Source organism: Triticum urartu, chromosome 7A (assembly GCF_056163025.1).
Source record: "Triticum urartu cultivar PI428250 chromosome 7A, HENAU_Tu73, whole genome shotgun sequence".
Lineage (NCBI taxonomy): Eukaryota > Viridiplantae > Streptophyta > Magnoliopsida > Poales > Poaceae > Triticum > Triticum urartu.
In genome coordinates, this window is record NC_141879.1 from 575985198 (window position 1) to 576056438 (window position 71241).

General features: G+C 45.8%; 4 protein-coding genes across 4 annotated transcripts; all 4 read left to right on the forward strand.

The window, feature by feature from the left end:
• Positions 1-26354: 26354 nt before the first annotated feature.
• Positions 26355-30294, forward strand: NUDT2 (nudix hydrolase homolog 2). The gene is made up of 9 exons (XM_048683607.2): positions 26355-26732; positions 27378-27607; positions 28110-28175; positions 28512-28649; positions 28789-28866; positions 28963-29013; positions 29103-29137; positions 29549-29657; positions 29804-30294. The coding sequence occupies exons 1-9, from the start codon at positions 26570-26572 to the stop codon at positions 30026-30028; spliced, it is 1095 nt and encodes a 364-aa protein (XP_048539564.1). The 5' UTR covers positions 26355-26569; the 3' UTR covers positions 30029-30294.
• Positions 30295-35511: 5217 nt separating this feature from the next.
• On the forward strand, positions 35512-38483 carry LOC125518674 (Intron maturase, type II family protein). The gene is made up of 2 exons (XM_048683498.2): positions 35512-36027; positions 36118-38483. The coding sequence occupies exons 1-2, from the start codon at positions 35958-35960 to the stop codon at positions 38475-38477; spliced, it is 2430 nt and encodes an 809-aa protein (XP_048539455.1). The 5' UTR covers positions 35512-35957; the 3' UTR covers positions 38478-38483.
• A 678-nt stretch (positions 38484-39161) lies between these two features.
• On the forward strand, positions 39162-41792 carry LOC125518675 (myricetin 3-O-rhamnoside 1,2-glucosyltransferase UGT709G2). Its single transcript, XM_048683500.2, has 2 exons — positions 39162-39296; positions 40076-41792. The coding sequence occupies exons 1-2, from the start codon at positions 39180-39182 to the stop codon at positions 41501-41503; spliced, it is 1545 nt and encodes a 514-aa protein (XP_048539457.2). The 5' UTR covers positions 39162-39179; the 3' UTR covers positions 41504-41792.
• A 594-nt stretch (positions 41793-42386) lies between these two features.
• Positions 42387-43909, forward strand: LOC125518676 (GDSL esterase/lipase At5g03600). The gene is made up of 4 exons (XM_048683502.2): positions 42387-42696; positions 42791-43071; positions 43160-43436; positions 43565-43909. The coding sequence occupies exons 1-4, from the start codon at positions 42390-42392 to the stop codon at positions 43801-43803; spliced, it is 1104 nt and encodes a 367-aa protein (XP_048539459.1). The 5' UTR covers positions 42387-42389; the 3' UTR covers positions 43804-43909.
• The last annotated feature ends 27332 nt before the right edge of the window (positions 43910-71241 follow it).

Genomic DNA, 71241 nt, shown 5'->3' on the forward strand with positions numbered 1-71241 from the left:
TCGCCTGGAACTTCACTCCGGTCGGTGCCGCGAGCTGCCCCACGGTGGGCGCCAACTGTCATGGTGATCTCACGGTAGATGCCATGGGATGGCGAAAAGTGGGGATAGACACAAGGGCACCGGTGGGTTCCAAAGGCGAGATTGGCATGCGGCACGAGACGTACCCAGGTTCGGGGCTCTCTGAAGAGATAACACCCATAATCCTGCCAAATATGGTCGATCTGAAGTGGTTACAGGTTTGCTCCTGGAGCTGTTCGGGGGGGAGACATGCCAGTTCATGCTCTGCCTCTCCGATGTGGGTGGATGTGTCTCTAGGATCCTAGACCCGTCTCTCATTTTAAACCCCTTTGCATGGAGGGGCATGATACGTCCATTTTGCATCATGCTTTTATATCGATATTTATTGCATTATGGGCTGTTATTACACATTATGTCACAATACTTATGCCTATTCTCTCTTATTTTACAAGGTTTACATAAAGAGGGAGAATGCCGGCAGCTAGGATTCTGGGCTGGAAAAGGAGCAAATTAGAGACCTATTCTGCATAGCTCCAAAAGTCCTGGAACTTCACGGAAGATGTTTTCAGAATATATAAAAAATATAGAGCGTAAGAAGTTCACCAGGGGGCACACCCTGCCCACGAGGGTGGGGGGCTCGCCCTACCCCCCCTGGGCGCGCCCCCTACCTCGTGGGCCCCCTGGTGGCCCTCCGATGTCCATCTTATGCTATATGAAGTCTTTCAATGAGAAAAAAAATCATAAGCCATCTTCTCGGACGAAACTCCGCCGCCACGAGGCGGAACCTTGGCGGAACCAATCTAGGGCTCCGGTAGAGCTGTTCTGCCGGGGAAACTTCCCTCCGGGAGGGGGAAATCATCGCCATCGTCATCACCAATGCTCCTCTCATCGGGAGAGGGCAATCTCCATCAACATCTTCATCAACACCATCTCCTCTCAAAACCCTAGTTCATCTCTTGTATCCAATTCTTGTCTTCAAGTCCGAGATTGGTGCTAGTAGGTTGCTAGTAGTGTTAATTACTCCTTGTAGTTGATGCTAGTTGGTTTATTTGGTGGAAGATCATATGTTCAGATCCTATATGCATATTAATACCCCTCTGATTATGAACACGAATATGCTTTGTGAGTAGTTACGTTTTTTCCTGAGGACATGGGAGAAGTCTTGCTATTAGTAGTCATGTGAATTTGGTATTCGTTCGATATTTTGATGAGATGTATGTTGTCTCTCCTCTAGTGGTGTTATGTGAACGTCGACTACATGACACTTCACCATTATTTGGGCCTAGAGGAAGGCATTGGGAAGTAATAAGTATATGATGGGTTGCTAGAGTGACAGAAGCTTAAACCCTAGTTTATGCGTTGCTTCGTAAGGGGCTGATTTGGATCCATATGTTTCATGCTATGGTTAGGTTTACCTTAATACTTTTGTTGTAGTTGCGGATGCCTGCAATAGAGGTTAATCTTAGTGGGATGCTTGTCCAAGTAAGGACAGTACCCAAGCACCGGTCCACCCACATACCAAATTATCAAAGTACCGAACGTGAATCATACGAACGTGATGAAAACTAGCTTGACGATATTCCCATGTGTCCTCGGGAGCGCTTTTCTCTATATAAGAGTTTGTACAGGCTTGTCCTTTGCTACAAAAAGGATTGGGCCACCTTGCTGCACTTTATTTACTTTTGTTACTTATTGCTCGTTACAAATTATCCTATCACAAAACTAACTGTTACCACTTGTTTCAATACTTGTAGAGAATACCTTGCTGGAAACCGCTTATCATTTCCTTCTGCTCCTCGTTGGGTTCGACACTCTTACTTATTGAAAGGACTACGATAGATCCCCTACACCTGTGGGTCATCAAGAATCTTTTCTGGCGCCGTTGCCGGGGAGTGAAGCGCCTTTGGTAGGTGGAATTTGGTAAGGAAAATTTTATATAGTGTGGTGAAATTTACTGTCACTTGTTACTATGGAAAGTAATCCTCTGAGGGGCTTGTTCGGGGTAATTTCACCCCAACCAGTAGAGCAAAGAGTTGCTCCTCAACCTACTGAAAATGAAAATGTCTGCTTTGAAATTCCTTCGGGTATGATAGAAAAACTGCTAGCTAATCCTTTTGTAGGAGATGGAACAAAGCATCCTGATGAGCATCTAATATATGTGGATGAAGTTTGTGGATTATTTAAGCTTGCAAGTGTACCCGGAGATGTTGTTAAGAAGAAGGTCTTCCCTTTATCTTTGAAGGGAGATGCATCGACATGGTATAGGCTATGTGATGATACGGGGTCATGGAACTACAAACGATTGAAATTGGAATTTCATCAGAAGTTTTATCCTATGCATCTTGTTCATCATGATCGCAATTATATATATATATATAATTTTTGGCCTCGCGAAGGAGTAAGCATCGCTCAAGCTTGGGGGAGGCTTAAATCAATGTTATATTCATGCCCCAATCATGAGTTCTCAAGAGAAATGATTATTCAAAATTTTTATGCTCGGCTTTCTGATAGCAATCACAAAATGCTTGATACTTCTTGTGCTTGCTCTTTTATGATGAAGACTATTGAATTCAAATGGGATTTATTGGAAAGAATTAAACGCAACTCTGAAGATTGGGACCTCGACAAAGGTAAGAAGTCAGGTATGACACCTAGGTTTGATTGTGTTAAAACTTTTATGGATACTGATGTTTTCCATAAATTTAGCACTAAATATGGACTTGACTCTGAGATAGTAGCTTCTTTCTGTGAATCTTTTGCTACTTATGTTGATCTCCCCAAGGAGAAGTGATTTAAATATCATCCTCCCATAGAAGTAAAAGTAGCTGCACCTATTAAAGTTGAAGAAAAGACTATCACTTATAAGGATCCTATTGTTCCTACTTCTTATGTTGAGAAACCACCTTTCCCTGTTAGGATAAAGGATCATGCTAAAGCTTCAATTGTGCTTCGTAAAAGCAATATTAAAACTTATAACCTTCTGAGCAAATTAAAGTTTAACCTGATATTGCTATTGTTAAAGATCTCTTGGCTGATAATATTGATGGGCATGTTATTTATTTCTGTGATGAAACTGCTAGAATTGCTAAACCTTGTGCTAAAGATAAACCTAGACCTGTGGTAGGCATGCCTGTTATTTCTGTTAAAATAGGAGATCATTGTTATCATGGTTTATGTGATATGGGTGCCAGTGCTAGTGCAATACCTATTAGCCTATATAGAGAAATTATGCATGATATTGCACCTGTTGAGTTAGAAGATATTGATGTCACAATTAAACTTGCCAATAGAGATACTATTTCACCAATGGGAATTGTTAGAGATGTTGAAGTCTTGTGTGGGAAAAATAAATATCCTGCTGATTTTCTTGTTCTTGGTTCCCCACAAGATAGCTTTTGTCCCATTATATTTGGTAGACCCTTCTTGAACACTGTTAATGCTAAGATAGATTGCAAAAAGGATGTTGTTACTATCGGTTTAGATGATATGTCTCATGAATTTAATTTCTCTAAATTTAGTTGAAAGTGCGTTATATCGACTAGAGGGGGGGTGAATAGGCGATTTTTATGAAAGTCTTCAAAACATGGAAGTTATGAAGACAAATGATAGAAATAAACCTATTACCATGCAGCGGAAGGTAGACTACACTAGGCAAACCATACTCAAGTATTCAATGGAGTGAAAGCACAATGACTAATAGCAGCAATGTAGTAAGGATCAGGTAGGAAGATATTATGAAGCCAAACAGAACACGCAGTCACTCGGTGAAGATAAAAGATAGTGCAATCATACAATGACTTCACAAGGACCAACAGTAAGTAAAGGGAAGGAAAGGATGAAACCAGTGACACGTTGAAGACAATGATTTGTTGGACCAGTTCCAGTTGCTGTGACAACTGTATGTCTGGTTAGGGCATCTAGGTATTTAAACCTGAGGACACACAGTCCCGGACACCCAGTCCTGAACACGCAGCTCAGGACACCCAGTCCTCACCGTATTCCCCTTGAGCTAAGGTCACACAGACCTCGCCCAATCACTCTGGTAATTCTTCAAGGTAGACTCCCAAACCTTCACAGACTTCGTTCACCGGCGATCCACAATGTCTCTTGGATGCTCAGAACGCGACGCCTAACCGGCTGGAGGATTCACAGTCCTCAAGTGTAATAAGTCTTCAGATCACACAGACAAGAAGACTTAAGTGATGCCTAATTCTCTTTGGCTTTGGGTGGTTAGGGCTTTATCCTCGCAAGGAATTCTCTCTCAAAGGCTTCGAGGTGGGTTGCTCTCAAATGACAAAAGCCGTACACTAACTTTGAGCAGCCAACCGTTTATGGTTGTAGGGGGTGGGCTATTTATAGCCACTAGGCAACCCGACCTGATTTGTCTGAAATGACCCTGGGTCACTAAGGAACTGACACGTGTTCCAACGGTCAGATTTCAAACTCACACGACAACTTTACTTGGGCTACAAGAAAAGCTGACTTGTCTGACTCTGGACAAGATTCGCTCTCATAGTCTTCACTCAAAGACATAGGTTTTGGTTAAGCATCACTTCAGTCATTCTGACTGGTTCTCTTGGACCCCACTTAACAGTACGGTGGTTCCTATGACTCCATAAAGAAGAAAAAGAACCATGAAAGATCTAAGTCTTCGAGCTCCATAGGCTTCATGCGATGTCTTCTCTTGTCATAGTCTTCAATGTGAATATCTTCATATACCACCTTTGACATCAATGTCTTCATACATTTTGAGGGGTCATCTCTGGTAGGAAAACCGAATCAATGAGGGACTTCTACCTGTGTTATCCTGCAATTCTCACAAACACATTAGTCCCTCAACTAGGTTTGTCGTCAATACTCCAAAACCAACTAGGGGTGGCACTAGATGCACTTACAATCTCCCCCTTTTTGGTGATTGATGACAAACTAGTTGAAGTTTTCAACGGGGAATATAATATGTGAAATTGTAAAGGATAAGGAATTGTCTTCATAAGTTGCAAGGGCTCCCCCTGAAGATGTGCATACAAGTAATTTGCTTTTGGAATGCAAATGCACATGGCAGGTTGTGCTTGTGGAGATCCTCTTCAACTTATGATGACAATCCACTATGCATGTGAAGGTATGTGAATATAATGACATGCATAATGGAAAATGGACGTCTGCAAAATGATCTAAGTGCGGAATTTATCGTCGCACATGCGGAATTTATCATCGCATCACAAAATGGCAAATAAGTAGCAGACGACCATCGAGTTTAAGTGTTACAACTCAAAGAACCAAATGTATCAAAACGAGAGTTGTAAACACGAAGCAAAAATATGAAGCACCCGCCCATATGGACCCGCTTGAAGACTATCAAACTCATATGCTTCTCCCCCTTTTGTCAGTAAGGACCAAAAAGGTTTGAAGACATAGAGCATCTACTCGTTCCCATGAAGAGTAGGTGAAGCAGCAGGGTCGTCGGTGGTGTTCGGCAGTGCAGAAGAGCTTGGAGCAGTGTCGAAGCGTGCGGAAGGAGGTGGCGGTGAAGTAGCATCGTCTTCATCCTCGATCACTCTGGCATTCACAATTGCAGCAGAGGAAGAGAACTCAGAGTCTTCAAGAGATGGAGTTCGTCGCAGCACTGCCCTTCGAGGAGGTGTGGAGTCAAACTTGAAGCGCTCAGAGAAGCCATCCTCTTGAAGATCATCTTCAGAACACATCAGCGTCAGCCCTTTCCATGTGCGTCGAGAGGTTTCATGAGCAACAAAGGCATTCTTGGTGGCAAGATTGCGAATGTGATTAACATCCACCAAGAGGCTTTGCATTTGACGCTTCAGCCAGTCATGATGCCTATCCTGTTTCTGATGAAGAGCCACAAGAAGCTCTCGGTCATTGAGAACACGAGTGCGCTTCTTGGGTCGTGGGGCAGTTGTACTGTTAGTGGCTTCAGTGAGAGCAGGATGCGGTGCACGTGTAGTGCCAGCCAAAGGATACACACGAGTGACTGCTTCAACTCCTTCAATGTTCTGAGAAAAACTTTGATGCTCTGCATTTTGAAGACTTAGAGGTTCCTTGGCAAGCTCAGGATAGATGGCTTCAATAGACATATCCACATCAGGCAGAAAAATCCGATGATTGCGAGCAGATGGCTGATATGAGATAGCGGAGTGAAGTTTGATCAGTCGCATTACCCATGGGGCGTAGAACTTCAAGCCAAACAGATCAGAGCCTGATGCAGCAAGTTGGCGAATGAAGAAGTCCTGTGCATTGAAGCATTTTCCATGAAGAATATAGAAGACCAAAGTCTTCATTGCACCTTCCAGCTTGGCATGTGGAGAGTGCCCTTTGATGGACCAGAGAGTTCGCCGTATGATGTGATAAATAGTCCTTGGCAGATACTCTAGGTCTTCAACAAAGAACTCTTTGGGATATTCAGCATCTTGGGGCAATGGCTTCATCATACTGAGCATCTGACTCATGTTAGGTTTAGGCTTCTGAAAGATGCTCTCCACAGCTTCACTGTGAAGTTGACAGCCAGATTCGTAGAGATCGCCGGGAGTGGGTAGACCAGTGAGCTCAATGATGTCAAAGGCTTTGGCTTCGTGATGAACATTTCCTGTCATCCACTCCAGGACCCAAGTCTTCGGATCTCTGTTATACCCGCGGATGTGAAGTGTGGCATAGAATTGGAGCAGCAACTCTTCATTCCAATGCTCTTGGTCAGTGACGAACGGCAGCAACCCAACCTCTTTGAAGCAATCCAGAGCTTCTTCCAGACAGGGCAGACCAGCTATTGCTTCAATGTCAAGACGCTTGTGTGGGAAGATGCGACCTTGATTGTAAAGAATGCAGGAGTAATAGCTTCGCTGCGGATAGCTCCAGAACCGATCAGATGATATTCTTTCCCTTGAGTAGGGGTTCCTGGAGCTATTGAAGAACGTGTTGTCTGCTCTGAAGCCATTGATATTGAAGGATCCAGGTGCTGATGCAGGACCTGGGAACCTGGGCAATCTGGGGATTGGCTTCTGTACCTGAGGCCTGTGCTCAACATGATAGTCGAACTGAGGACCGGCAATAGGTGCAGGAACAGAAGCAGTGGGAGCAGTGGCTTCGCTGACTTCTGGTGCTTTGGTTGGTGAAGGCTCCACATTAGCTTCAGCCATGACAGCGTCAGTGGCTTCAGTGGTGTTGGTGGTGGCAGCCTCAAGATTTTCAACCTCCACTTGACGAGCTGGAGGGTCGGTCACAATCACGTTCTCCTCGAGAACCGCTTCTTGGTGGGACAGGGGAGTAGCAGCTTGTGGGACTTCTTCTTCATCGGCTGATGCAGCCGGAATGTCTTCAGCAGTTTCAGCTTCAGACGCAGAGACTGGAGGCCTTGGTCCTTTGCAAAGCCTGCGCAACGCAGGCGACGCCTGTGTAGTTAGAGTTGGCTGGGCCTCAAAGTCTTCTTCCTCTTGTGGGCGATCAGCCCATGAAGCATCCTGAGCGATTGGCGTCAGAGGACGACCAATGCTGATGAGTTCGCTGTGCTCGAGCTGAGGAAGGACTGCACCATCTTCTACATGGTCATGGTGACCAATGTCTTCAGCAGCGATGGGATCAGCTGCTGGAAAGTCTTTAGCTTCATGAGCCTCTGTGAAAGCAGGCTCATGGATTGTCAGTTGGCATTCAGCGTCAGGACGAACCATGGAAATGGGTTCAACAATCAAAGGCTCTGTGGGAGCAGCCCGTTCTTTCTTGGTCTTCCTCTTCTTCTTGGAGGGGGCAGTAGGAGAGGCTTCAGGATGTTTCCTCTTCCTGGCTTCAGCCTCAGCAGTCCTCGTCTTCTTCAGCTCTGAAGCAGTTGACCGGGCTTTTGGCTTCGAGCCAGTCATTCTAGTTGGGAAGACAATGGGATCTGCTTCCTGCCTTGGTGCGAGAGGTTCGGTCACAATGGGCTTCTTCTTCTACTTAGCAGCCATCCTGGGATCAATGCCCGGACGCCCAAGGGCCTTGCGCTTCTCAGCTTCGTTGTAGCCTTGCACACACTTGTCATCCAGGCTCTTCATGCGCTCCCAAGAACCCTGAGCTTCTGCGCGTTTCTTGAGAAAGGCTTCTTTGAGCTCGTGCAGCATAATCTTGAAGTTTTTCACCTCTTGCACGCTGAGCTTGGCCATATGCTTCTTGAACTGAGCCTTTTCATAGTCAATCTTTTGCTTCAGTTCGACGATGCGCTGAGCGAGAGCTAGCTCTGAAGCAATGGCGCCATGGAAGGCGACACTGAGGCCAATGGGTAGCTGCAGATCTTCGAAGCTGATGTTTGGCGTGTCAAACCACTCATCAATGAAGTTGTGGATGATTGTCACGTCAAAGAGAGGCAGCTCATTAAAGATTTCTACTTCTTCTTTGCTCTTGATGAGTTGCTCAAGAGCGTCATCTGCAAGATCTTCATCACTTGACAGATCAATGGCGTCTTTGCGTAGAATGGCAGCAGCTGTCAGCTCGTGGCCGGTGTGTGGCAGAGGCATCTTGACCTTCTGGGGCTTGGAGATGCGTGACAAATCTTCAGACTGCACACTGTCTTCAGGAGGTGCAGTTGCCAGTGGCTTCTCCCGTGAGATTTTTGGTGCAGAGGCCGGCTTTGAAGCTTTTGGCTGCTTCAGCTTCTTTGGCTTCGGCGCTGCAGGCGCTTCATCTGATTCAGCGTCATCTACAGGCTCATTCACGGCTGTCCCTTGAACCACGATGTGAGTGATGAGACCTTCAAGATTGTAGAAGGGCCCAAGAAGATTGGGTTCAGCTTTGCGAGTTCCATCGGCACGGGGAGCAGAGGGACTAGGGTTGAAATCTAAACCCAAAGTCTTCTTGTTCTGCTTTGCTGAGTTCTGGGCAAACTGGAAGTTGCGCTTAAATAGATTGTCGTCACGACACCATAGCAGGGACGATGGGTCAGCATCCGCAGGTTGTGGTCCATGGACCATGCAGGGATAGAAGCCTTGTTCAATGGCTTCATCTCTGGTCCTGGGTTGAAGATTTTTGTAGAGGATGTCTCCCCATGGTCGCTTGATGGCATTCTTTTCAGCATATTCCTTAGTCACAAATCTGTACTTGAACCACTGTTCTGCCCAATAGCGTCGAATCCATTGGATTCGTGCCTTGCGCTGATTGTAATCCTCTTCAGGATCTGTCTTGTACAGCTCTGAGAGGTCATCGGGCAGATCTCTTAATGTTTCTCCTCGACGCTTTCTGCCACCCTTCCTTGCTGATTTTTCTGAAGCCATGAACTTTAAACTGAAAGGCTTCAATACGTTCAAAGGCTTCAAAGGTTTTCGCTTGCTGGACAAACAGGAGCTGGCTTCGGGAGAATTTATGTGATACTGTAAGAATTCTGCAAATGAATGCAGACTATGAGAACCAAGGGATTCTCCCACGGACATGTACCTGTGACAGCATTAAGGTGCGAGGGAAGGGGAAGAGGTCATATGCATTCTCAGAAGATTTTGAAGATAAATCAGTTTAGAAGACATTGACCTCATCGTGCGAAGACATTCACTCATAGATAAGGAGTTGGTTCCAGATTTGTACGAATCCACGGATCAGCACAAGTGAGGAATCTAACTACTTTGTGAAGCATAAGTGAATATAGTAGGCATGTTATGAGATGCAGTATGAAAGAGATCCAACTTGTGTGAATAGAAACTGCTTGTGGTAGAAAGTGATAAAGCTATAGGATCAAAGGGGCCGTAAAAAGGAGGTTTTATTTACCACACGAAGAACTGCTAGACGGAGTGGAAGAGGAGGCCGAGCAGTTTGATCGTCCATGCCCTAACTTGGCGATGGAGGACACCTACGGCGACGGCGGAGAAGACGATGTACGCGGTCGGCGTGAAGACGGTGTTGCAGAGGTTGCGGCAGCAAAGCGCTTCATCGACGGCGTCATCGAGGGCTAGCGGTGGCGCTAGGTTTCGTGCGAGAGTGGAAGAAGAGATAATGACTGCTGTGAGGTGTGTATTTATAGGTACAGGGGCGGCACTGCATTATTACACAGGTGCCCCTGGCGATTCACATCTGAGGAACACATGGCCATCATGCAGCATGTCGGGGGTTGTTCCACGTCCCACGCACGCCTGGATTGTCGGGTGGTCGTTCCCACTTCTCCGGGTTTCAGGTGAAGGAATGAGCATTGAAAACGGACTTAATGGTTGTCTCTGTATCTTCTGCTGACAAGGATGCAGAGAAGACATTCGACGGTTTCAATAGAATGCATATGATTTGGAGAGATAGAGTTTGAGATAGAAAGCATAGAGAGGTTAGGGTCCGATCACATTCACTTAGTTCAAAAGATTCAACAAGAAGACATATCTATAAGTGAATGCTATAGAGGACAGAACACTAGTATATATATGTATAATCAACATAGTGAAGATAATCATGAAGACATGTTGAAATTGAAGCCAAACCAAATGTGAAGACATAGCAAATGTAACGCCATGAGTGAAACACTTCAAACAGAACATTTTGGTGGTGGCGTTACCCACCATATAGGAAGTATTAGACCCAGACACGGCGCACAATTATCGTGGCGTTCCGAAGTCAAATTCCACATTAATGTATTCACACTTAGAATGTATGTCTTCATTGATTGAAGATATACTTTACTTCATGTATTGCACATCTAAGTCATCAATATGCATAAGTGTTAGGATGTGTGCCTGATCACAAGACATTTGTGGATTCCAGGATATTTAGCTCACACCGTAACTTGCAAAATCTCTTCTCATCCAAGGGCTTGGTGAAGATATCTGCCAATTGCTCTTTAGTGTTGACGTGTATCATATCAATATCTTCCTTCACAATATGATCTCTGAGAAAGTGATGACGAATTTCAATGTGCTTTGTCTTCGAGTGCTGAACTGGGTTGTTGGCAATCTTGATGGCGCTTTCGTTGTCGCAGTAAAGTGGCACTTGCTTCAGATGAATGCCATAGTCCTTGAGTGTTTGCTTCATCCACAGAAGGTGAGCGCAGCAAGATCCAGCAGCAATGTATTCAGATTTAGCAGTGGAGAGAGATACACAGTTCTGCTTCTTTGAAGACCAACATACAAGTGATCGTCCCAGAAAGTGACATGTGCCTGATGTAGACTTGCGATCCACTTTGTCACCAGCATAATCAGCATCCGAGAATCCAACCAAATCAAACTCCGAGCCCTTTGGATACCATAATCCTAGAGTTGGGGTGTGAGCCAAATATCGAAGAATTCGCTTCACAGCTAAGTGATGCGACTCCTTTGGTGCCGCTTGGAATCGAGCACACATGCAAACACTAAGCATAATATCTGGCCTAGATGCACATAGATAAAGCAAAGAACCAATCATGGAGCAGTATACCTTTTGATCGAACTCTTTACCATTGTCGTCGGGACCCAGATGATGTTTGGCTGGCATTGGCGTCGTGAAGCCTTTGCAGTCTTGCATACCGAACTTCTTCAGGCAATCTTTGAGATACTTCTCTTGAGATATGAAGATGCCGTTGCGTTGCTATCGTATTTGAAGACCGAGGAAGAACTTCAGCTCTCCCATCATGGACATCTGATATTGCTCTTGCATCATATATCCAAACTCTTCACTGTACTTCTGATTGGTGCAGCCGAAGATAATGTCATCCACATATATTTGGCACACAAACAGTTCACCATCATATGTCTTCGTGAAGAGAGTGGGGTCTAGGGAACCAGGTATCAAGACTTTGCTCTTCAGGAAGTACTTGAGTGTGTCATACCAGGCCCGAGGGGCTTGTTTGAGGCCATACAGTGCCTTGTTGAGCTTGTATACCATGTCAGGATGTTTCGGATCTTCAAAGCCAGGCGGTTGTGCAACATACACTTCTTCTTCAATCTTGCCATTGAGAAAGACGCTCTTCACATCCATTTGATATAGAAGTATGTTATGATGATTTGCATAGGCCAGCAGTATGCGTATGGCTTCAAGTCGAGCCACAGGAGCAAATGTTTCATCGAAGTCAATGCCTTACACTTGAGTATATCCTTGAGCAACGAGACGAGCTTTGTTTCTGACAACTTGACCATGCTCGTCTTGCTTGTTTCGGTATATACATTAGGTGCCTATTATATTGTGCTTCCGAGGATCAGGACGCTTAACCAGTTCCCATACATTATTCAGCTCAAACTGTTGAAGCTCTTCTTGCATAGCTTGAATCCATTCAGGTTCCATGAAGGCTTCTTCAACTTTCTTGGGTTCTGTTATTGAGACGAATGCGAAGTGCCCACAGAAATTTGCCAGCTGAGTTGCCCTTGAACGAGTGAGTGGACCGGGTGCATTGATGCTATCAATTATTCTCTCAATCTGCACTTCATTGGCAACACGAGGATGTACAGGGTGAAGGTTTTGCTTTTGCTGATCATTGTCATTGTTAGTGGAATTGTCTTCAGGCTGATCAGGTGCAGAGATGATAAGTTCCTCTTCAGGTTGAGCTTCAGAGGGTATGATTTCTCCGGTTCCCATAAGCTTGATTGATTCGCTGGATGGAACTTCATCTAGCACATTTGGGAGGTGCTCTCTTTGTGAACCATTAGTCTCATCAAACCGCACATCCACTGTTTCAACCACTTTATAATGAAAGAGATTGAAGACTCTGTAGGAGTGCGAATCCTTTCCATATCCAAGCATAAAACCCTCATGTGCTTTTGGTGCAAATTTTGAAGTGTGATGTGGATCCTTGATCCAGCACCTGGCGCCAAATACTCTGAAGTAACTGACATTTGGCTTCTTACCAGTAAGGAGCTCATAAGATGTCTTGTTCAGAAGCTTGTTAAGATAAACACGATTGATTGTATGGCATGCAGTATCAATGGCTTCAGGCCAGAATTTTCTTGGAGTCTTGTATTCATCAAGCATCGTTCGGGCCATCTCAATGAGTGTTCTGTTCTTGCGTTCGACGACGCCATTCTGCTGTGGCATGTACGGGGCTGAGAATTCATGTGTGATGCCCAAGGTATCAAGATATGTATCAAGGCCAGTGTTCTTGAATTCAGTGCCATTGTCACTTCTGATGTGCTTTATCTTGGCGCCATAGTTGTTCATTGCTCGATTGGCGAAGCGTCTGAAGACATCCTGCACTTCAGTCTTGTAGAGGATTATGTGCACCCAAGTATATCTAGAATAATCATCAACAATGACAAAGCCATAGAGACAAGCAGTAGTAGTAAGAGTTGAGTAATGAGTGGGACCGAAAAGATCCATGTGGAGCAGTTCGAAGGGTCGAGTGGTTGTCATGATTGTCTTCGAGGGATGTTTGGCCCTCGTCATCTTCCCTGCTTCACAGGCACCGCATAAGTGATCTTTCTTGAACTTGACGCCCTCGATGCCTATGACATGCTTCTTCTTTGCAAGGGTGTGGAGGTTCCTCATGCCAGCATGCCCTAGCCTCCGATGCCAGAGCCAGCATTCTGAAGCCTTTGCTAGAAGACATACGGCAAGCTGTGGTCCTGCCGAGAAATCTACTACGTACAAATCATCTTTCCGATACCCTTCAAACACTAGAGACTTGTCAGATTCCATTAGTACAAGGCAGCGATATTTTCCAAATATTACGATCATGTTCAAATCGCAAAGCATTGAGACAGACATTAAGTTGAAGCCAAGGGATTCAACAAGCATGACTTTATCCATGTGTTGATCCTTTGAGATTGCAACTCTACCTAGACCCAGTACCTTACTTTTACTAGTGTCAGCAAATGTGATGTGACTCTTGTCGGATGGACGTAAGGTTGAGTCCATAAGAAGGCTTCTTTTGCCAGTCATGTGATTGGTACACCCACTATCAATAATCCATTCTGAAGACACTGGTGTCGTACCCTACAGTGCAGTTAGGGGGATAGGCTTCACGAAGAGAATTGTGAAGCAAAAACATTTGACGAACTAGTGGGTTATGAAAGCTTAGATCCAGATTAGGACTAATAGGGAGAGTAGCAAGCGATTCAGGAACGAAGTACATAGTAAGACCATTCGGGCATTTGATCTTGCGCCCTACAAGATGTTTAAGGTCCCCAGCAATAGCGTCAGATGATTTTGGTTTTCTGCTGGAGACCTTTCCCTGCAAAAGAGAGTTAAGATTTCTTAGCCACCCACATCTTCAAGGGTGGCTTAGAAGCAATAAGTCTAAGTGCAGCGTCTGAGAACTTTGGCTTTGGAGCCCTAGCAAAAAGTCTTGCAGGCGGACAATAGTACTCATAAGAATAGGCAGAATAGTTCTTGGTCATATGAACATGGCGGTTTGATGAACCGCGCTCATATTCATAGGCCTGAGTATGGTTTCCCTGCAAAACATTTGCGTTAGTGCGACTCAGGTGAGTCCTCTGTCTGTATGATGCCTTTGGACCGTATGAAGTCTGTGGTCTGAGGTTTGTCTTCTTCACGTGTGGTGTCATGATGACATTCATAGGAAAATTCTCCAAACACTTTTTCGGAACCCAGATCTTCTTCATAGGCGGTCCATTCCTGCAGTTAGTACCAATGTACCTGGCAAACACTTCACCATTCTGATTCTTAAACAGTTTATAGTTTGCATCAAAGGATTCATCAATGACAATGGGGTTTGCATAAGAGAAGCCAGATAGATTGGATAGATCTGCTGAAGATTCCTTTGCAGCAACCCATGTGGTTTTGGGGTACTGCTCAGGTTTCCAGTAAGAGCCATCAGCATTCATTTTCCTTACAAACCCAACACCCTCTTTCCTCGGGTTTCAGTTCAAGATCTGCTTTTTGAGGACATCACATAGTGTCTGATGCCCTTTAAGACTTTTGTACATCCCTGTTTCAAGCAATGTCTTCAACCTAGAATTCTCATCAGCAATAGCAGTGGAATCCTCAGTAGAGGGGTTAGTTCCCACATCAACAGTTGAAGATATTGCAACAGTAGCAGCAGTAGAACATTCAGCAACAGTAGTAGCATTATCATGCTCAATGCACTTAAGACATGGTGGTTCAAATCCTTCCTGAGCGAAGCTGATCTGTTCGGCGCGAAGTGACTCGTTTTCCTTTTGAAGATCTTCATGAGCCGCTCTCAATTTCTCAAGATCTTGCTTCCTTTGAAGATAATCATAGGAAAGCTTTTCATGAGTTGTTGAGAGCGTTTCATGACGACTTTCAAGTTCCTCATACTTAACGTGAAGATTTTTTATGTCTTCAATTAAGGACTCAGACCAAGTCATTTCAGCGCCTAACAGATCATCGCTTTTGTCTAACAGTTTTTGAATATGTTCCATGGCTTTCTGTTGTTCAGTTGCAATTTTAGCAAGTGTTTTGTAGCTGGGTTTTGAACCACAATCAGAGCCATCGTCACCGGATGTTTGATAGTGAGTAGTGCGTGTGTTTACCTTGGCACCGCGTGCCATGAAGCAGTAGGTAGGAGCGGAGTAGTCCTTGTCATTTGCATCGGTGTCGGTGATGAGGTCATTGTCTTCAGTGTTGAAGATGGACTTGGCAACGTATGCTGTAGCCAGACTTGCGACGCCAGAATCGGACTCCTCCTCAGAATCCACCTCCGCCTCCTCAGAAGTGGACTCCTCCTCTGAATCCATTTCCTTGCCAACAAACGCACGTGCCTTGCCAGATGAGCTCTTCTTGTGTAATGAAGACTTTGAAGAAGACTTGGAAGAAGACTTTGAGTATTTCTTCTTCTTCTTGTCATCAAAGTCATATTCCTTACTCTTCTTCTTCTTTTTGTTCTCATTGTCCCACTGAGGACACTCAGAGATGAAGTGGCCAGGTTTCTTGCACTTGTGACATGTTTTCTTCTTGTAGTCATGAGCAGAAGCTTCATCATTCCTTGAGCTTGATCGTAAAGACTTTCTGAAACCTTTCTTCTTGGTGAATTTTTGGAACTTCTTCACAAGCATAGCAAGTTCCCTTCTAATGTCTTCAGGATCATCAGAACTGCTATCAGATTATTCTTCAGATGAGGAGACAGCTTTTGCCTTCAAGGCACGAGTTCACCCATAGTTAGGACCGTAGATATCTCTTTTCTTAGAAAGCTGAAACTCATGTGTGTTGAGCCTCTCAAGTATGTCAGACGGATCGAGTGTCTTGAAATCAGGACGTTCTTGAATCATCAGGGCTAGGGTGTCAAACGAACTGTCAAGTGATCTCAGTAGTGTCTTGACGACTTCATGCTTGGTGATCTCAGTAGCACCAAGGGCTTGAAGCTCATTCGTGATGTTAGTGAGTCGATAAAATGTGAGCTGGACATTCTCATTGTCATTTCTCTTGAAGCAGTTGAAGAGGTTGCGAAGGACACTGATTCTCTGATGTCTCTGGGTTGAGACGCCTTCGTTGACCTTGGAGAGCCAGTCCCAGACTAGCTTAGATGTTTCCAAAGCACTCACGCGGCCATACTGTCCTTTGGTCAGATGACCACAGATGATATTCTTGGCAGTAGAGTCCAGTTGAACGAACTTCTTGACGTCAGCAGCAGTGACACCTTCTCCAGCCTTGGGAACGCCGTTCTTGACGACATACCATAGGTCGACGTCAATGGCTTCAAGATGCATGCGCATCTTATTCTTCCAGTAGGGATATTCAGTTCCATCGAAGACGGGGCACGCAGCGGAGACTTTAATTATCCCTTCAGTCGACATAGCTAAAACTCCAAGTGGTTAAACCGAATGACACAGAACAAGGGAGTACCTTGCTCTGATACCAATTGAAAGTGCGTTATATCGACTAGAGGGGGGTGAATAGGCGATTTTTATGAAAGTCTTCAAAACGTGGAAGTTATGAAGACAAACGATAGAAATAAACCTATTACCATGCAGCAGAAGGTAGACTACACTAGGCAAACCATAGTCAAGTATTCAATGGAGTGAAAGCACAATGACTAATAGCAGCAATGTAGTAAGGATCAGGTAGGAAGATATTATGAAGTCAAAGAGAACACGCAGTCACTCAGTGAAGATAAAAGATAGTGCAATCATACAATGACTTCACAAGGACCAACAGTAAGTAAAGGGAAGGAAAGGATGAAACCAGTGACACGTTGAAGACAATGATTTGTTGGACCAGTTCCAGTTGCTGTGACAACTGTACGTCTGGTTAGGGCAGCTAGGTATTTAAACCTGAGGACACACAGTCCCGGACACCCAATCCTGAACACGCAGCTCAGGACACCCAGTCCTCACCGTATTCCCCTTAAGCTAAGGTCACACAGACCTCGCCCGATCACTCTGGTAAGTCTTCAAGGTAGACTCCCAAACCTTCACAGACTTCGTTCACCGGCGATCCACAATGTCTCTTGGATGCTCAGAACGCGACGCCTAACCGGCTGGAGGATTCACAGTCCTCAAGTGTAATAAGTCTTTAGATCACACAGACAAGAAGACTTAAGTGATGCCTAATTCTCTTTGGCTTTGGGTTCTTAGGGCTTTATCCTCGCAAGGAATTCTCTCTCAAAGGCTTCGAGGTGGGTTGCTCTCAAACGACAAAAGCCGTACACTAACTTTGAGCAGCTAACCGTTTATGGTTGTAGGGGGTGGGCTATTTATAGCCACTAGGCAACCCGACCTGATTTGTCCGAAATGACCCTGGGTCACTAAGGAACTGACACGTGTTCCAACGGTCAGATTTCAAACTCACACGGCAACTTTACTTGGGCTACAAGCAAAGCTGACTTGTCCGACTTTGGACAAGATTCGCTCTCATAGTCTTCACTCGAAGACATAGGTTTTGGTTAAGCATCACTTCAGTCATTCTAACTGGTTCTCTTGGACCCCACTTAACAGTACGGTGGTTCCTATGACTCAATAAAGAAGAAAAAGAACCACAAAAGATCTAAGTCTTCGAGCTCCATAGGCTTCATGCGATGTCTTCTCGTGTCATAGTCTTCAATGTGAATATCTTCATATACCACCTTTGACATCAATGTCTTCATACATTTTTAGGGGTCATCTCTAGTAGGAAAACCGAATCAATGAGGGACTTCTACCTGTGTTATCCTGCAATTCTCACAAACACATTAGTCCCTCAACTAGGTTTGTCGTCAATACTCCAAAACCAACTAGGGGTGGCACTAGATGCACTTACATTAGTAGACAACACCGTGAAGAAGAATTACCTAGTAAGGATGAAATTATTGGTCTTGCTTCTATTGCCGTACCTCCTAGTGATCCTTTAGAACAATATTTGCTAGACCACGAAAATGATATGTTTATGAATGAAAGAAGGGGAATAGATGAAGTATTCTTTAAATAGGAACCTATTCTGAAACACAATTTGCCTGTTGAAATCCTAGGGGATCCTCCTCCACCCAAGGGTGATCCCGTGTTTGAGCTTAAACCATTGCCTGATACTCTTAAATATGCTTATCTTGATGAGAAAAAGATGTATCCTATTATTATTAGTGCTAACCTTGCAGAGCATGAGGAAGAGAGATTATTGAAAACTCTGAAGAAGCACCGTGCTGCTATTGGTTATACTCTTGATGATCTTAAGGGCATTAGTCCCACTCTATGTCAACATAAAATAAATTTGGAAGAAGATGCTAAACCAGTTCGTGATCATCAACGACGGCTGAATCCTAAAATGAAAGAAGTGGTAAGAAAGGAAATAATAAAGCTCCTTGAGGCAGGTATAATCTATCCCGTTGCTGATAGTCAGTGGGTAAGTCCTGTCCACTGTGTCCCTAAGAAGGGAGGTATTACTTTCGTTCCTAATGATAAAGATGAATTGATTCCTCAAAGAATTATTACAGGTTATAGGATGGTTATTGATTTCCGCAAATTAAATAAGGCCACTAAAAAGGATCATTACCCCTTACCTTTTATCGATCAGATGCTAGAAAGATTATCCAAACATACACATTTTTTGCTTTCTAGATGGTTATTCTGGTTTCTCTCAAATACCTGTGTCGGCCAAGGATCAATCAAAGACTACTTTTATGTGCCATTTTGGTACTTTTGCTTATAGACGTATGCCTTTTGGTTTATGTAATGCACCTGCTACCTTTCAAATATGCATGATGGCTATATTCTCTGACTTTTGTGAAAAGATTTGTGAGGTTTTCATGGACGATTTCTCCGTCTATGGATCTTCTTTTGATGATTGCTTGAGCAACCTTGATCGAGTTTTGCAGAGATGTGAAGAAACTAATCTTGTCTTGAATTGGGAAAAGTGCCACTTTATGGTTAATGAAGGTATTGTCTTGGGGCATAAAGTTTCTGAAAGAGGTATTGAGGTTGATAAAGCCAAGGTTGATGCTATTGAAAAGATGTCATGCCCCAAGGACATCAAAGGTATAAGAAGTTTCCTTGGTCACGCTGGATTTTATAGGAGGTTCATTAAGGACTTCCCAAAAATTTCTCGGCCTCTGACTAATTTATTACAAAAAGATATGCCATTGTCTTTGATGATGATTGTGTAGAAGCATTTGAAAAACTTAAGAAAGCATTGATCTCTGCACCTATTGTTCAGCCATCTGATTGGAATTTACCATTTGAAATTATGTGTGATGCTAGTGATTATGCTGTAGGTGTTGTTCTAGGGCAAAGAGTTGATAAGAAATTAAATGTTATTCAATATGCTAGTAAAACCCTAGACAATGCTCAAAGAAATTATGCTACTACTGAAAAAGAATTCTTAGCAGTTGTATTTGCTTGTGATAAGTTCAGACCTTATATTGTTGATTCTAAAGTAACTATTCACACTGATCATGCTGCTATTAAATCTCTTATGGAAAAGAAAGATGCTAAACCTAGACTTATTAGATGGGTTCTCTTGCTACAAGAATTTTACTTACATATTGTTGATAGAAAGGGAGCTAAGAACCCCGTTGCAGACAACTTGTCTAGGTTAGAAAATGTGCTTGATGACCCACTACCTATTGATGAGAGCTTTCCTGCTGAGCAATTAAATGTCATAAATGCTTCCCATACTGCTCCATGGTATGCTGATTATGCTAATTACATTGTTGCTAAGTTTATACCACCTAGTTTCACATACCAGCAAAAGAAAAAGTTCTTCTACGATTTGAGGCATTACTTTTGGGATGACCCACATCTTTATAAAGAAGGAGTAGATAGTGTTATTAGACGTTGTGTACCTGAGCATGAACATGAACAGATCCTACGTAAGTGTCACTCCGAAGCTTATGGAGGACACCATGCTGGAGATAGGACTGCACATAAGGTATTGCAATCTGGTTTTTATTGGCCTACTCTCTTCAAGGATGCCCGTAAGTTTGTCTTATCTTGTGATGAACATCAAAGAATTGGTAATATTAGTAGATGTCAAGAAATGCCTATGAATTATTCACTCGTTATTGAACCATTTGATGTTTGGGGCTTTGACTATATGGGACCTTTTCCTTCCTCTAATGGATATACACATATTTTAGTTGATGCTGATTACGTTACTAAGTGGGTAGAAGCTATTCCAACTAGTAGTGCTGATCATAACACTTCTATTAAAATGCTTAAAGAAGTTATTTTTCCAAGATTTGGAGTCCCTAGATATTTAATGACTGATGGTGGTTCACATTTTATTCATGGTGCTTTCCGTAAAATGCTTGCTAAGTATGATGTTAATCATAGAGTTGCATCCCCTTATCACCCTCAGTCTAGTGGTCAAGTAGAATTGAGTAATAGAGAACTCAAATTAATTTTGCAAAAGACTGTCAATAGGTCTAGAAAGAATTGGTCCAAGAAACTTGATGATGCATTATGGGCCTATAGAACTGCATATAAAAATCCTATGGGTATGTCTCCATATAAAATGGTTTATGGAAAAGCATGTCACTTACCTCTCGAACTAGAACACAAGGCATATTGGGCTATTAAAGAGCTCAATTATGATTTTAAACTTGCCGGTGAGAAGAGGTTATTTGATATTAGCTCACTCGATGAATGGAGAACCCAAGCCTACGAAAATGCCAAGTTGTTTAAAGAAAAAGTTAAAAGATGGCATGATAAAAGGATACAAAAGCGTGAGTTTAATGTAGGTGATTATGTATTGCTATACAACTCTCGTTTAAGATTTTTTGCAGGAAAACTTCTCTCTAAATGGGAAGGTCCTTACATTATCGAGGAGGTCTATCGTTCCGGTGCCATAAAAATCAACAACTTCGAAGGCACAAATCCGAAGGTGGTGAACGGTCAAAGAATCAAGCATTATATCTCAGGTAATCCTATAAATATTGAAACCAATGTTATTGAAACCGTGACCCCGGAGGAATACATAAGGGACACTTTCCGGAACGTTTCAGACTCCGAAAAGGAATAGGTATGTGGTACGGTGAGTAAACCGACTCCAAAACACTTTTTATGGCAATATTTCTCCGTTTTGGAATATTTAGAAAAATAGAAAGATAAGAAGCAGTCCAGGAAGGACATGAGGCCTCCACGAGGGTGGAGGGCGCGCCCCTACCTCGTGGTCACCTCGTGTGCTCTCTGGACTCCGTTTTCTTACACGACACATATTTTGGTCGGTAAAAATTCATTATATAATCTCCCAGAGGTTTTGACCACTGTATCACGCAAAAATCTCTTGTTCTTGTTTTGAGCTGTTTTCTGCCAGGGTTGTCAAAGCTAAGCATCATGTCGTCCCCCTCCTCCTCCAACAATGAGGGCAACGATGCTTGGCTAATGAAGATAGAGCTGAAGAGAGAGGAACCCATGGAGACCAACAAGGATGAAGGGATCAAGAAGGCCACGGAGGACCAAGCTCCAGCAACAGAAGACATCCTTCAACTTGATCACAATCTCCTTACCCCAACTGAGATCGAAGCTTTCAAGATGATCGAGTTAGCTCGTATACAAAATAAGTATCTCACACGTGAAAATATTTTGTTGAAGGAGCATATCATCGCACTCAAAGGCATTATCCGCAATTTAGAAGACCTCCTACGCTCGATGTGCGACTACCCATCATCAACAACTCCACCTTCTTCACCAACAAAGGAGACATAATCACATGGGTATGCACTCCCCTTGGCAACTGCCAAGCTTGGGGGAGTGCCCCGGTATCGTATCACCATCACTTTTATCTTTACCGTTTTTCTTAGTTCGATCCTTTTGGTAATATCTTGATCTAGTAGAATAAAAGTTCTTAGTATGATCTAGTTGTGAGTTTTGCTTTATAATTCCTCTATGTAATCGAGTACGTGAGCTATATAATAAAGATTAGTGTTGAGTCAAGGGTTTGATTATTTTGCGATGATCCTAAGGGAATAAAAGAAAAGGGAAAGAAATAAAAAGAAACAAAGAGATCATATGGATCTTATGGAGAGTAATGAGCTCACATAGAAAAAGTATGATGAATAAAAGTTGTTGAGAGTTGGCAAACATAGTTTTGGTCATCGTTGCAATTAATAGGAAGTAATAAAGAAAGAGAGGTCTTCACATATAAATATACTATCTTGGACATCTTTTACGATTGTGAGCACTCATTAAAATATGACATGCTAAAGAGTTGACGTTGGACAAGGAAGACAACGTAATGGGTTATGTTTTCTTGCATCTGAGATAAATTATATTGTCATGGATCATCCTACATGGTTGAGCTTGCCTTCCCCCCTCATGCTAGCCAAATTCATCGCACCAAGTAGAGATACTACTTGTGCTTCCAAATACCCTTAAACCAGTTATGCCATGAGAGTCCACCATACCTACCTATGGATTGAGTAAGATCCTCCAAGTAAGTTGTCATCAGTGCAAGTAATAAAAATTGCTCTCTAAATATGTATGACTTATTAGTGTGGGAGAAAAATAAGCTTTATACGATTGTGTGATATGGAAGAAATAAAAGCGACAGACTGCATAATAAAGGTCCATATCACAAGTGGCAATATAAAGTGACATTCTTTCACATTAAGATTTTGTGCATCCAACCATAAAAGCGCATGACATCCTCTGCTTCCCTCTGCAAAGGGCCTATCTTTTACTTTTATCTCCTACCTTGCATAAGAGTCATGGTGATCTTCACCCTTCCTTTTTACATTTTATCCTTTGGCAAGCACAGTATGTTGGAAAGATCCTGGTATATATGGCTAATTGGATGTGAGTTTTCATGAACTATTATTGTTGACATTACCCTTGAGGTAAAACGTTGGGAGGCAAAACTATAAGCCCCTATCTTTCTCTATGTCCGATTAAAACTCCATACCCATAAGTATTGCGTGAGTGTCAGCAATTGTGAAAGACTATATGATAGTTGAGTATGTGGACTTGCTAAAAAGCACTTATACATTGACTCTTTCCTATGTTATGATAAATTGCAATTGCTCCAATGACTGAGATTATAGTTTGTTAGTTTTCAATGAAGTTTACGATTCATACTTCAAATTGTGATTGAATTATTACTCTAGCATAAGAAATCATATGACAAGAATTATATAAGTTTCTATTCTAAGAATGATCATGATGCCCTCATGTCCATATTTTATTTTTATCGACACCTCTATCTCTAAACATGTGGACATATTTTTCGATTTCGGCTTTCGCTTGAGGACAAGCGAGGTCTAAGCTTGGGGGAGTTGATACGTCCATTTTGCATCATGCTTTTATATCATATTTATTGCATTATGGGTTGTTATTACACATTATGTCACAATACTTATGCCTATTCTCTCTTATTTTATAAGGTTTACATAAAGAGGGAGAATGCCGGCAGCTGGGATTCTGGGCTGGAAAAGGAGCAAATATTAGAGACCTATTCTGCACAGCTCCAAAAGTCCTGAAACGTCACGGAAAACGTTTTCAGAATATATAAAAAATACTGAGCGCAAGAAGTTCACCAGGGGGGCCACACCCTGTCCATGAGGGTGGGGGCGCGCCCCCTACCTCGTGGGCCCCCTAGTGGCCCTCCGATGTCCATCTTCTGCTATATGAAGTCTTTCGATGAGAAAAAAATCATAAGCCATCTTCTCGGACGAAACTCCGCCGCCATGAGGCGGAACCTTGGCGGATCCAATCTAGGGCTCCGGCAGAGCTGTTCTGCCGGGGAAACTTCCCTCTGGGAGGGGGAAATCATCGCCATCATCATCACCAACGCTCCTCTCATCGGGAGAGGGCAATCTCCATCAACATCTTCATCAGCACCATCTCCTCTCAAAACCCTAATTCATCTCTTGTATCCAATTCTTGTCTTCAAGTCCGGGATTGGTGCTAGTAGGTTGCTAGTAGTGTTAATTACTCCTTGTAGTTGATGCTAGTTGGTTTATTTGGTGGAAGATCATATGTTCAAATCCTATATGCATATTAATACCCCTCTGATTATGAACATGAATATGCTTTGTGAGTAGTTACGTTTGTTCCTGAGGACATGTGAGAAGTCTTGCTATTAGTAGTCATGTGAATTTGGTATTCGTTCGATATTTTGATGAGATGTATGTTGTCTCTCCTCTAGTGGTGTTATGTGAACGTCGACTACATGACACTTCACCATTATTTGGGCCTAGAGGAAGGCATTGGGAAGTAATAAGTAGATGATGGGTTGCTAGAGTGACAGAAGCTTAAACCCTAGTTTATGCGTTGCTTCGTAAGGGGCTGATTTGGATCCATATGTTTCATGCTATGGTTAGGTTTACCTTCATACTTTTGTTGTAGTTGCGGATGCTTGCAATAGAGGTTAATCATAAGTGGGATGCTTGTCCAAGTAAGGACAGTACCCAAGCACCGGTCCACCCACATACCAAATTATCAAAGTACCGAACGCGAATCATACAAATGTGATGAAAACTAGTTTGACGATATTCCCATGTGTCCTCGGGAGCGCTTTTCTCTATATAAGAGTTTGTCCAGGCTTGTCCTTTGCTACAAAAAGGATTGGGGCACCTTGCTGCACTTTATTTACTTTTGTTACTTGTTGCTCGTTACAAATTATCCTATCACAAAACTATCTGTTACCACTTGTCAGTACTTGCAGAGAATACCTTGCTAGAAACCGCTTATCATTTTCTTCTGCTCCTCGTTGGGTTCGACACTCTTACTTATCGAAAGGACTACGATAGATCCCCTACACTTGTGGGTCATCAGGGCACTAGGGAGGGGGTCTTATAGGCTGCCCCCTAGGGCTACAATGGTAATATTACACGAGAGCGGGGCCCTAGTGTCAGTGTCTGGGAGCTGGCAGTGGGGGCCGCCGGGCCTGCCGAGTCCATCGGGTGTGGGTCTCGTCGAGTCCATCGGGCGCGGGTATGGCCGGCTGCTGGGTACTGTGGCACGCCACGCCAGGCGTCATGGGACGGTCAGCGCTGCCCCGCTATAGGGTTGCGCCTTTAGGACACCGCCCGCCCCGGGCGGGGGCGTGGGGTGCGCCGTTGTCACGCCCGCCGTGGCTGACATAAAGGGGGACACACTATAGCCACACTTGCTTGCCGCTGGGGGTTGACTTCTTGAGGATGGCCGGCATGTGCGAGCAGGCCGGGCCGGGTCGCTTCACCCAGCCGGCTCGTGCTGGGAAGCCGGCGGGTTGGCAAGCCGGATTGAGGGGCCTAGCTTGCCTCGATGTTTTGAAAAGGATCTGGCTTCCATTGCCTGCCCGAGGGCCATCCCTCAACACCCTACCTGTTTATACTACTTGTGGACCTTACCCGTGGAGCTTCAATATATGCTAGTTTGTGCTAGTTGTTGTTTGTGCTAGCTGCCGTTTATGTTAGCTGATGGGTGCTCCGAATATTTTATCCGTTATGTGTAGATGTTATTTGATGAAATGTGTCATGAGCTTGTCAATCTATGTTAAAGTTGTCACCAATTGCCAATTTCAATTTAGATAATTGTCATGTACTCATCTATCTGTTATTGAGTTGAGATAGATGTTTTTGTGTCAAATGTGCTATGGATGAACGTAAAATTACGAATAACTTGTGTACTGTTTGATCTACCCGTTGGGTACCTGTCGGGTATAGACATGGGTAAATTTTCATACCCAAGAGTATGGGCATGGGTTGACTGCACGGACATGGGTATGACATTGCTCTACCGCCCCATACCCTACCAATTGTCATCCTAACACATCCAAATAACTGTGGTTTGCATCTGCTCATCCCAGAAGTACATATGCGGGAAATAAACACTGATACAATGCGGACAACCAAACAACATGCATATGTTAGTTTTTTTTGTCTGTTTTTGCAGAACTAGATGAAATATGCAATGCATTGATGAGTTGAATGGGTTTAGGCGCATTTTCACTCAAAATAGTGGAACCCACCTCACCTTGAAACGCCGCCGCGGCCACTCCAATCCACGCCCACCCCTGCCGGAGCGCGACAGCTCTCGCTCTGGGAGCGAATCCGGCCAAATCCCCATCGCCGCAATCCATTCCGGCCTAGCCGCCGCCTGCTCGGCCGTTCCCACCCAGCAAGCCGACGCAAGTGAAAAGCAGCGGGATCATTGCCCGTCCCGTCCCGTCCCGCACCACACGCGCCCACGCGACAAGGCCGCACCGTGTGCCGATGCCACGCCAGTGACGACGCCACCCCACCTCGGCCCTGCACAACTAGCTAGCCGAGCAGCGAGCATCATCGTTGGCGCCCGGGTCCCCGCAGTAATAAAAGGAGCGCAGGGGTGCGCCGCGTCAGATGGCCGCCCCCTCGCTCTCCACCCCCCTCACCACGCGGGCGCCTCTGCTCCGCCTCCTCCGCCGCCGCCGCGGCCTAGCCCTCTCCGCAGCGCCGCCCAGACTCCCCGTCTGCTCCGCGCCGCCTCGCCACCGTCGCAGCGCTCTCTTCCTCGGACTCGGAGGTGCGTTCTCCGCTACTCTGCCCCGCCCGCTCGATCCACCACCGCCCCCGGCCCGTGCTGGCTCGGCTCGGCTGGTGGTCGCGCGCTTAGCTCTCAGTAGACGACGTGCGGATCGATCTGGGATCATGGCGGTGTGCTCTCTTGGATTTTCTCATTCTAGCGGCGCTCGCCTCTCGCGTGGGATGTTTCTGGTGATCCGGTAAAAACTGCCGCCAGTGAAATAGGTGTGGTAGGGGTGGACAGACGTGGAGCGTCCCACTCCCAGATGCTGGGAGACCGGATCGTGAACGTAGGCCAAGGAAACGACCATGTATGCGACCAGTAAACGAGATGGCCCTGACAGGGAAAGAAAGGGGATGGTGATGGACACAGTTTTCAAAGGCTTTTAGACATAATTTCCACGGAGTTTTCACTATAATATGGTGGTTTCCACCGGATACTTTCTCACTTAATCATGAGTGGCACCACGACTCCTGCTATACCACTTTCCCTTTTGTCAATTTACCGGCCATTCTACAGTTATGGAGTACAGAGCTGAATCATTCTTCACATCGCATATCTAGTGCAGTTTTGCCTACATTTAATCCTATAAATGTGTAATCTACGTGATGACAGTCCATACATTTGCTTGCTCGAATCTACTAGGTGCGGGTGGAAGACACAGAAGTGGGCTGGTGAGCAGAACCATGTCGGCTTCCATATATTCGACAAAGGTGGACGCCGAATCGGCAATGACCACGAATGGAAGAGATATGGAGCTGCTACCATTCGTGAATGACAAACATGAAGGTGTCATTATTGAGATGACCACCCCAATGGATCCACAAGTTTTTTCAGCTTCCTTGAAATCTTTGTTGTCGAAATGGAGGGAGCAGGTAGTTTCATCGGCCATGGGGAATTTTGTAGAAATTTGACTTGTTAAAAATGACATCATACTATATGATGCATGTGTATATTGTGTTGCGCAGCATAAATATCCTAAATGCATAGATTAATATTTGATATGAATCATATCCTACAAGGTGTTTGATATACAAATGTGATCGCAAAGGTCTTTATAAGGTATAACTAGTGTTAAGTGTTTTCAGCTGCATAATGCACTCCCTAAGAAGGCCTAGATCAAATTATTTCAACAAGGGAAGACTCTTTTTTTTAGAACATTGTCCCATTCAATTTGTATTATGATTAATAAATCAGTAATTGTACCTAAGACATGTCATAGATAGGTAAAGATTAGTGTATGTGGATGCTAATATCAGATTTAATTAATCATGGCTACGTCAAGGAGATGATGTTACAACTTAGACTGCATAGCTGCTCAATTTTCTGTAGGATGTTTCCACTGATTCTATTTCAAATTTTGTGATCTCATTGTAGGGAAAAAGAGGTGTGTGGATAAAATTGCCAATCAGCCTTGCCAACCTTATCCAATCAGCTGTAGAGGTAGCTAAACTCACATATTTCCAGATTTCTTTGGTAGCACAACTAGTCAGATGACTCTGTATTCTTAGTTTAACTTGTCACTAAACTATTATTTCTGGATTGAAATACTTAGTAGAATCGTGTAGTACTTGTTAACTGGAAATAACAACTTTTCTAGGTTTTGATATCAGTTGGTATTAATTTATAACTCTGTCTGAACGCAGTCTTTCCTTTTTCCTTCTTTAAAGAAATGATAAAAGAGTATCCTTCTCTTACTATATAAAATCCCAGGCAAGGTTTATGTACAAGAAGCTGTTTGAAGTAGCTCTGAATCGCTTTTGCTTCATTTTGGTTTAGGAAGGATTCTGGTACCATCATGCAGAAGAAACTTACCTAATGCTTGCGTACTGGCTCCCGAACACGCCTCATACATTGCCTGTAAATGCTACTCATCGTGTGGGCGTTGGAGCTTTTGTAATGAATGACAAAAGAGAGGTACCAAATGACTATGAAAGCACTATTTAAAGGATTCAGATAATCATGCCTGTGTTGCTACCTATCTAGCCTTTTAAAATTGACTTTATAGGTAAATTATGTATCTTGTGTCATCGCTAAGACTCAATACTTTTTGCAGGTATTGGTTGTCCAGGAAAAAAGCGGTGTACTTAAGGGCTCTGGTATATGGAAATTTCCAACTGGAGTTGTTGAACCAGTAAAATATTCTGCTCTGGACATGTAGAGATGTTGTTCATAGATCTTTCTTTACCACCTTCTCTCGTTACAATCGTAAAGATCTTGATACATGTAGGGAGAAGATATTAACATTGGAGTTGTAAGAGAAGTGAAAGAAGAGACAGGGGTATGTACTAGCATATGGGTAAACTAATCCTGACAGAATACTATTATAGCTACTCATACTCTTCTTTTTCTTCCTGGATGATGTATTAGGTTGATGCAGAATTCGTCGAGGTACTTGCCTTCAGGTAATGACTGAACCTCATGTTCTTTTTTTTTGTTCCCCCATCTCTTGAAGATCCATAGTATTATCAGGAAACTTGTGAAAGTCAATCTGATACCAACTTAGCAGTTAATATACATTTATGTGACACCTAAGCTGGCTTCTGGTACAGCATGCAAAATATGTGCGTGAGATGATAAGGAGGTTACTGAGATCTGCTGACACGAAACTCCATAACCTTCTGCTAGCAAGAATAATATAGGCAAAAATAAAAATGGAACACGTAGTATCAGAGCAAACGGTAAATGGAAATTAAACAGTGAAACCTTTTCTTTTGATCTATTTCAATGGCTCTACAGTTTTTTGGCAAGAACTATATGTTTAGCTTTAAGTGTGAACTAACTGTTGTCTCCTCATGTGGGTAACCAATGTGCAGGCAGAGCCACAAAGCTTATTTTGAAAAATCAGATCTATTTTTTGTGTGCATCCTAAGGCCACATTCCTTCGACATTACTAAGCAAGAGTCTGAAATCGAGGATGCTCAGGTGATTCAGATCTGCATTTTCAGCATCATGTTGTTTAATGCCGCGCTCAGAAAAGGAGACATCTTCTATTGGTTTATTTCAGTATCTTCTCAACTAGTAGTACTTCTGTGTAAACACTCTGTTGATGCTTCGCTTCTCAAATGCAGTGGATGCCGGTGGAGGAATTTGCGGCACAACCATTCGTCCAGAAACATGAACTGGTGAAGTATATTCTCGAGGTTGGCCTGGCTAAGACCGACAAGGAATACGCAGGATTTTCACCAATCAGCATAAAATCGGCGTTCTCAGAGAAACAGTCCTTGTTTTACATGAACAGGAGGGACCTGGAGAAAGCCTCAGGACCCATCATCAATACACAAAAAGATAGCTGAAATTTCAGTCAGAGTTAGGAAAGGGTCGAAGCACTCGTACCCAATTACTCTGCTGTTCGATTGGTAGCTTGTACGCCTGATTTTGACAGTATGATGCCTGCCCCCTACCATTATATCGATTCAGAAAGAGATATAACCTAGCAGAAGTGCAACGGAAGTTGTTGTACTCGGACATCAAAAAGGAAGATACTATTGCGTTGCGCGTGTTGTCAAATTTGTATCGACGAGCGTACAAATAATGGAACATATAAAAGATTTTTTGTTTTTGTTTTGGTTTTTGTTTCCCTTTGTTGTGCTGCAGCGTCTGTGTAAGACACCGTTGCCGTGTTAGCCCTTTTTTGACATGTCAATGTGAGATACCGTTGTTGTGTTACGTACCTGCGTTTGGATATTTACTTAACCTATGTTTTTTTTAACACAGTACAGACAGAAACGCTCATATACACGTGCATACACTCACATCTAAAAACGCACACACGCACACCCTACCTCTGAGCATTTTCAAAAGACTGGGCCGGCATATCCCTGGTGGGTTGGGGATACCACAGTCCCTCTAACCATCCAATCATAGATTAGTTCGCTACTTAACATATGTTTGTAGTATATCTTTGTATTGGATTTTTTTTGAAACTATCACGTCTTTATAGCAAAATCGAAAACTATACCACGTAATGCCAAAAAATCAAAACTATGACTCCGTCGGCCTCGTCTAAGCTGAAGATGGGCTTTTCGGTCTAATCTCCAATCTCCTCCATTTTTCACTCATCTTCACGTCCAAACTGCAGAATAGGTAGATCGTAGCAATCCTCGGCAGCCTACGGTCATTCTTTTTTTGCTATGGAATAGGTAAAATCTTGACTGGTGTTGTGTTTTTTTCCCGACTTCGGTCCAGCTGATTTTGGTCCACATGTCAGCCAGCCTAAAGTCAGGTGAGAATCTCAAGGCCTGTTTAGTTTTTAGCCACATATTGCCACACTTTGACACACCTCACCGTAGACAAGTTTGATTAAGTTAGGTGGGTTTTTACCACATCTAACACTTTATGAGCAGTGAACCTCGCATGTCATAGACACAAAAAATGTGATAAGATTCTCTTACTCAAACCAAAGTGTAGCTACAATTTGAGTAATCAAGTTAGGCAAGTGTGGCAAAAATAATGTGGCAACATAAGGGCATGTTCAATGCAAGGCGCCTAAACAGGCACTTCAACAATAATAAAAAAAGATTTTTTATCCTAGCGCCTGTGTGGAGTCCCATCATTCAACACACTAGATTATTGATGGCGCGTGTTGCTGCGCCCATCTATTTGTATAATGAAGTGTGAGGATTTTCTGTAAATATAAGATCACATGAAACATATTAAATTGCATAAATATAATTGTACATTATTCAGTAATATCAAGAACGGTAAAAGAAAGGTTCATACATACAAATTGGCTTGTATAACAACATACAAAACTATTTAGATAGTAAATAGAACTAATCAATACCGCCAAAGAAATAATCATTAGATTGTATATATGGTGCATAAATGACATCTTCACATGCCTCTACGAAGGGCCGCCATGTTTGGAAACAAAGAAGATATAGGTGACCCTAATGCACTTGGTTATTTCTTGTGGAGCGCATCACATTTATGGGACAAAAGTGTTGTCAAAGATTATAATTTTGAAATATCAATTAACGGTATTCTACAGACTAACATACAGGCAACGTGGAGATATATAGTAATCATATATTTCATTTTTGTTTTCTTCTTTTGTTAGAGAATAACCATACTGAAAATTGTATGTAACAACGTGGCAGACCATCAATTCCATTTGATACATGAAAAGCATTACCAAAATGAACCAGCATTGAAAGGGGTGTCGTTAGACTCGCACGAATTAAATAAGGTCCAAACTGAAATGTTAACCAATCGGGAACCGCCTGCATCACAGACAGAAAAGTAGAACTGAATAAAAGTTATAACAGAAATAAATATGAACATGCGTAAAATGTCAGTGCACCTACATACTTTTAGTACCTTCTTCTTGAGCTGCTCAAGCTAGATATCATGGCTTGGTTATGCATTAGTACTAAAATAAATTTCAGCAAGGAGTCGATCAAATTTTGTTGAATGAGTACTACCTACAGAAAAGATGAAACTTGAATCCTCTTTGACAACATAACATTTGTTCAACTGGCAACAACCAAGCTTTCTGCAATTTTGTTAAAAAAGTTTGAGAATAGTCTAGCCTGATTGGCAAGCTCGCTTCTTGCGTAACTATATTTCATCTGACACAGAGCTATCCCAAGTTTGAGCTATGGCTCCCATTGCAGTGAAACCCTGTTCGACAATACAAAAAAGGTCCTAAATTTATACCTGGCTAGAGCTATTCAGAATTTATCTCTATGAATTATATACTAAGGGGAGACGTGCTAAAGAAATAGACATTTAAAGGAATCTGTAGCAAACATTGCCTTCTGCTTAAATTTTTGGCATACCTTCAATCTGTAATAAGCAACATGAGTATTTATGAGGAGTGGGAAAATGAAATGGAAGTATGGAACAGACCTTTGTGTTCTTGAGGCCAGTTTATTAAATATTATACATATTGAGTCTGTACTCTAGAGAGCAAAAAAAAACTTACCTAATTTATAATCTTCATGTAGTATTACTGCTACTCATAACTCAACAAGGTGAAAAATAAATTTTGGATGTTGACATATATTGCAACAGAATTCAAGATGCTCATAGACTCTAGTATACTGTACTTGATAATTTGCTTGCTCCGGCATATATAGCATTTGGTTTCGTTTCAGGCACTTAATCGGCTAATCTGTAGAAGAGGGGGAAACTGTAGGAAGAGCAAGTGGTAAGTACTAAATATTTCCAACTGAGAAACTTCAGAATCACGTACTAACGGTGGAACCAAGTTTGTGTTCCATTGCTATCTTAGCATCCATCTGAAACTCAATAGATGGTATACGCAAAAGTTGTTTGATTTATAAGATGGAAGGAATTGTTGAATTAGATATTAGAATTACACAAAGTAATCTGTTACCTTGATATTTAGAATAACAATATAAAACAACTGATTGCATTTAGATTAGAACATCAAAATATTTACATGTAACAAATTTATGATTTGTCAGGTAGATGATTCAAAAGTTTTGTCCATGCTCGCTTAGGCCTACTCTTAAAGTAGATAAGTTAAACTACAGTTAGAGGGCTCGCCTATTAGTTTATCCACATGCAAACAAAGTGAAGTCATTAAGAATCTAGCAAAACTACATTGTAATCTGTTTTGCCATGGTTCTCAAAGCAACTCACATGCATAGTGGGAGATGAGGTCTACCGACACACTGATACAACAAGGCATGACTTTGCTGAAGTAAACAATAATTGAACTTGAACTTATTTCATGCCTAACTCGATGGAACGAAAAGGAACAAACACACATAGAACCGATTCTACCAAAAATATGATAAATATAAACCTTCCTTGTCGTGTAATTAATCATCGTAAAATATGAACCAATGAAAGAAGCATGAAGGAATCACATAGTATAAAAAAATATGGGATCACCATAGAGTGAACATAGATAAGAAATTGATTTGGACCGAAGGGATTCCAAATGGCACACACGTCTAGAGGAAAATGCTCAGCTGACAAAAATTCCTAGCTAATAAATTATTACTGTAATCCTGCAACAGCAACCAATACTGTCTGACAGTAACACTCTCTTCCACTTGGAGCAAAGATTCAAGTCTGCTTCATAAAATAAAACTCAGAGCGGGTAACTTCTTGTGTGCAGTACTGAAACATGATCACTAAGACACACTTCCTGCCTTTTCTAGCTGGTTGTTTCCACACAAGAAAGCTACAAAGAACATGACGTGCAGAACACACCTATGAGGATGATGGCATGATATCACTAAAGTTGAAAAGAGCAAACCGTAATTATATTTTGCAACAACCAATTACCTATATTAATCAAATGACACCATAGAAAAATTATTAGAAAGAACTACCAATACCTGAACATTGAGTTCCTCCATAAATATTTCCTTTACCTCCTCATAGCACAACGTTTTGACCTGCAACTGGCTCCACCAGAACAGAGAGAAATCGTAGATTGGATGAAATATCGTACGGGGGTGAGTGGAAGACAGAGATAAAAAAGTTTGCAAAGTTGTATGAAGGTGATTGACTGGTTACCTTGGGAGGAGGGGATTTGACGACAACGTCTAGAGGAGGAGGGTGTCATGATGCATAGATAAACGCCCAAATCTAATCCTCTTGATCCAACCCAAATCCCCTTGATTCAGGGCCACAAGGCCAGTGGCGGCAACATACGGCCCTGGATGATAGCGGCGGTGGCGTTCCACATTCCGGATCTGAGCACTCAGGTAGACGGGGGGACGTGTTGTCGTGGTAAGCAAAACGACCGAGGGGGGGGGGGGTGCTGCTACTTGGAAAGCTAGCGCTTAGCGGTGGACATTGCTGCTAGTCTGCTAGAGATCAAGAAAGAGGGAGGTGCACCATTGCTTGAGGCTGTGATAGGCGACGATGCAGGGAAGGCTGTGTCGCAGTAGGCTGTAGGATTCCTGCCCAGCCACCAGGATCGCCATGGCCGTCGCTCCCGCATCGTTCGCGACCTAGCTCGGTCGTCCATGGGAAGAGCCGCCACGCGAGCGAAAGAGACCAGGCTCGCGAGCAGGCCCAGTAGGCCCAATTGAATCTCAGGTACCCAAAAAAATCACCGGAGCAGCGGCCCGAGAAGGTTAGCGATCGTCAGGAAGCCTGTACGTGTGATTTGGGCGCGATTAAGAGCGAATCGAACGGCCAGAAAAGTCTAAAAGAGATAATCCAACTGATAAAAATGCTGATGGCCTGAGAGGGCTGGAAGGGTGCTCAGTTTTAATGTATCTAAATGTACGTAGGTGCTTGCCCTCTCGTCAACTGAGTTTGTGTGGAGAAAAGAACGGAGCGCTTGGTGCCTCGGCTGGCATCGATGCCACATATTTTCCTTCAATCGACCGGGATTCTGGAATAACTACAGGGAAATCAATCCTAGCACTAATCCTAGCAATCTTTTTTAGCGTCCGCGTTGGAGGTGCCTTAAGGAAAAGATACAGTCACGATTCAAACAACCCTTCAATCCATTTCTCCGTCTACGCCGGGGGAGCAGTGAGACCGACGTCGTAAGTGGGTGAGTCCATGACTAAATGTGTAGTGTGTGGTGAAAATTTTTCCTCTCCCTGAAAGTTCGACCACGACGCTATGTTCGGTCAGAGAAACCGACGAAGAAGAACATTTTCTGCTGTTTGTCGAGTTTGCATTTCTGATTGTGGACTGATCTGTTGCTTTTTTTTCATGAACACGCAAGATTGATAGGTGGGCTGATCTGTTGCAATACTTCTCTGAATATGTAAGGGTTTTTTCCTTATAAAAAATCGGGATTAAACCAGGCGGTGAAAGGAGCGGTTCGCCACTAGTAGTTCAAAACTTCAGATAGTCTTTTGGTAACTGACGGCGCTCGGCCGGCTTTTCCACCGTCTCCGCGACTCTTTTGGCGGTGCTTGCTCGGCTGCTCCGCCGCCGGCGCCGCACGGACCGCCGTCTTGCGCCGCTGGCCTTTGCCGCTACACAGCCTTCCCATTTCCCCTGCCCATCGGACGCTGGATGCTCTGCCGTCGGGATGCCTGGACCAGTCGCCACCTCGCCGCTCTCTGCCCGCCAGACACCTGACTGGGTGGCGCTGCGCAGCCACCACAGTATCTACCGCCGGTGCTAGAGAGGGAACCAGGCGTCCGTTGGCTGGACACGGTGATCCAGCCCCATCTAGCACCGACGGGGGACTTCGCCTCCGCCATTCGCTGGTCCTCCTGTGCACACCACCTGCTCGACCAAATGCCCCGCTAGACCAGGGAAGCTGATTCCATGTCCTTCCTGGCATCTGGCCGTGCCCGCCTCCTCCGGGGCATCTCCAGTCACCGGCCACCACAGCAAGGTGCGTGACCTATCCGACATCCTAACGTCCTCTCCTGTGACATAGTAAAAATTGTGCCGCTAATGTTGCGTTTTGCATTTTTTGAACTAGGACGCTACACCACATGCTTCCGGCGTTACAAGGCGCATTTCTTGCTTGATGGAATCGAGGATGCAGCGGAGAGCGCTGCCGGATCGCAGGAACCACCGGTGTCTCTGGCGAAGAGCCTGGCCTCTCTCGCTGAGGAGTCAACCATTGCTGCTCAGAGGCAGCGGAAGCCCCTGTCCCGGATGGAGCGGAAGAGGCTGGCCGAGCTCCGGATAAAAAAGAGGGTCAAGGCGCAGTATTTGAACGGCAAGTTTTACGATCTCATGGGTAAGGTGGTGGCTAGTGCCGATACGTTGGAGGATGCTTACGACATTGTCCGGCTGAATTCTAATGTCGATCTGGCGTCTCCAAGGGACGATGTTTGCTTCATCGCATTGGCTGAGCAGCTCAGAAGCGGAGAGTTTGATATCGCTGTGAATTCTTTCTCAGTAGCTGCAAAGAGGCAAGGAGGAGAGCGCATTGTTCTTCCACGGCTCAACTTGAAAGTTATCCAGGAAGCAGTTAGGGTGGTGCTTGAGGTTGTTTACAGGCCTCAGTTCTCCAAGATATCACATGGTTGTCGGAGTGGGCGAGGATATCACTCAGCTCTGAGGTTCATATCCACTGAAATTGGGTTTCCAGATTGGTGCTTTACTGTCCCTTTGTACAAGGAGGTGGATAGTGATGTGGTCTTGAAGCTTATTTCACAAATACAGGAAAAGATTGTTGATGACCAGTTAGTGGCATTCATGCAAGATATGTTTGATGCCGAGGTGATCAATTTGGTATTTGGAGGGTTTCCCAAGGGCCATGGAGTTCCTCAAGAAGGAGTACTTGCACCAATCCTGATGAATATTTATCTTGACAGTTTTGACCATGAAGTATTTAGGATTTGCATGAAACATGAAGGCCTTTATTCAGGGGCAAAAAATGTTACAGACAACCAGGGCTCCAAGTTGCGTCACTGGTTTAGAAGTCAAATGAAGGATGGGGATCTAAATAATGAAGATCAAACAGAGGGCCAGCCAAACGTGAGATTATATGCTTGCAGATACATGGATGAGATTTTTGTTGCAGTTGTGGGGTCCAGAGACATAGCAGAAACTGTAAAGTCTGAAGTTGTTGATTACTTAAGCAAATCGCTTTACCTGAAAGTTGATGATGGATTGTGTCTTGTGCCAGTAAAAAAGGACTCTCGGGGGTTGCAGTTTGCTGGCACCGTAGTTAAGGCCGCAACAAAAGAAAGTGCTGCGCTGAAAACTGTTCACAAGCTGAAGGAGAAGGTCCGTTTATTTGCTTGTCAGAAGCAAGAGATATGGGATGCTATGAATCTTAGGTTAGGAAAGAAGTGGTTGGCATATGGTTTGAGGAGGGTAAAGGAGTCTGAGATCAAGTCACTTGGTCTCAGTACTCCGTTGCTGGATCACATTGCACAATTTAGGAAAGAGGGCATGAAGACAGATCATTGGTTCAAAACTTTACTCAAGGTATGGATGCAGGACATCAATGCCAAAAATGAAGCTAATGAGGAGGTGCTCCTGTCAAAATACATTGCTGAACCAGCACTTCCGCAGGAACTCAGAGATGCTTTTAACAACTTTCAGAAGCAAGCTAATGATTATATCTCATCAGAAACTGCTGCTACAGAAGCACTGTTGTCCAGCTTGAAGAATAAGGAATCAATGTATACCTGCCCTGATGATGCTGCCATTAAGATTTATGCGCCTCTTAGTTATATCAAGAAGTGCCTCAATCGCTATGGTGTAACTAATCTTGAAGGTTTCCCTAAACATGTTTCAGCCCTTGTTTTGCAAGATGATGAGCTAATCATAAGTTGGTTTGCAGGAATAATTCATCGTTGGGTAAGATGGTTCTCTGAGGTTGACAATTTTAAAGAGCTTCAACTTATGTTAGTTGAATGTGTCAGGAAATCTTGCATTCGGACACTATCTGCAAAGTACCGAATGTACGAAAAATTGACAGAAAAGCGGTTTGAACTTGATGATTATGGCATTCCAATGGTCGAGGACTTTGAGGCAATGATAGCACAGCTAGAACCTAGTTCTTCCTCAGTTTCCGCTGATGAAGCTCTGACGTATGGCATTTCTAGTAGTGGCTTATGTGTGCTCACCCTCTCAAGAGTTAGAGTCCCTGCTCGGAAATTCAACTGCTTTGTCATGGGCTGCCAATCTTCATCACCAAGTTTGTACATTATTCATGTGAAGGAGAAACAGCGGTTTCCAGGATGGAGGACAGGTTTCTCATCATCAATTCATGGGAGTTTAAATGGCAGACGAATTGGGTTGTGTACCCAACATGTTAAAGATCTATATCTAGGGCAAATCTCCCTTCAGTCAGTTGATTTTGGTGTGCTGATTAGATGACTATAAGATGACCCTGAGGTTTTCAGTTTGAGAATATTGTTCCCTTTTATTGTTTGCAAATTTTAGCTGCTCCCATGATTCTCTGAAATAATTTCTTTTGCAAAGTAAATTTACTGTTTTAGATTAATTGACCGTTATTTCAAGAAGCACACATGTCACATGTGCAAAGAGTATTGGAAGATTTATAAACTCTGTCCAAAATTTCAAAAGTGCCTCTACAAATTCAGAAAGTATATTTGTATTTTGAGGGAAACATTGCTTTAACCTGATGCATCTCTATTCTGAATCTCCGTAAACTAAGTTCATTAGCTGCCCTCTTCTAATCACAATGACTCTCTACTGCTATTAAGTATTAACACTTACTTGCTCGAGGCTTCCCTTCAGGAATCGGTGAGCTAGAAAACTTTGGTGCCATCGTGCAAGTCTGGCCAAGCTTTGGGTGCTCTGTATGTGTCACTTTGATGACATGAAACTTCTCATATTCTTTCTCAATGGTTTCTTCAATCAGGCTGCTCTCTAAGTTTCCTTTGTGCCTGGGGTGTTCCTGGGCTTTCTGTATCATTTACATCTTGTAGGGTCCCATGATTAAACTGTACTGAATGTTCAGTGACGATTTTAAACTTGGACTTGCTGAATTTTCCTTCAGGGTCATGGTCACGGCACTCTGATTCCAAGAGGCTGGACGTTTGCTGTTCCAAGGTCATGAATTACATGACCATCCAAGTTCAATCAATAACTATGCTGCTGGCAAAGAAGGCATCAAGGGTTCACCGCCATGAGGGTCCGCCAATTGTTTTAGTCGCTCTCAAGGATTATCAGGTTAGTTGGGGTACTGATGTTCATATATATGTTTCATATTGATTATGATCTGGTTTCATCTCCAAAGAACTGAAGGAATGATTGCAAACAATATCAGCTAATGAACATGGAGTAGTCCAGGAAATCTCATATTGTCCATTTATTTGTTCCACCTGGAAATAAAGAAGCTAAACAATTAGCAGCTCTAAGAACAAGCATAACTTAACATCACATGCACGCTCTTGCTTCTTTACCATTTGTTTTGTTACTGTCTTATAATCTATTAAAGGTTAGTGCTCTCAACTTATGTCACTGGAATGCATTTGAATCTGGTTAGTTTTAGTTATTTCATACCGTGATGGATTGCAACAGATCACATTATTAAACACCAAATCATTTCTATGTAGCCATAGCAATGCCATCCCACCTGGATAAGGACCCAGGATGTCACCAAGGCCACATAGCTAAGTGCAAAACATGTTTGGAAGAGCAAAGAGTGGGCACGCATAAATTAGATGTCACCTGGATCTGTTTAGAAGAACGATGATAAAGGAGAAGATGACAAAATAATTTCGATCACACGTACAGAGTCACAGTACAGTACACCCACGGGTCGGTGGGTGGAAATAGTCCAAATAGTGTGTCTACCACACGGTACGTCAAATAGTGCAAGTAGGACCAACCGTGTGTGTCTGTGTGGTACCAAGGCAAATACAGCTAACTGGAAAGATGCTACCTACTGGAGGTCACTTCTAATTTGGAGCGTTCTTATCGCCAATGGTTTCTTCCTCCTTCATCAGGCCTATGGAACTCTGAGCAACGCCGGCCTGAGCTGCCATCAAATTTGCAAGTTGGGCGACCTCCCGTTTGCCGGAGTGATGGATGCCGCGGTGCACGTCCTCGTGTTCCCCTGGCCAAGGCAGGGACACATCAACCCCATGCTCCATTTCGCCACCGCCCTCGTCGATGCCGGCCTCCAAGTCACCTTCCTCCACACCGAGCACAACCTCCGCCGTCTTCCCCAGGCGCCTCTGCCACCGCGCCTACGCTTGCTTTCCATCCCTGACGGACTCCCCGACGACCACCCTCGCAGCTTCTTGGAGCTTCTGGAGTCCATGCGGAAGACCAGCAGCGCCGCATACCGTGCCCTGCTCTTGTCCGCCGACGCGCCGGTGACATGCGTTGTTGCCGATGGCACCATGCCGTTCGCCATCGATGTCGCCGAGGAGCTTGGCATCCCGGCGCTCGCCTTCGCCACGCACAGCGCCTGCAGCTACCTGGCGCTCCTGTCTATGCCCAAGCTCGTTGAGCTCGGCGAGACCCCCTTCCCTGCGGACGACCTGGTGTGCGGCGTTCCGGGGATGGAGGGCTTCCTCCGGCGCCGAGATCTTCCTCGTGGACTCTACTGCACTGAACAAGGCGAGGGAGACCCCTGGATGCTCAAGCTTGCCGAGGTCACCGCTCGCTCCAGCAAGGCATGTGCGCTCATACTCAACACCACCACGTCCATGGAGCAGCCAGCGCTCGCCCACATTGCGTCGCGCACAAGTGACGTCTTCGCTGTAGGCCCACTGCATGCCAGGTCAAGGCTCACCGCAAGCGCAAGCCTGTGGCAGGAGGACGACGGGTGCATGGCGTGGCTGGACAGCCACGAGGACCAGTCCGTCGTGTACGTGAGCCTGGGGAGCCGCGCGGTGATCACGCATGAGCAGTTCACTGAGTTCCTCTCCGGCCTGGTAGCTACTGGATATGCCTTCCTCTGGGCGCTCCGGCCGGACATGGTCCAGATGACCAGCTCCACGCTCCTCCGAGAAGCCATCGGGGCAGTGGAGGGCGGCAAGGCACACGTTGTCGAGTGGGCTCCTCAGCGGGACGTGCTGCGGCACCGGGCGGTGGGCTGCTTCCTGACACACGCCGGATGGAACTCGACGCTGGAGTGCGCCATGGAAGGCGTGCCGATGGTGTGCTGGCCCTTCTTCTCCGACCAGCAGATCAACAGCCGCTTCGTGGGCGCCGTGTGGAGGACGGGGCTGGACACGAAGGACGTCTGCGACAGAGGCGTCGTTGAGAGGACGGTGAGGGAGGCCATGGTGTCCGACGAGATCAGGGGGGTGGCCCAAGCTATGGCGCAGCAGTTGAGGCTGGATGTCGCGCAGGTGGGGTCGTCGTCGTCCGAGTTGGAGCGGCTCGTCCGCTTCATCAGGGAGCTCAGCATCAGGTCCTGTTGAAGCCCAGAACTAATGAAGACTAGCACAGCCTCTCACGCACTACATGTTCAGTTTCATACTTATTCAGTCTCAGAACTTATTCTAGCATTTCCCGAACATATATATGGAAGATGAGGAAATTGTAAGAGGAACTCAGTCTGTTGAGTTGACACCATTTCAAGGCAGTTCCCCGCAATTATGTTCTTGTGATCTAAATTCAAATGTACTAATTTTTACTTTGGTAGTCACTTGGTTCTACTTTGTAAGGGGAAAATTATGCTTATTAGTACCAGCAAATCCTCATGAGAAACACAGCTTCTTATGAGCATGCATGAGCATCTTTCTATTCAAGTACGACTGGTTAAGTGCTTATGTTCTATATATAGTTAGAGGCTTAGAGCATATAGTATAAACTGCGGTTTTGAAGATGACAACCGCCAACGTTGAGCTGCTACAAAGGCAGGCTCAGAGACAGAGCAGAAGGTAACGCGCCGACGGCTCCAACTGGGGCGGAGGTTAACAGCAAAACCGGAGAGAACCCCATGGCATCGATCCGGTGGAGGGGCGAGGACAACCGGCAGCGCGGCCGACGAGCTGACGGCGGTGCGCAGCGGGGCGGAGGAGGGGAGGAGGATGCGCAGGCCTCGCGCGAGAGGAGCAGCTGCTGCCTGCTGGGCTTGGCCAGCGAACTACGTCCCGTCCATGACTCGTATCGGTCCACCCGTGTCCGACTCCGGTCGTGGCCACAAGCCCGACTTCGACTTGCTTTGCCGGTCCTGGTGTACGAGCATATATCAATTGAAGAGAGGGCCAGGCCATGGTGTACCAGCATCGCAGACAAGCGCTTTACGTTAGTTCCTGGTTTTTCGTTGGCGAAAGAGTTGGCCAGCAGTAGTAGCCGGGATCGATGAAGCTTCTTCCGGCCGCCCTCGGCCTCGTCCTCCTCCTCCTGCTCGTTCTGAATCCCAATGGCGTGGAGGCCCGGCCAGCCCCGGCCGGTGGCCATCAGAAGAAGGCGTCGAGCGCTACCTTCTTCATCTTCGGGGATGACTTCGCCGACAACGGGAACCTTCCTCTGACCGACCCAGTCACCAGGATGTCGAGGCAATGGGCCTACCCCTACGGCTCCAACTACATTGATGCCGATGGGTTTCCGCGGCCGAATACTCCGTCCGGCCGCTTCTCAAACTATAAAATCCAGTCGGATTTCATCGGTAAGTACTACTCATATTATAATCTCATGTTATGCTGTAATCTATGGTGCATCACAATTATAACCATACTCGTTGTTTTATTGATAACTTGCAGCAACAATGCTGGGATTGGAGGAAGCCCCTCCGGCGCATGCCCGCACGGCAGAGAAAACCTGCGACCCATCCGGCATGACCTTTGCTACCGGTGGTGCAGGCGTGTTGGACAGTACATCACACGAGGTCCCCGCCCTCGCCAAGCAGGTCGACACTTTTAGGAAGATGGTCAAGGACGGGACCATCACGGAGAATCAATTGAGTCGCTCCGTAGCGCTCGTGGCCTTCTTTGGCAATGACTATGCAGGCACTGGCGTCATTGGCATAAGTAGCCCCAGCGATGTGAGTATCATATCAACGCACAATGTATATATGCATACACTAATTTGATGTATCTTACTAACTTACAATTTTCATATATGCGATGTAGATTAATGCTTATATTGGAAAGGTGACAAAAGAGATTGCAGCTAATGTGGATCAATTGTTGAAGCTTGGGGTGACAAAGGTTCTTGTCAATAACTTGCACCCTATCGGTTGCACGCCATCACACACCCGAACCAACAACTACACCACGTGTGATATTTTTGAAAACTTGGGTGCATCAATCCACAACGATAATCTGAAACAAGTTATGGCATCAAAGAAGAATGTCTACATCGTCGACGTGTACACGGCCTTTGCCAATATTGTGGATCATGCGGCAGGTATGTATCTACAAGCATTCACAAGGGTCTCATTATTTTAGAATTATCTTAATCTAATTAGATGGGGTTTGATTGTGTGCTTAAAATACTTTATCTGAACATTTTCAATTTCATGTGCATTAATGTAGGCAAAGGCTCAGAGATGTCCAAACAATTCAAGCGCAAACTATTGCCGTGCTGCGAGAGTTTGAATTCGAATGGTTACTGCGGACAGCAGGGTGAGTCATCCGCGGAGCTTCTGTACACAGTGTGCGACAAGTCGAGCAAATTCTTCTATTGGGACGACATGCACCCAACACACGCAGGATGGGAAGCTGTCATGAAACAGTTGGAAAAACCCTTGAGGGAGTTTGTAAACCGAGCGTAGGCAGCTAGGCTTTATGTATTTGTGTAGATCTTTGTATCTATGCTGACAACCTTCTGATTGTATTTGATAGTTTCATGTATTTCAAAGACTGGGATTTTCCCGATTCCATGATGAATATTATACTGTATTTGCATCTTTTTTGTGAAGACTATATTTATAAGAAGTAACTATTGTCATATGTCACATCTACAATAAATATGTGTTCTAGCTATACAAATCGAGTACTTGCCTATATACGGCCCAATATATAAGCTCAAGGCAATTCCATACCGGTTGAATATTTTGTTGTCGGCTTTGTAGTCTACCGGGTTGGCGCCTTCTATAGATGACAGGTGCCTTGTCTTTGAACTCAGGACTAAGGAGGGTAAATTTGCGTATGAATATGGGTATTTGTGGGTATCCACTTCTTTATGTTCGTGTGCAGTGCTCAAACCCGCTCAACTAGTCGTGGGTATAAAAACATGGCATAACTCTATACCCGTGCAACCAGATCCAACAGTCCGATTGATGGGTTGATAGCTTTTTCTTCGAACAATCCATCGCGGTTCACTAACCTATTGCCATCTCAGAGTCCCTTTTTCCAAACATCCAAAGTTCACTAACCCAAGTCATGGCGCAGCAGCTGAGGCTGGATGTCACCGGGGTGGGGCCTTCGTCATCCGAGTTGGAACAGCTCGTCCGCTTCATCAGGGAGCTCAGCAGCATCTGGTCCTGTCTGAAGCCCAAGGTTACTGAAGACTAGCACAGGCTACGTTGGCCTCTCATGCACTACATGTAAAATAATGGCAATTCTTGAGTTGTGTGGACCGATCATGTTTTTCTCAGAAAAAACTATGCAGCGCGATCAACGTGCAATTCACTTGTGGAGATGCTTCATCAAAGAGTAATTTGATTTTTTTTTGAGAAATCTCGCCTTCTTTACTGCTCAATAATTAAAGGTACAATGTTTTGGTCATGAGGAGACCCTAACCAAACATGACGACCTATACCTAAATTACAACCAAACTTGGCGAGATTATGCGCTTCGAAATTAAAAACTCTACGTTCATGAGTGAAAGTACATGAAATCATATCATTTTTCCTAGCAATTATTTCCTGGATGATGGCACCATGATATCCTCCCGACCCTTGCTTAATGTCCTTCACCACTTTCTCACAATCTGAAGCAACGTGCATCATCTGAATTCCCAGGTCCTCTGCAAGTGCAAGAGCTTCTCTACACGCAAATGCTTCGAGAAGAGTCAGGTCAATAATACCTGCATACACAACAAGAGAAGAGCCCAGGTAAAGCCCGGTGCTATCCCTGCATACTGCTGTTGCCACTCCACAATGGCCATGCCGACCTACGGCTCCGTCGACATTGATCTTTGCTTTGTCCCCCATCGGAGGCAGCCACCTCTGGACTTCTGCCACCCTAGGACCCGAGCTCGCACCAGGAACCCTGCTTGTTGCTGGTTTAGGCAGTCCTCGCAAATCCATCAAATATGAGTTAATGAATGAATTTGTTTGACTTGGGCTCTGAAAAATAGCTTCATAGACTGCTTTCCATCTTGTGTACCAGATAGACCATAGGGTAACAACCATAGTTGTAAACTGGTCATGGCTCAACGACTCCTGCATGTCGAAGAGAAAGTTCTTGGCACCCGGCTCCTGATTATCTCCCATACGCTGCACCACCTCTGAATCTGACAAGGCCCAAATACAACGCACCATGGTGCAACTGATTAGTGCGTGTCTCCAAGAGTCTTCCCTCCCACACAAAGGGCATGCATCAACCGTAGACATGTTCCGTTTCTTTAGCACATCTGTTGTCGGCAGTGAGTGGTGTGCCAGTCTCCACAGGAATATTTTCACTTTAGATGGAACCAAGAACCTCCAAAGCGTAGTCCAATCTTCCTCCTGTCTTGAGTTATTCGACGCACCACTTCTCCCTTCAAGCCAGTCTTCCCGCTGCATTTTGGTTTTGATAATGAATTTGTATGCAGAGCTAATAGAGAAAACACCCTTCCTATCTGGGTGCCACGCCCAAAAATCCTCCATATTCCGTGTGCACACTAGAATTTTCAAAATAGTGTCCGCATCGACAGGCAGAAATACACTACAGATGTAGTTCACATTCCATTGTGCTGTAGCTGGAATTAACAACTCTGAAACTTTAGATGGAGGATCAGCCACACGACATAAAATTGGTCTTAGTGATGATTCTTTTGGTAGCCAATTATCTGTCCAAATATCCGTTGATTGCCCATTGCCAATCCTCTTGATGATACCTTGCTTCAAGATTTCTCTGCCGTCAAGAATTGCCCGCCAAATTTGAGAGGAGCGGGAACCAAGTTCTGCTGACAGAATAGACCCTTCTGGATAGTAGCTCGCCTTGAGAATCCTAGCACTCAATGATGTAGGCTCCTACAACAACCTCCACGCCTGTCGTGATAATAATGCAAGGTTAAAAAGTTCCAATTCTCGGAAACCTAGCCCTCCCAAATACTTGGGTCTCGTCATCACTTCCCAAGAAACCCATGCAGGTTTTCTTTTTCCTTTCTTACATCCCCACCAAAATTTCCTGATAATGCTGTTAATATGTTTGCATAGTCCCCGTGGCAACCTAAAACATGACATAGAATATACCGGGATCGCCTATGCAACTGATTTAATCAAAACATCTTTGCCACCTACCGATAATATCTTACCCATCCATCCTTTGACTTTATCCCAGATGCGATCACTTATATATTTGAAAGTATCCTTTTTTGAATGACCTACATCAGTGGGCATACTCAAATATTTGTCAGTTAAAGATTCATTTGGTACTTGCAAATGCCCCTTCACCGCATCACGAACAATCTGTGGACAGCCTTTACTGAAAAATATAGAAGATTTTTTCTCTATTCACCCTCTGTCCTGATGCCAAACAATATGTTTCCAGTAGGTTTGATACCTCCTCCGCTCTATTAACACTTGCCCTGAAAAACAACAGGCTGTCATCCACGAATAAAAGATGGTTCACCGACGGAGCCGATGGGGCCACCTTGATTCCACTGAGCTGTGATAACTGATTTTGAGATTTCAATAGGCATGAAAGGCCCTCCGCTGCTAACAAGAAAAGGTATGGAGAGATAGGATCTCCCTGCCGAATTCCACGAGATGGCTTAAACTCTTCTAATTTAGTTTCGTTGAACATAATAGAAAAATAAACAGAAAAAGAGTAATTTGATGTTCAACAGCACTGGCGGAGCTTAAGCAAGGCTGAATGGGCCATGGCCCGCCCAGCTCTGGACCTCCACCTCACATTTATAGCCAGACTATCCAGCCCATCAAGCCTGCTAGTAACAATCCCTTGCTGCCAGGCCAACCCAGCCCGCCCAGCTTTTCGGAGCAAGCTCCGCCACTGATATTTGCACCTATCATTTAAGCCTTGTAGGGTCCCATGATGCTTTGGCGTTAGTGTGATTGCAAGGTCTGGAGCTTCTTTTTATTTATTTGTCCTTGTTCATAGGTGTAGCATCCAAGAATATACAGATGATAAGCGGCAAAGAAGCGGTGAAATCTGAAGAGACAAATCATCATTGTAGGTGTTACTGCAGAGCAGATGTTGCTTTTTCAGAAGAAAACACATGGCCTTAACATTTCACTTTTCAATGCGGAGATTTATCTGTGGATGATAAATGTCAAAGAAAGGATTGTAGTAGTACAAAGAGGCAGACCCTCACTGGAAGTGTTAGGCCATCTTTGATGCCGATCCTTAAAATGTCCGCACACATTCGGATCATGTTGTTCGGACGTGTTATGTCATCCAATGCGAGTCTGTATCTGTTCGCAGAGCGGTCTAGACACACTTTCTCTCGCAAACCAAAGACAAATGTGGAGGCTTTGCAGGCATTTGGACCGTACCCAAGCCCGCGTCTGGCCGCCCTGGCTCAACCAAACCCCCTCCCTTACCCGCGCGCGCTTCCAGTGCGAAACGGTTAGTGCCGCATTAATTTCGGACCAGAGCGAACTTGACCTCTCACTAGCGCCGGCATTGAAGCGATGCGTCGCAGAGAGAGCGCCACCTGATGAGGACACGAACCTGGGGTAGGGTAATAGGCCTGACCTATACGTCCTACCTAAGGTCCTTGTCCTAAGAACAAAGAAGTTCAAGAATCAGAAGAAGGGATCCAGCAAAGGTGTCGAGTGAAGTCCACTCGACCTACCATTCACTCGGAGACCTCTCTTTATCCAGGTCACTCGACCATGAAACCACTCGACATATAAGAAGACCTAAAGCCGCTCTACGCAGCAATGGTCGGGTATTTACTCATATATTTAATGATCATTTGTAGCACTTCAATACAGGCGTTACCTGTAACGCAACCCCTTTATGTACATTGAATCCTATGTAACGGAGGGGAGCTGGGGTCCTGGCGCACTCTATATAAGCCACCCCCCTCCTCTGGGACAAGGGTTCGCACCCTCTGTAACACACACGCTCATAATCCAGTCGACCGCCTCCGGGCTCCGAGACGTAGGGCTATTACTTCCTCTGAGAAGGGCCTGGACTCGTTAAACCTGCGTGTATAACTCCTCCATAGCTAGGATCTCGCCTCTACATTCCTACCCCCCATTCTACTGTCAGACTTAGAACCACAACAGTTGGCGCCCACCGTGGGGCAGGTGTCTTAGCGATTTGTTGGAGAAGTTGCAATTTTTCCGATCCCCTTCATCATGGTTTTAGGCGGAGGTTTGGCTGAGGGCCGCGAGATTCGTCTCGGCGCGCTCGTGTTTGTCGCCGATGACTCCGCTTGGCTTCAGGAGGCTCCACTCTACGTCGACGCACTCCCCGTCCACGGGGTAACCCACTTTCGCGCGTGCGTCCGCGGCGTCCTCCTGCGGCAGCCGTCGACCCAGTATCGGTCGGCTCCTGTAGCTTCCCCCTCCCTGTAGCCCGCCGGAGCAAACGTTCCGATCGATCGAGGCTTCAGCGGTGGGTGAGGCATGCGGTGGCTCGCCAGTCGTCCACCCCCCAAGTCACGGCAATCGAGCCCGACGAAACTCTCTACGACCTGTTCGACTGGCTCCATAGAGACTGCATCCGAGTGCCACAGTAGCGACCCCGCGGCGGAAGTCTTGATGGTCAATGGACCACGTAGTCCTCCTGGCTTCACCCGCGAAGACGGAGGCGATGGTGGCGGTGATCCGTCGCATGTCCACGAAGAGTACCGACCCGAACCCCTCTCTTCGCAGAGGAGGGAGGAACTTCACCGCCGGAACATGGATGCACTTCACACTCCCATCATTGGAGAAACCCCTGAGGCCCAGGCCTTAGAGGAGGCGCGCCTGGCCAACTTGGTTGAGCGCAGTCGACTGGAGAACCTCCAGCGCGCACTCGACGAGCATGCTCGGCAGCGTGCTCCTGAATCTAGTCGACGTCAACTTTTTCCACCTCCGACTCAGGTATACCAAACTCCAATCCAGAATCTCGCAGCTGCGGCCCGAATAGCGGAGTCAATCCAACCTTCCCAGTCAGAAGCTGGTCGAGGTTTGGTGCAGATCCGGGCCTTGCTCCGAGCCGCGGGAGAGCAGAATACAGTTGTATCTCAGTCGCAGAATAGGATTCACAGCAGATCCGTCGTTGCAGACACAGTCCAGTCGGCTCACAGCCCAAGATCGCCCCCGAGGCGTGAGGGACATGGAGACCGACGAGATCAGTACAGAAACCGTGAGCAGTATGATCATCAACTCGATCATGATGATCGTCGTCGAGTGCCCACGCCTCCCCGAAGGAGTGGATCATACGTGCCTCGGCAGCTGGATGACAGACGCCCTCACAGTGGTGGGCGAAGAATTCCAGTCGACCCCAGGGAACCGGGCTTTGATGCGAGATCTATTCTCGTTCAGGGTCTGGTCGACAGGAACAGAGCTCACAGAGAAGGCCCCGACAGAGATTTTCCAACCAGCAGCAGAGTGCATGTCTCAGGCCCAGAGTGCTTCAGCAGAGCCATCAGGTCTGCGGTGATTCCTCCCAACTTCAGATTTGTGACTGGAGTCAGTAAGTTCACTGGTGAGTCCAAGCCAGACACTTGGCTCGAGGATTACCGAGTGGCTGTACAGATCAGTGGCGGCAACGATGAAGTGGCCATGAAGCATCTTCCTTTGATGCTAGAGGGCTCGGCCAGGGCGTGGCTGAATCAGTTAGCTCTTGGTAGTATTTATACTTGGGAAGATCTTGCTCGAGTATTTGTCAGAACATTTGAAGGTACTTGCAAGCGGCCAGTAGGGTTGACAGAATTACAATGTTGCGTTCAGAAACCGAATGAAACTTTGAGGTATTATATCCAGAGATGGATCACGTTGCACCACACAGTGGAGAATGTGTCAGATCACCAAGCAATTTGTGCCTTCAAAGAATGCGTTAAGTATCGGGAGTTGAATCTGAAATTCGGTCGGACAGGAGATGACTCTGACTCAGATGATGGATATTGCCACCAAGTACGCCAATGGTGAAGAAGAAGACCGACTCCGGAGTGGCAAGCACAAAGCAGCCACCCACGAAACCGGAGGAGGAAACTCCAGTTGAAAGCAGAAGCGCAAAGCCGAGCCAGCCGCTCCTAGTGAAGCCTTAGCCGTGACTCAGGGGAAGTTCAAGGGGAAACCTAAAGGACCGTTGAACCCCAAGAAAGTAAAAGATCAAGATGGAAATGATGTGCTGGATTTACCATGCCACATTCACACCAAGAAAGATGAGGAGGGTAATTTCATTTACCCAAAGCATACCACTCGACAGTGTCGACTCCTAATCCAGCAATTCCGGGAGAAACAGCCCAAGGAAAAGGAGAAGGAAGTAGACAAAGTTGAGGATGAGGAGGAGGACGATGATGGTTACCCCCACGTCAATTCCACTCTGATGATTTTCGCTGATGTTGAGAGTAAGAGTCGACTGAAAGTCATCAACAGAGAAGTAAACATGGTAGCCCCGGTGACACCCAGTTATTTGAAGTGGTCTCAGACTGCCATTACATTCGACCAGTCTGATCACCCAGCGCACATAGCCACCCCTGGGAGGCAAGCGTTGGTGGTCGACCCAGTGGTCGAAGGCACCCGATTGACTAAGGTTTTGATGGATGGTGGCAGTGGCCTGAATATAATATATGCGGAGACGTTGAAAGGAATGGGCATTCCGATGTCCAGACACAGTGAAAGCAATATGAGTTTCCATGGAGTCATTCCAGGAAAGAAGGCTGCATCACTCGGCCAGATTGCTCTTGACGTGGTTTTCGGTGATTACAAGAATTACCGCAAAGAAAAGTTGACATTTGAAGTTGTGGATTTCCAGAGTGCTTATCACGCTATTCTGGGCAGGCCAGCTTATGCACGTTTTATGGCTCGACCATGCTATGTGTACCTCAAATTGAAGATGCCTGGTCCTAAGGGTGTGATCACTATCACTGGCAATAGAAAGAAGGCAGAAGAATGCTTCCAGAAGGGCTCGAAGATCGCCGATGCGCAAATGATAGTAGTGGAATTGCAGGAATATCAGAAAAATGCAGATCCGAGTGATTTGCTGCGAGCTAAGAAGCCTGCCACAGATTCAGCATTTCAGTCGTCCGGTGAAACGAAACCAATTCATGTTCACCCGACTGATCCCAATGCTGCTCCGACCCACATTTCAACAACACTCGACTCCAAATAGGAAGAAGCGCTCATCCAGTTCCTCCGTGAGAACTGGGACATCTTTGCATGGAAACCTTCTGACATGCCAGGTGTTCCTAAGGGAGTGGCTGAGCATCGTTTGCGAGTCGACCCAAAAGTGAAATCAGTCAAAGAACATCTTCGACGGTCCGCCATACAGAAGAGGAAGGCAATCAGTGAAGAAGTGGCTCAGCTTCTGGAAGCTGAGTTTATCCGAGAGATTTACCACTCCGAGTGGTTAGCTAATGTTGTCATGGTCCCAAAGAAGGATGACTCATTTCGCATGTGCATCGACTTCAAACATATCAATCGGGCCTGCCCGAAAGATCACTTTCCTCTCCCTCGCATCGACCAAATAGTCGACTCGACTGCGGGGTGCGAGCGTTTGTCCTTTTTGGACGCTTATTCCGGGTACCATCAGATCCGTCTGTACGGACCCGATGAGATAAAAACAGCTTTCATCACCCCATTTGGGTGCTTCTGTTATGTCACTATGCCGTTCGGTTTGAAGAACGCTGGAGCCACATTCATGTGGATGATTCAGAAGTGCCTGCTCACTCAGATCAGTCGGAATGTGGAAGCATACATGGATGACATTATGGTCAAGTCACGTAAAGGTTCCGACCTACTGGCTGACCTTGCTGAAACCTTTGCCAACCTCAGAAGGTATGATGTCAAGCTTAATCCATCAAAGTGCATGTTTGGAGTTCCAGGCGGAAAATTACTCGGTTTTCTCGTCTCCGAACAAGGGGTCGACGCTAACCCAGAGAAAGTGGGTGCCATACTCCGGATGAAACGCCCTGTGCGTGTGCATGATGTCCAGCAGCTTACTGGTTGTTTGGCCGCCCTAAGTCAATTCATTTCTCGCCTCGGTGAAAAGGCACTGCCTCCTTACCGACTGATGAAGAAGTTAGATAAGTTCGAGTGGACTCCTGAAGCTGATGCAGCATTTGCAGAGCTTAAAGCCCTGCTTTCCACCCAGCCGTGCTTGCTGCCCCAATCAGTAAAGAGCCTTTACTGCTTTACATTGCAGCCACTGGACAAGTCGTCAGTATAGTACTTACGGTCGAGCAGGAAGAAGAAGGAAAAGCTTACAAAATTCAGCGCCCAGTATACTATGTTTCTGAAGTTTTGACTCCATCAAAGCAAAGATATCCACATTATCAGAAGCTTGTTTATGGGATCTATATGACCACAAAGAAGGTTGCGCATTACTTCTCTGATCACTCCATTACAGTCATCAGCGACACTCCATTATCAGAGATTCTGAATAATAGAGATGCAACCGGTCAAGTGGCAAAGTGGGCGATTGAACTCCTTCCCTTAGTTATCAAGTTTGAGGCAAAGAAAGCTATCAAGTCCCAAGCAATAGCAGATTTCCTCGCCGAGTGGATAGAACAACAACTGCTGACTCAAGTACACTCGGAGCAATGGACCATGTTCTTTGATGGTTCCAAGATGCTGAATGGTTCCGGTGCTGGGGTAGTACTGGTATCCCCCCGAGGAGACAAGCTCAGATATGTCCTCCAGATTCACTTTGATTCCTCCAATAACGAAGCAGAATATGATGCACTCTTGTATGGGTTGCGTATGGCCATTTCACTCGGCGTCCGTCGCCTCATGGTCTATGGCGACTCAGATTTGGTAGTCAATCAAGTGATGAGGGAGTGGGACGTCAGAAGCCCAGCCATGACTGGTTACTACAACGCAGTGAGAAAGTTGGAAAAGAAGTTTGAGGGGTTAGAGCTCCATCATATCCCCTGACTGAAAAATCAAGCAACAGATGATTTAGCAAAGATAGGCTCCAAGAGAGAAGGCATTCCCAGTAATGTGTTCCTGGAGCATATTCATACACCTTCAGTTCAAGAAGATCCCTTCAATGAAGAACCCCCGCAGCCTAAGAGTGCCACAGATTCGACTGAAGTCGAGGTCCCAGCCGTGGTCGACTTGGTCATGGAGGTGTTGGTCATCACTCCCGACTGGACAGTACCATACATTGCATATATCCTTAGGAAAGAGATCCCATAAGACGAAGAAGAGGCTCGACAGATCGTCCGTCGATCCAAGGCCTTTACTGTAATAAGAGGACAACTGTTCAGAGAAAGTGCAACTGGGGTTAGCCAGAAATGCATAACACCAGAAGAAGGCTGAGTGATCCTCCACGACATCCATTCGGGGACCTGTGGTCACCATGAGTCCTCTCGGACCATTGTGTCTAAAGCATACCGAGATGGATTCTATTGGCCACGAGCAAATGAAATGGCGAAAGACATAGTCGACAGATGTGAAGGCTGCCAGTTCTACTCCAATATGTCGCACAAACCTGCATCATCCCTGAAGACCATCCCACTCGTCTGGCCCTTTGCGGTTTGGGGATTGGACATGGTTGGTCCACTGAGGACTGGTAGGAGCGGCTTCACTCATGTGCTTGTAGCAGTCGATAAGTTTACCAAATGGATTGAAGCCAAGCCTATTAAGAATCTTGAAGCTAGTACTGCTGTCAGCTTCATCAGAGAGTTGATTTTCAGATATGGGGTTCCGCACAACATCATCACTGACAATGGATCGAACTTCGATTCTGATGAGTTCAGAACCTTCTGCGCCTCACAAGGCACACGAGTCGACTATGCTTCAGTCGCCCATCCCCAGTCGAATGGACAAGCAGAAAGAGCAAATGGCCTAATTCTCAAAGGACCGAAACCCTGACTAATGCGAGATCTCAAGCACGCAGCAGGCGCCTGGGTTGATGAGCTTCCATCAGTTCTTTGGGGATTGAGGATAGCTCCTAATCGGTCGACTGGCCGAACTCCATTCTTCTTGGTCTATGGGGCTAAAGCTGTTTTACCGAGTGACTTGCTTCATAATGCACCACGAGTTGAGCTCTTCTCTGAAGATGAAGCAGAACAAGCTCGGCAAGACGCAGTCGACCTCCTGGAGGAGGAAAGAGAGATGGCCTTGATCCGGTCGACCATTTATCAACAAGACTTGCGTCGATTCCACGCTAGACATGTGAAGGGTCGAGCCTTTCAAGAGGGAGACTTGGTTCTTTGAGTGGATCAGCAGAAACCACACAAGCTCGCGCCAGCCTGGGAAGGTCCCTTCATTGTCACCAGAGTGCTCCACAATGGAGCATACCACCTTTACAGTATCGAGCATAAGAAGGATGAGCCATGGGCTTGGAACATGGAGCTGCTCCGCCCCTTTTATACTTAAGTACTCGTTCGAATAAAATGTAATAAGAAATACCTTTGTAATTTGTTTATCAAAGACAAGAGCCTTACAGTCCTCTGGCACGATTGTTGTTGCTTTTGTTTACATCTGAAAACCCCCAGTGGGTGACTTAGCTGCGAATCTGTTTCACCTAAGTTCGAAAGAAAATCCTGCCGAGTGGTGAGCCAGCCTCCCACTCGGGGGCTTAGCTGCGAACCCGTTTCGCCTAAGTTTTCAAAATCCTACTGAGTGATGAGCCAGTCTCCCACTCGGAGGCTTAGCTGCGGTCCAGTACTCGCCTAAGTTTGTAAAATCATACCGAGTGGTGAGCAATCCTCCCACTCGGGGGCTTAGCTGCAGTCCAGTACTCGCCTAAGTTTGAAAAAATCCTACCGAGTGTTGAGCAATCCTCCCACTCGGAGGCTTAGCTGCAGTCTAGTACTCGCCTAAGTTTGTAAAATCCGATCGAGTGGTGAGCAATCCTCCCACGAGGGGGCTTAGCTACAGTCCAGTACTCGCCTAAGTTTGAAAAAATCCTACCGAGTGGTGAGCAATCCTCCCACTCGGAGGCTTAGCTACAGTCCAGTACTCGCCTAAGTTTGTAAAATCCTACCGAGTGGTGAGCAATCCTCCCACTCGGGGGCTTAGCTGTAGTCCAGTACTCGCCTAAGTTTGAAAAAATCCTACCGAGTGATGAGCCAGTCTCCCACTCGGAGGCTTAGCTGCGGTCCAGTACTCGCCTAAGTTTGTAAAATCCTACCGAGTGGTGAGCAATCCTCCCACTCGGGGGCTTAGCTGCAGTCCAGTACTCACCTAAGTTTGAAAAACTCCTACCGAGTGGTGAGCAATCCTCCCACTCGGAGGCTTAGCTGCAGTCTAGTACTCGCCTAAGTTTGTAAAATCCTACCGAGTGGTGAGCAATCCTCCCACTCGGGGGCTTAGCTGCAGTCCAGTACTCGCCTAAATTTGAAAAAATCCTACCGAGTGGTGAGCAATCCTCCCACTCGGGGGCTTAGCTGCAGTCCAGTACTCGCCTAAGTTTGTCAAATCCTACCGAGTGGAGAGCAACCCTCCCACTCTGGGGCTTAGCTGCAGTCCGGTACTCGCCTAAGTTTGAAAAAATCCTACCGAGTGGAGAGCAACCCTCCCACTCGGGGGCTTAGTTGCAGTCTAGTACTCGCCTAAGTGTGAAAAATCCTACTGAGTGGAGATCAACCCTCCCACTCGGGGGCTTAGCTGTAGTCCAGTACTCGCCTAAGTTCGAAACACATCCCTATCCGCAAGGACGGCGAGGTGCAGGTCAACTGCAACCTTCTCCTTTGGAGCTAGGCCACAAGTACAATGTGCGCTCCATCCCTATCCGCAAGGACGACGAGGTGCAGGTCGATTGCAACCTTCTCCTTTGGAGCTACGCCACAAGTACAATGTGCGCTCCATCCCTATCCGCAAGGACGACGAGGTGCAGGTCGACTGCAACCTTCTCCTTCGGAGCTACGCCACAAGTACAATGTGCACTCCATCCCTATTCGCAAGGATGACGAGGTGCAGGTCGACTACAATGTGTGCTTGATACGTCTCCAACGTATCTATAATTTTTGATTGCTCCATGCTATATTATCTACTGTTTTGAATGTTTATGGGCTTTATTATACACTTTTATATCATTTTTGGGACTAACCTATTAACCCAGAGCCCAATGCCAATTTCTGTTTTTACCCTGTTTTAGGGTTTCAAAGAAAAGGAAAACCAAACGGAGTCCAATTGACCTGAAACTTCACGGAACTCATTTTTGGAAGGAAAGAAGCCCAGAAGACTTGGAGTGCACGTCAGGGGATCTGCGAGGAGGTCATGAGGCAGGGGGGCGCGCCCTCCACCCTCGTGAGCCCCTCGTGCTCCCCCTGACGTATTTCTTCCGCCTATATATCTCCATATACCCTAAAAACATCCGGGGGGCACAATAGATCGGGAGTTCCGCCGTCAGAAGCCTCCGTAGCCACCGAAAACCAATCTAGACCCGTTCCGGCACCCGGCCAGAGGGGGCAATCCTTCTACGGTGGCCATCTTCATCATCCCGGTGCTCTCCATGACGAGGAGGGAGTAGTTCTCCCTCGGGGCTGAGGGTATGTACCAGTAGCTATGTGTTTGATCTCTCTCTCTCTCTCTCTCTCTCGTGTTCTTGAGATGGTTCGATCTTGATGTATCGTGAGCTTTGCTATTATAGTTGGATCTTATGACGTTTTCTCCCCCTTCTACTCTCTTGTAATGAATTGAGTTTCCCCTTTGGAGTTATCTTATCGCAATGAGTCTTTATAGATTTGAGAACACTTGATATATGTCTTGCCGTGCGTATCTGTGGTGACAATGGGATATCACGTGATTCACTTGATGTATGTTTTGGTGACCAACTTGCGGGTTCCGCCCATGAACCTATGCATAGGGGTTGGCACACGTTTCCGTCGTGATTCTCCGGTAGAAACTTTGGGGCACTCTTTGAGGTTCTATGTGTTGGTTGAATAGATGAATCTAAGATTGTGTGATGCATATCGTATAATCATACCCACGGATACTTGAGGTGACATTGGAGTATCTAGGTGACATTAGGGTTTTGGTTGATTTGTGTCTTAAGGTGTTATTCTAGTACGAACTCTAGGGCTGTTTGTGACACTTATAGGAATAGCCCAATGGATTGATTGGAAAGAATAACTTTGAGGTGGTTTCGTACCCTACCATAATCTCTTCGTTCGTTCTCCGCTATTAGTGACTTTGGAGTGACTCTTTGTTGCATGTTGAGGGATAGTTATGTGATCCAATTATGATATTATTGTTGAGAGGACTTGCACTAGTGAAAGTATGAACCCTAGGCCTTATTTCCACACATTGCAATACCGTTTACGCTCACTTTTATCATTCGTTACCTTGCTGTTTTTATTATTTCAGATTACAAATACCTTTATCTACTATCCATATACCACTTGTTTCACCATCTCTTCGCCGAACTAGTGCACCTATACAATTTACCATTGTATTGGGTGTGTTGGGGACACAAGAGACTCTTTGTTATTTGGTTGCAGGGTTGCTTGAGAGAGACCGTCTTCATCCTACGCCTCCCATGGATTGATAAACCTTAGGTCATCCACTTGAGGGAAATTTTCTACTGTCCTACAAACCTCTGCACTTGGAGGCCCAACAACGTCTACAAGAAGAAGGTTGTGTAGTAGACATCAAGCTCTTTTCTGGTGCCGTTGCCGGGGAGGTTAGTGCTTGAAGGTATATCTTTAGATCTTGCAATCGAGTCTTTTAGTTTCTTGTTTTATCACTAGTTTAGTTTATAAAAGAAAACTAAAAAATGGAATTAAGGTTACCTCATATGCTTCATCTTTTTAATATCCATCATGAAATAAGGATTCCGATAATTGTGCTCAAGTTCTAGAAGAAGAATGCATTAGAATGTTTGGCACTAAATATTTGAATGATGAGCATGATTGCAATGTTGTTAGTATGAATTCCTTGAATATCTATGATGCTAATGATATGCAAAGCCACAAGCTTGGGGAAGCTATGTTTGATGAAGATGATATTTTTGTCCCCCAAGTTTTGATGAGCAAATTTATTATGATGAAAGCATGCCTCCTATCTATGATGATTATTGTGATGACACGTATGCTTTAAAGAATAATGATAACAATGAAACTTGTCATCTTGATTTCAATTTTCAATCCCATGATAGTTACTTTGTTGAGTTTGCTCCCACTACTATTCAAGAGAAGAATTTTGCTTATGTGGAGAGTAGTAAATTTTCTATGCTTGTAGATCATGAAAAGAATGCTTTAGGTGCTGGTTATTGTAAGGGCATAGTTATCTCTACGGTGTTTTGGTGATTGATGACAATGCATTTGCGGACTAATCGGGTGCTTTGAGTTCTTTCAGATATTCATCCTTCGGCATGAAACGATTATTTCCCCTCGGCGCTCTACTCAAGACGGTGTAGCTTCCTTCGTGACTTTGTTGGTGGACTAAGTTCCGTAGTAGTCACCGTACTATCAAGAGGGGATCTGCTTCGGTATGGTTTGGGTGGAATCAACACGTACACGTTCTTCTCTTACCCACCGTTTCTTTCCGTCTCTCTGGTGCTCCTCTTTTCTCCTCTGTGCGTGTTTTCCTGGACCCAGCGGTAGTACCGCAGGCCACAGCGGTAGTACCGCTGAGACTCACTAAGCGGCAGTACCGCTCCTCGGAGCGGTAGTACCGCTTTATGTCCTCAGCAGCAGTACCGCTGCGGCTCTATGTTCCTACCGCCTCGACTCGAGTGCGCATTTTCTCGTGTCAGGTTTTACGGCACTAGCTGCAGTATAGCGGTAGTACGGCTGAAGCTCAGTAAGCGGTAGTACCACTTCTCGGAGCGGTAGTACCGCTGCTTGGCCTCAGCCGCAGTACCATTGTAGCTCCATGCTCCTACCGCCTCGACTCGAGTGCGCATTTTCTCGTGTTGGGTTTTATGGTACTAGCTGCGGTAGTAGTGGCGGTAGTGCTGCTTGTGAGCGGTAGTACCGCCCTGCCTCCGTGGTAGTACCGCTCTGGGTCCCAGCCCCAGCCCCTTCTCTTCTAGCGCGGCAGTACCACTGAGGGGGAGCTGTAGTACCTCTTAGGAGCGGTAGTACCGCCCTGCCCCCGCGGTAGTTCCGCTCTCTGCGGGGCTGAGTGGGGGGTAACGGGTGGATTGTTCTCCCCACTATAAAAGGGTGTCTTCTTCCCCCCCTTTGACCTACCTCTTCCACCATTAAAGCTCCATTATTGCTCCAAGCTCCATTTTCGCCCGATCTCACTCCCTAGCCAACCAAACTTGTTGATTTGCTCGGGAGTGGTTGAGAAGGCCCCGATCTACACTTCCACCAAGAGATTTTTGATTCCCCCACTCATCCTTAGCGGATCTTATTACTCTTGGGTGTTTGAGCACCCTAGACGGTTGAGGTCACCTCGGAGCCATATTCCATTGTGGTGAAGCTTCGTGGTCTTGTTGGGAGCCTCCGATTAAGTTGTGGAGTTTGCCCCAACCTTGTTTGTAAAGGTTCGGTCGCCGCCTTCAAGGGCACCAATAGTGGAATCACGGCATCTCGCATTGTGTGAGGGCGTGAGGAGAATACGGTGGCCCTAGTGGCTTCTTGGGGAGCATTGTGCCTCCACACCGCTCCAACGGAGACGTACTTCCCCTCAAAAGGAAGGAACTTCGGTAACACATCCTCGTCTTCACCGAATCCACTCTTGGTTATCTCTTACCTTTACTTGTGCAAGATCTTTAGTGTTTGTTCCCTTGCTTGCTTGTGTGCTTATTGTTGTTGCATCATATAGGTTGTTCACCTAGTTGCACATCTAGACAACCTACTTTGATGCAAAGTTTAATTTGGTAAAGAAAAGCTAAAAATTGGTAGTTGCCTATTCACCCCCTCTAGTCAATCATATCGATCCTTTCAATTGGTATCAGAGCCTCGTCTCTTTATTAAGGACTTTACCGTCCAAAGAGTATGGTTGATACCGTAGATGGAGCGGAGGAATACTCCGGTGTGAATCCTATCTCGTCTACGGGCGATGGGGGAACTTCGGTCTCTCGTGAGGAGTTCAATGTAGCCTTGGAGACATTGAAAACCTCCATGACGACCGAAGTTGAAAACATGTTTACTAAATTTCTTGAGGGGCTTAAACTATCCACCGCACCGTTGAAAGTGGGGGATCCCACCAACAAGGTGTCGGATGCTATCCCCGACAAGGGGGAAGCTAGTAGTGAAAAGACTCCTTCTTCTAATGGCAAGAATGGCACCGGCATCTTTGCCCATGTGGAGCCACCACTTGTGTATGGTGGACCGGTTCCTTCTACTCATTTGAATCATGCCGGTCCTCCTCCTAAGATTGTGAAAAATGAGGATTTTGATTCTTGGGTTTACCGCTTTAAACATCATTTAAATCATGTGAACACTAATCTTTGGAGAATCATTGAAGAAGGTTTCTACCCACATGATCCAAGCAACTTCACTCCTCGAGAAGCCGCGGACAATCAGTTCAATGAGAATTCTCTCTTCATCATTCAAGATGCAATTCCACCCGAAGACCTACCTCATCTTCGTCCCTACACCTTGGCCAAAGATGCATGGCATTGTGTCGTGTCTCTCTACCAGGGAAGCGCAAGCATTCAACGCTCCAACTATGAAGTGGTACAAGATGAGGCTGATGAGTTTGCAATGAAGGAAGATGAAGAACCTCGTGAGCTTTATCGGAGAGTCACCAAACTCGCGATCTCACTACGAGATCACGGGAGTAAGGACACGGATGACAATTGGATCAAGCGCAAATTTCTCAAGGCAATGATGCCCTATCACAAGGCCATGTCCTCCGTCATTCGCCAAAGACCGGACTTCCACACTTTGACCTCAAGCGAGGTGTTGGATGAGTTTGTGGCCATGAACATTTTGGACAAGACCGCCGACAATGCCGTGCTCCGTTCTCAACGGGGAAAGAAGCCCAACCTTGCTTTGAAGGCCAAGCTCATCGTGGAAGAAGAAGAAGAGGAAGAGGAGGAGAGCAACCCCGAAGATACAAAGTATGCATATCATGAACACATGGCACTTGCTTCAAGGCAATTTTGGAGCAAGAAAACTCGAGGAACAACTGTAGCAAAAACACCTCGAGTGGCACGAGGGGCAAGCAACGTGTAAGAACGTGCTACAATTGCGGCAACGTGAGTCATTTCGTTGCGGAATGCCCGTATGAGAAGAGGGAAGACAATGGTGGCAAACTCATCCGAAAGGACAAGGCCAAGTCGTTCTCCAACAAGAACAACTTCATCAAGAAGACTCCTCCCAAGGCCTTGGTTGTACAAGAAGAGTACAATGAGGATGATGACGATGATGAAGATGATGAGTCGGTTGCCATGGCCTCCGTCGCCATTGCCACAACGTCACGGGTGTCTCTCTTCGACTCACCTAACGAGAGCATCAACGCCAAGTGCCTCATGGCGAAAGCCACCAACAAGGTAACCTCCAACATCAAAACTACCATCATTAATCATCCTTCCCCATCGGAGAGCATTAATGAAGTTGAGGGAGCTAATGTGGAGGCTAACGAGTTTGAGGCCTTTATGGGCAAACTCAAGGGAAAATCCAAGAAGCACTTTGTTGCTCTCTTGGAACAACTTGGTGAGGCCAATGACATGATCGAGGCTCACGAAGACACCATCTCAAAGATGGAAGGGCATAGTCGTGACTATGCCGATGAGATTTCGGATCTTTCCAATGCTCTTGAGGAAGAGCGTGGTCTTCGTTTGGCTCTTGAGGAGTCATACAACGTTGATCATGCTAAGTTAGAGAAAGATTATGATCATGCCCTCGTTGTTTCTCGTGTGCTAAATTCCGAGAAGGCCAAACTCGGAGTTGATCTTGCTAGACTCAAAGAGGAGTTTGATATACTTGACAAGGCCCACAAGGCCTTGAAGGGTATTCACGCTAGTCTCAAGGAGTCTCATGATCAACTCCAAGTGAAGCTAACTAAGGAGAAAGCAACTTTTCCTCATATGGTTTTAATTGATAATGCAAATGCTACTAACCCGTGTTGTGAGCATATACATCTTGTTGAGGAAAATGCTAAGTTGAAGGAGCAACTTGAGAGAGGCCTTGCGACTTCCATACAAGGCAAGAAGAACCTCAATGATCTCTTGATCAACCAAAAGGGAGGTGTGGCGAAGGAAGGGGTTGGGTACATCCCCGACTCCAAAAACAAGAAGAAGAATGACAAGACCAAACGTCCTCCTCCCCTCATGCAAACCTTTGTGAGGGCGGGAGAAAGTGTCCCCGAGGAGAAGAAGAAGAACAAAGTCAAGAAGGGCAATGTCACCTCACCCAACAAAGCCGGTGATTTTAATCCTTCTTATGTGTTGTGCCGTGCTAGTGATGGGCATGTTTATGCCAAATTTGTTGGTCCTCTTCATGAGCACATTGAATGGTCTATTTGGGTTCCTAAGACCCTTGTTACTAACATCAAAGGACCCATTACAAAATGGGTACCTAAAACCAAGCATTGATCTCTTGTAGGTGTTTGCTTCCGGTGGTGGATCATGGTTGCTCAATAGCGGAGCTACAAATCATATGACCGGAAGCAAGGACTTGGTGGTGGACGTGCACAAGGTTCCATCTATGCCCACCAATGTCGAGTGGGGTGACGCCTCATCTTCTAAGGTATTGGGACTTGGCAAGGTGGTCATCTCTCATGATCTCACGATCGAGAAGGTCATGCTTGTTGAGTCCCTTGCATACAATTTACTTTCCGTACGTCAACTTGCAATCATGGGCTTTGCCACTTTCTTTGATATCGATACCGTGGCCCTCTTGTGGAGCAAGACTTTTAAAGTAGCCTTTGTTGGGCATGTCGAGAACGGTCTATATGTGATTAACTTTTCGGAGCGACCCACTAAGACCGCGACATGCCTAATGGCTAAAGTTGATGTGGGATGGCTTTGGCATCGCCGTTTAGCCCATGCCAATATGAGATCTTTGCAAAGTCTCCTAAAGGGGGACCATGTCCGTGGACTGACGAATGTTAGTTTTGCTAAAGATCGTGCTTGCAGTGCCTGTATCGAAGGAAAGCTACATGAGAAGGCTCACCCTCGACCATCATTTATTCAAAGAGGCCTTTGGAGCTCCTTCACATGGATCTCTTTGGGCCTCCATCCTTCGATAGTCTTTGAGGTAGAAAGTATTGCTTGGTGATTGTGGATGACTACTCAAGGTACACGTGGGTGTATTTCTTTAAGAGGAAGAGCGAGACCCAACAAACCATCATTGACTTTGCCAATGAAGCACAACGTCAACACAATGCAAAGATCTTGACAATAAGAAGTGACAACGGCACCAAGTTCAAGAACTACACCTTGGATGAATTTCTTAGTGATGAGGGAATCAAGCATCAATATTCCGCACCATACACCCCTCAAAAAAACGGTGTTGCGGAGAGGAAGAACCGGACGTTGATGGATGCGGCAAGGACCATGATGGCGGAGTTCAAGTCTCCGTACAACTTTTGGGCCGAAGCCATCAACACCGCGTGTCATGCATCAAATCGGCTCTACCTCCGCAAGGGTTTGAACAAGACCCCTTATGAGATACTCACCAGTAACAAGCCCAACCTCAAGTACTTCCGGGTATTCGGGTGTAAGTGTTTCATTCTCAAGAAAGGTGTTCAGTTGTCTAAATTTGAGGCTAGAGCTTATGAGGGCATATTTGTTGGTTATGCTACAAACTCTCATGCTTACCGTGTCCTCAATAAATCCACGGGACTTATTGAGGAGACGTGTAACGTGGAGTTTGATGAGAATAATGGCTCCCAAGTGGAGCAAAGTGGCACTTGTGATGTAGGTGATGAAATTCCTCCTCAAGCCATAAGAAGAATGGGGGTTGGTTTCATCCTACCCATTGAGGAACCCCTTGTGGCCGAAGGAGAAGGACAATGCTCCACTCAAGTGGAGCCATCACCAACCCAAGGCCCACACGCTTCCGAAGAACAAAGTGAAGGCCCTCAACCTCATGAACAAGACCTAGGGCAAGATCATACTCAAGACGGTGTTGACACACCAAGTGATGCTCAAGGTCAAGTTCTCTCCCCCGAGCAAGTTCAAGACCAAGAACAAGTTCATGACGACGCTCAAGATGATCAAGTAACCGCTCCTCAACTCACCACCGAGGAGGAATTAGAGCGTAGTGCCGCCAAAGTTGCTTCCAAGCTCTCCACCAAGGATCATCTCATGACGAATGTGCTTGGAAGCTTAAGAAAGGGGATAAGCACTCGTAGACAATTAGCAAATTATTGTGAGCATCACGCGTTTGTCTCTTGTGTGGAACCTCACAAGGTCTATGAGGCGCTCGAAGATCCGGATTGGCTCAATGCCATGCATGAAGAACTCAACAACTTCGAGCGCAACAAAGTGTGGAGATTGGTGCCAAGGCCAACGGGGAACCACAATGTCATTGGAACCAAGTGGATATTCAAGAACAAGCAAGATGCCCATGGGATTATCATTCGCAACAAGGCTTGTTTGGTAGCACAAGGCTACTCCCAAGTCGAGGGTATCGACTACGGTGAAACCTTTGCTCCCGTTGCTCGTCTTGAATCCATTCGCATGTTGATTGCATATGCTTCTCATCATAACTTTAAGTTACATCAAATGGATGTGAAGAGTGCTTTTCTTAATGGTCCCATTAATGAATTGGTGTACGTCAAGCAACCCCCCGAGTTCGAGGATCCCTACTTTCCCGATCATGTGTATCAACTCGATAAGGCACTCTATGGCCTTAAACAAGCCCCACGTGCGTGGTATGACCACCTTACCGAGTTGTTACAAGACCGTGGGTTTGAAGTTGGGATAATCGACCCCACTCTTTTTACTAAGAAGGTCAAAGGGGAGTTGTTTGTGTGCCAATTATATGTTGATGATATTATCTTTGGTTCTCCTAACAAAGCTTTCAATGAGGAATTTGCCGCTCTCATGACCTCAAAGTTCGAGATGTCCTCCATGGGGGAGTTGAAGTTCTTTCTAGGGTTTGAAGTGAAGCAAAGAAGAGAAGGAACCTTCATCAATCAATCCAAATACACTCAAGACATGCTCAAGAGATTCAAGCTAAGTGACGTCAAGCCGGCTTCCACCCCAATGCCCACCAAGTGCCAACTTGATCTAGATCCCAATGGTAAAGTGGTGGATCAAAAGGTATACCGTTCCATGATTGGATCCTTGCTTTACCTTTGTGCATCTAGACTGGACATCATGTTGAGTGTGGGAATTTGTGCACAGTTTCAAGCCGCACCTAAGGAAAGTCACTATGTGGCCGTCAAACGAATCTTTCGATATTTGGCTCATACCCCAAACTTTGGCTTATGGTACCCAAGAGGATCAAACTTCAAGCTTGTAGGGTACTCGGATTCCGATTGGGCGGGAGACAAAGTGGATAGGAAGTCCACTTCCGGAGGATGCCAATTCCTTGGTTGCTCGTTGGTAAGTTGGTCTTCCAAAAAGCAAAGTTGTGTGTCTCTCTCGTCCACCGAAGCAGAATATGTTGCGGCCGGTAGTTGTTGTGCACAACTCTTATGGATGAGGCAAACTTTAAAGGATTACGGTGTCACTTGTGACAAAGTGCCTCTTTGGTGTGACAATGAAAGTGCCATCAAGATTTCTCTCAACCCGGTGCAACACTTCAAGACGAAGCATATTGAGATTCGGTATCACTTCATCCGGGATCACATTAGGCGAGGAGAGATCGAGCTCAACTATGTCAACACTCATGACAACCTTGCAGATATTTTCACGAAGCCCTTGGATGAAGCAAGATTTCGCGAGTTAAGGCATGAGCTAAATATCATTGATTCGAGCAATGTTGCTTGAACCCATGCACACCCTACCATGCTCAATTTGTTGTCTAGTTTAGGTGTAGGCATGGACATAGGGGGAGTGTTGTTCTCTCAATGAACTCTCCCTCCCCCCATTATGCATAAATTGATCAAGTCTTTCACTTTAGCCATTGTTGATGGCACGTGTGCTTAAAAGACGAGTTTTGGTCATGGGCCCAAGGTTAAAATCTTCGCGGCGCCATACCTCTTGACTCAAACATAGGTGGCTTCGCCCACCGCCCTCTCTTGAAGAGAGGTTTCTCGGCCTCTTGCTGGTGTGTTCTTTTGCTTTTCGTTGCGGGTTTTCTGTTTTTTTAGCTAAGCCATGTAGTCTAGTTGCCGCGGTGTGCTGGGCGGTACTGCCGCTGCTGGCGAGCGGTACTACCGCTGATAAGTGGTACTACTGCTGGTGATGGACGGTACTACCGTGGTAAGCGGTACTACCACCACACCAGTGCCGCTTATGAGCGGCACTACCGCTACCCAGCATGGTACTACCGCTGCGGGGCGGGGCCAGGGGTTTTTATCGGGGCAGGGGGAGGTTTTCTTCTCCCCCATACCCATTCGCTCGCCCCCTCGTGCCTCTCCCTCTCTCCAGCACCGTTCCGCCGTGGAAGGGCTCCGGTGGATCTCCTCCTCCGGGGCGTTCCTCTCCATTTCCTTCGGTGGAGTCAATCCCCACCTCGTCCTCTTGCCATGGATGCCGGTATTGCCCACGTTCCTTCTCTCTTTTGGTCTTGCTTTTAGATCTTGTGCTTAGGGGCAATGGTGGTTGCATCTCTAGATTTTTGGCTAAATCTAGGCTTGAGTTGGTTGGAGAAGGCAACTAGATCACCTAGATTGATGTTTGGTGGGAATATTTTTGAATTTGGTAGGCCGGTAGTGCCGGATCTGTCCACGGTAGTAGGAAACCACTGTTTCACCGCCTCACGCTTTGAAACTGTTGTGTATTCGCCTCAAGCCGTACTACCGCTCCCTTTGGAGCGGTACTACCGCTTGGCCTAGGGCGGTACTACCGCTCCCTTCGGGGCGGTACTACCGCTTAGGGCGGTACTACCGTGGGCTGGTCACGGTACTACCGCTGCATGCCAATTTCCATCATTCTCCTACCTTCCCTTGATCTTTTGTTGTGTTTGTTGGCTTATGCTCGTTTCTTCTGGTTGTTTTGCCTCCTTTTGTGTTTGGCTCCAGGTGATGATATTTCCGAGCAGCAAGGTCGCCGTATCAACCCCGGGCGTGCCACCTCCAAGCGCTACCGGACCTCAGAGCCTGCCGGTGGTTCCTCGAGCACCCAACCGCCTCCAGCAAGTGCTTCTGCAACTGTTCCTCCACCTCCTCAGCAATCGAAGCGAGCCGCCAACAAGCCAAAAGGGAAGGCTGTGACTGAGATGACCAGCAAGGAGTTTTGGGAGAAGCGTCGCCGCAACCCTTATACGGTGGACCAAGAACCCACTTTGGTCAACCGTCCGTTCTGGAACCATTTTCAGTTTGCCATCTACTTTGATGTGATCAAGGCCAAGAAGAATCTCTATGTTGATGTTCGCTCCATTGACACCGATGCTATGGAGAAGGATCCAGAGTACTTTGGAGAAGCCTTTCAGATGTGCACTCAGCTGAACATTCTCAGGATCATGCAGTTCAACAAGGATTTCGATGCGGATTTGTTGGCTCAATTCTATGCCACCGTCTATCTTGGAACAGATAGCGACAGGACTCTGACTTGGATGACCAATGGCAAGCGGCTTTCTGTCAAGTGGGGGGCGTTCATGGAGTTACTTGATGTGGTGGATAACGGGCTTGAGACTCCTGTCGGTTTTCGTCCTCACCGCCATGTTACTTCCACCCACAAGCAAGCCCTTTGGCCCTACTGCACTGTGAAGGTTCACCCTGTCACTGAGAAGAAGACCTACGAGCTGTGTCCGTATCTGGACATTCTTCATCGCATATTCCGTGAGACTCTCTTCCCTCGCATTGGGAATCTGGATCAGGTTCACTCCTACCTCGTGGACATGCTCCTTTTCTGTCAGCATGAGAAGGAAGCAAACACTGGAGAGAGCCTGGATATCTCTCATGTCATGTGGTCTGAACTTGTATCTGCCGTGTCTGAGCGCAAGTGTCCTATCTATGGTCCCTTCATCATGAGGCTCATTGAGAGGGCCTGGGCACAGACTTATCCCAGAGTGCTGCTAGAAACTGGAGAGTTGGTGTCACATGAGATCAAGCGTCTGAGGAAGAAGGATAACTGGTCAGTGCCTCACACAGGGGGTCCTTCTGCTACTGCTGCCACGGGGGCCCCGTCTGCTGCTGCTGCTGCCATGGGAACTGAGGGTGAGGCTGCTCCTGATGCCCACGATGAGGACGTTAGCCACTCCAGTGCAGAACCATCTTGGCCCAGAAGCTCAAGCGCAAGATGAAGAAGCTCTTCTGCATGGAGTCCCATGGTCAGTACATGACTCATGTGGCGGAGAAGAATGCCAGGACGCGCCACAAGGAGATCATGCGTCAGTTGGGAGCCACAGTTGTCAGTGGGTCTGAGGGACAGATCACTAAAGAGGAGGACTGGATTCATCAGAACTGTCACTGGACCGACTCCGATGCCGAGCACTTTTCAACCCACGATGAAGATGCAGAGATGTGATGTTCAGGACCTTCCTCGCCCATCACCTGGAGTCGTAGTGTTCCTCTCTGCCCTTTTTGGTGTCTCGATGCCAAAGGGGGAGAGAGTTTAGGGATTTGTGTTTGCGAGTGTGTCTTTGTGTCGTTCTTTTGCTTTGCTTGCTCGTTGTTGGTTTTGTTTGGTTTTGTGCTTGTGAGACCTAAGTTCCAGACATATGGTGTAAGACATATGCTACCTTTGTTATCTTATCTATGTGTTATGCACCTCGGTATCTTATAGCTTGCATGCTTATCCTATCATATATGTTGTTCTCATACATCTTGTTTAGGTTGTTGGTCTCTAAAATATAGGGGGAGCCGTGATCCTAGTATGTGTGCCGTGCAGTCCAAAGCACTTATCTAGTGTGCACAACATCTAGGGGGAGCCTGTCTATTTTTTAGAGGCGTGGGTTCTCTTGCATTCTATGTCATTACTCTTTTCTGTGCAAATCCCATATTGTCATCAATCCACCAAAAAGGGGGAGATTGTAAGGGCATAGTTATCTCTACGGTGTTTTGGTGATTGATGACAATGCATTTGCGGACTAATCGGGTGCTTTGAGTTCTTTCAGATATTCATCCTTCGGCACGAAACGATTATTTCCCCTCGGCGCTCTACTCAAGACGGTGTAGCTTCCTTCGTGACTTTGTTGGTGGACTAAGTTTCGTAGTAGTCACCGTACTATCAAGAGGGGATCTGCTTCGGTATGGTTTGGGTGGAATCAACACGTACACGTTCTTCTCTTACCCACCGTTTCTTTCCGTCTCTCTGGTGCTCCTCTTTTCTCCTCTGTGCGTGTTTTCCTGGACCCAGCGGTAGTACCGCGGGCCACAGCGGTAGTACCGCTGAGACTCACTAAGCGGCAGTACCGCTCCTCGGAGCGGTAGTACCGCTTTATGGCCTCAGCAGCAGTACCGCTGCGGCTCCGTGTTCCTACCGCCTCGACTCGAGTGCGCATTTTCTCGTGTCGGGTTTTACGGCACTAGCTGCAGTATAGCGGTAGTACGGCTGAAGCTCAGTAAGCGGTAGTACCACTTCTCGGAGCGGTAGTACCGCTGCTTGGCCTCAACCGCAGTACCGTTGTAGCTCCGTGCTCCTACTGCCTCGACTCGAGTGCGCATTTTCTCGTGTCGGGTTTTATGATACTAGCTGCGGTAGTAGTGGCGGTAGTGCTGCTTGTGAGCGGTAGTACCGCCCTGCCTCCGCGGTAGTACCGCTCTGGGTCCCAGCCCCAGCCCCTTCTCTTCTAGCGCGGTAGTACCGCTGAGGGGGAGCTGTAGTACCGCTTAGGAGCGGTAGTACCGCCCTGCCCCCGCGGTAGTTCCGCTCTCTGCGGGGCTGAGTGGGGGGTAACGGGTGGATTGTTCTCCCCACTATAAAAGGGTGTCTTCTTCCCCCCCTTTGACCTACCTCTTCCACCATTAAAGCTCCATTATTGCTCCAAGCTCCATTTTCGCCCGATCTCACTCCCTAGCCAACCAAACTTGTTGATTTGCTCGGGAGTGGTTGAGAAGGCCCCGATCTACACTTCCACCGAGAGATTTTTGATTCCCCCACTCATCCTTAGCGGATCTTGTTACTCTTGGGTGTTTGAGCACCCTAGACGGTTGAGGTCACCTCGGAGCCATATTCCATTGTGGTGAAGCTTCGTGGTCTTGTTGGGAGCCTCCGATTAAGTTGTGGAGTTTGCCCCAACCTTGTTTGTAAAGGTTCGGTCGCCGCCTTCAAGGGCACCAATAGTGGAATCACGGCATCTCGCATTGTGTGAGGGCGTGAGGAGAATACGGTGGCCCTAGTGGCTTCTTGGGGAGCATTGTGCCTCCACACCGCTCCAACGGAGACGTACTTCCCCTCAAAAGGAAGGAACTTCGGTAACACATCCTCGTCTTCACCGAATCCACTCTTGGTTATCTCTTACCTTTACTTGTGCAAGCTCTTTAGTGTTTGTTCCCTTGCTTGCTTGTGTGCTTGTTGTTGTTGCATCATATAGGTTGTTCACCTAGTTGCACATCTAGACAACCTACTTTGATGGAAAGTTTAATTTGGTAAAGAAAAGCTAAAAATTGGTAGTTGCCTATTCACCCCCCCCTCTAGTCAACCATATCAATCCTTTCAGTTATATTGTTGAATTCATTCATGATGCTACTGAAAATTATTATGAGGGAGGAATATATGCTTGTAGGAATTGCAATAATACCAAGTTTCCTTCTATGTGCTTAAAATCTTGAAGTTTTGCTTTCTTTACCTTCCTATGCTAATTGATTATTGTTTCCATAAGTTGTTTGCTCACAAAATCCCTATGCATAGGAAGTGGTTAGACTTAAATGTGTTAGTCATATTCTTCATGATGCTCTCTTTATGTTTCAATTCTTATCCTTTATGTGAGCATCATTGAAATCATCATGCCTAGCTAGGGGCGTTAAACGATAGCGCTTGTTGGGAGGCAACCCAATTTTATTTTAGTTCCTTGCTTTTTGTTCCTGTTT

Coding starts and splice junctions, on each gene's coding strand:
- LOC125518675 (XM_048683500.2), top strand. CDS start 39,180: ATGAATTACATGACCATCCAAGTTCAATCAATAACTATGCTGCTGGCA. Junction 39,297..40,075: donor TCGCTCTCAAGGATTATCAG/GTTAGTTGGGGT, acceptor CTCCTTCATCAG/GCCTATGGAACTCTGAGCAA.
- LOC125518674 (XM_048683498.2), top strand. CDS start 35,958: ATGTCCTTCCTGGCATCTGGCCGTGCCCGCCTCCTCCGGGGCATCTCC. Junction 36,028..36,117: donor TCACCGGCCACCACAGCAAG/GTGCGTGACCTA, acceptor TTTTTGAACTAG/GACGCTACACCACATGCTTC.
- NUDT2 (XM_048683607.2), top strand. CDS start 26,570: ATGGCCGCCCCCTCGCTCTCCACCCCCCTCACCACGCGGGCGCCTCTG. Junction 29,014..29,102: donor AAGTGAAAGAAGAGACAGGG/GTATGTACTAGC, acceptor ATGATGTATTAG/GTTGATGCAGAATTCGTCGA. Junction 29,658..29,803: donor CTGAAATCGAGGATGCTCAG/GTGATTCAGATC, acceptor TCTCAAATGCAG/TGGATGCCGGTGGAGGAATT.
- LOC125518676 (XM_048683502.2), top strand. CDS start 42,390: ATGAAGCTTCTTCCGGCCGCCCTCGGCCTCGTCCTCCTCCTCCTGCTC. Junction 43,072..43,159: donor GCATAAGTAGCCCCAGCGAT/GTGAGTATCATA, acceptor TATGCGATGTAG/ATTAATGCTTATATTGGAAA. Junction 43,437..43,564: donor TATTGTGGATCATGCGGCAG/GTATGTATCTAC, acceptor GCATTAATGTAG/GCAAAGGCTCAGAGATGTCC.